This window comes from Dermacentor albipictus, unplaced genomic scaffold (genome assembly GCF_038994185.2).
Source record: "Dermacentor albipictus isolate Rhodes 1998 colony unplaced genomic scaffold, USDA_Dalb.pri_finalv2 scaffold_21, whole genome shotgun sequence".
Taxonomy (NCBI): domain Eukaryota; kingdom Metazoa; phylum Arthropoda; class Arachnida; order Ixodida; family Ixodidae; genus Dermacentor; species Dermacentor albipictus.
The window spans coordinates 2,309,933-2,382,021 of record NW_027225575.1 but is presented as its reverse complement, the minus strand read 5'-3'; the positions used below and the strand labels follow the sequence as shown (position 1 = coordinate 2,382,021).

The following is a 72,089-nucleotide window of genomic DNA, read 5'->3' as shown; positions in this document are numbered from 1 at the left end:
CCGCAAACCGTTACCAGCAATCAGCAACGCATAAACAAAGCGTCACTGAACCGTGATGATTTAGTAACTGTGTAGTAACTGCTGATGCTTTGCAAAACACTGAATGGCGGTAGCAAGCCAACTCTGTCTGCGTGAATATCAGCAGCAACGACAGGAACACATGAATGGCCGTTGCTCCCATCATGGAAAGACATTGATGGTCGCTCCAAATTGCTGAAATACGCGTAATGCACATGGCGCCGCACAGACTATTGCGCAAAAACAAGAGTGCTGCCGTTGTGGCATACGATATTGCACCAGTGCATGCCCCATGTCGCTTACGCTGTATGCCTCCTCCTCCTCCCTGGAGACCTGCCTAAGCACGGGCAACTTTCACGGCTTCCGAAATCTGCACGCGGCTGTTGCTCACTCATCTCGAAGGCTGTGCCATCGTGACGGTTTGTCCAGTGCGGGGCGCAAGCTGCCATGCACTCTCTTTTTATTGTGACTGGGCTCAAAGCGTTCGTTGTAACAATATGGCGATTTAAAGAATGTTCGTTATATCTCGAAGTAGTTTCAATAGGCGTGGTCAGATATTGTAAATAAATTGAAATATGGTCATTATAGCCGATAGATGGTTATATGTGGGTTCGACTGTACTGCAGTAGAACTTCAATAAACTGTATCCGCTTAGACAGTAGTTTCGTTTTAAAAGTAGTAAAATCAAATCTCCGACTCAGCAGCCACTGAACATAATGTGTTTTATATCTGCATAAACTGCACCAGCTTACTGTAAGCATGTTCGTTAACACCTAGTGTTTCCATGTTTCATCACACAATCACGTGGGTACGTCACACAATCAGGGGTGCAGTGGTACGTTGGCCTGGCAGCACAACAAGCCTCACAGATCAGAACGGCTTCCAAGCACAAACGCAAAGGGTGCTTGGAAAGGTGACGCCACATCAACATCATTTCGGCACCATGCCAGAGAGTTGTGTTGTTGCGTTATGGAAGCTAAGACTCGTGCCATGCCGAAACTTCAACACAAACCACGTGCTCAGCATAGAAGAAAAATTGGACATCATTCATGCTATCAAACAATGGCACGAAATAGTCGGCACTGGCACGCGATAAGGATCTACCGTCGACTACTGTGTGTAGCATTTGGAATGCGAAGGAGGAGTCGTTCAGCAGTGCTGCTGCGACCACGAAAAGATGTTGGATATGAGTTTCAACTTTTCGAGGTTCGATTTTCCGCCATCGTTGCCTTGGTTGCCAAAGGGTCAGCTAACGACAGTGATGAGGACAACACGACAAGCGACAGCACGGGCTATTCAGGCCCAACAGTGGCAGAAGTTACATCCTTACGTACGGCATTACGTCAACTTGATTCGCGTATTTTCAGAGAGGAGGCTGGCAGAAAAGCTGACTCGCAGCTTAAGGGGGACATGGTGAATAGAGTTATCCTTACCTATTTCTGAACCAAACTTGATAAAAGTTGGCATGCTTGTTTAGTTTCTTCTCCAGATTTTAAAATTTCATTACATAATTAAGAAAACAATGTCTTTTGTTCTTAACTACAACAGATAAATAACAGTCGCACAAAAATATAAAAATGACATGAATAAATAGCAGAAAGCACATGACATGATCGGGTCAATTCTTATTTTAAAGTACATGGAACTCCATTGTTTTGAACATGGCCATGCATTGGTCACACAAGACAAATTTTGAAAACTTAAAAGAAACTTGAAGTGCTTCCTACGTTGTGTGCTGCAAGCATCTAGCTTCATGATGCAAAAAGAATTATCCTATCTGCAATAGCTACTGAAGTATCCCGGTAAATGTTTCGTTGTGGGTGGAAAATTAGTATTTTGCAAAAATAAAAACAAATGACTCACCCTCCCTATAGTCATAAAGTTAATGTAATTAGGGCTTAAATTTAAATGTCAGCATACGAGATAAGAAACTTGGCAGATTAAGGTATATGCAGAATCTTGGTAGATGCAGAATCCGAATATGCTATTTTGCAAAGTTCCATTTTTTGGCAACTTTTTAGGCCTAAAAACCTATGTCCCCCATTTAAGCGAGTTTGAGGCCGCTGTGGTTGCTGCTAGGCCGCCACGGCATCGAATGAAAATAAGACTTTTGTTGCAGAAAGTGAATAAATACAGCATGTTTTTTGCCCATTCATCGCACTCTTGCCGAGTTCAGTTTTTGAAAGGCAAGTGGGTGCTCTCATGCCATTTCAGTTAAACAGCTCTATCGTTTAGTATGCACTTTTTCGAAGCTCTGGCCAACTACGGTTTAACCAGTCCTTTTCCAGACTCCTTAGGGAACTTGAATCTATCAGAAAAAAAGTTCATGTATACCTTTTACTATCCCCAAGGGCTCAAACCATTTCAGGCCTGTCTTAAATACAGTAGACTCGTTAAACGGAGCCTCAAGGGACCGGATAAATATGTTCCGATGAACAAGAGTTCCATTAACTGAGAAAGATGTGTAGGTGTGCAGCACAGTATGCAATAGACCGTTTTAACACTGTTATTGATGTTAGGCATCAAGGAGTATATGTACGTAGCAGCTAGTTCATTTGTGGTTTGGGCGCAGTCAGCAACTCCTGGATTCACCAGGCTTCGCTACTTTTGGTTTATAGGAGGCACTGGCGACTCATCAAAACAGATATATCACTCTTGCTACAAGGATCAGTGGCTGCGTTAGCATGAGGTATTGGTGATGGATCACAATTTCTCTGATGGCATGCTACAAGGCGCCAATTATTTCTGTCATCTATGGCGCGAGTGGCAGTGCCGTGAAGCTGCCAGGACTGCGCATGCTATAGATTACGTATTTATGTTAAATTTTTGCTTGCTTGAATCTTTGCCACCGTTCTTTAGTGATGGCATTCTGCTAAGGTGACAAGTGCCTAACAAATTATTTTTAAAAATTTTTCTGTAAATAAATACTTGAGAGCTTGCTTCTGTAGTTACTTTTGTAGTTCGTGTACTCCCAGTACACGAACGAAAGTTTTTTTCCATTATATTGTTACGTGAAGCTGAAGCCAAATACTATTCACAATTTATTTACAGGGAACTCACGGAGGCCAAAATGGCGACGCTATATCAAACGGGCACACACGTCGTCTTCGTCCTCCTCAGTGCAGCCACACTGTGACGGCTGTTCCGTAGCATCACCCCCGGCTGTAGAAGCACCATCTCGGTGCTTAACCTACACATCCGCGGTGAAAGGTGTGTGGTATGGTTTTAGTCTTGCCACGTGAACAATGTCCCTTGCAGCTGATGATGACGCTGAGAGATCGGCGGGGATTATTTCATACGTGACATCGGTCACTTGTCGTACCACACGGTAAGGGCCAGTGTAGCGCGACAGCAGCTTTTCGGAAAGGCCCGCACGTCGAACGGGTGACCAGAGAAGCAACAGAGAACCCGGAGAAAAGTGCACGTCACGATGGTGGCAATCATAGAGGCATTTCTGATGCTCTTGTGAGGCCTCGAGACGGGTATGGGCGAGCTGGCGCACATGGTCGGCATGTGCGATCGCGTCGCGGGCGTATTCAGAGGTGGAACGTGTGGCCGAGGGTAGCAAGGTGTCCAAGGGCCACACGGGTTCTTGGCCGTACAGGAGATAGAATGGAGAATAGCCGGCGGTGTCGTGACGCGATGAATTATACGCGAACGTCACATACGGTAAGTGAAGATCCCAGTCGTGGTGGTCGGTCGCAACGTACTTCGAAAGCATGTCGGTGATGGTCCGGTTGAGGCGCTCCGTGAGGCCATTGGTCTGTGGGTAGTAGGGCGTGCTGAACTTGTGCTTTGTCGAGCAGGAGCGGAGGATGTCCTAGACGACTGCCGACAGAAAGCTACGGCCACGGTCAGCGAGTAATTGGCGCGGAGCACCGGGCACTAAAAGGATGTCATAGAGCAAAATGTCAGCGACGTCAGTAGCACAACTTGTCGGGAGGGCTTTGGTGATTGCGTACCGCTAGCATAATCGGTAGCGACGGCGACCCATTTATTTCCAGAGCCCGAGAGAGGAAATGGTCCAAGAAGGTCTAGACCAACACGGAAAAAGGGTTCGGTTGGGATGTCGATCGGCTGTAGACATCCAGCTGGAGGTGTGGAGGGCTTCTTCCGGCGCTGACAGGGCTCACAAGCGGCAACGTAGCGCCGCACGGAGCGGGCGAGACCCGGCCAAAAGAATCGATGGCGTACACGGTCGTATGTGCGCGAGACACCCAAGTGTCCAGCCAAGGGAGCATTGTGAAGTTGCTGGAGGACAGTCGAACGCAGGTGAGATGGAATTACGAGCAGAAGGTCAAGGCCGTGTGGATCGAGATTGCGGCGGTATAATGCCCCCTCCTTAAGGAGAAACATCCGGAGATAGGCGTCGCCAGGAGTTGACTCCAGACGGTCGATCAGGGCTCGTAATGAAGGATCGCGCCGTTGCTCGTTGCCGATTTGAAGCAACTGGGACACGGAGAAAACGCAAGCGATGGCGTCCGCATCAGTCGGTTTGTCGACGGGGTAGTGGCACAAACAATCAGCATCCTGGTGCAAGTGTCTCGTCTTATATACCACGGAAAAGGTATATTCTTGCAGGCGTAACGCCCAGCGAGCGAGTCGTCCCGTGGGGTCCTTGAGCGAGGATAGCCGGCAGAGAGCGTGGTGATCAGTGATGACACAGAAGGGGCGTCCGTACAGGTATGGACGAAATTTCGCAACAGCCCACACAAGAGCGAGGCACTCGCACTCTGTGATTGAATAATTGCGCTCAGCGGGTGATAGAAGTCGACTGGCATAGGCTATAACGTGATCATGTCCACACTGGCGCTGTGCTAACACTGCTCCTATGCCATGACCACTGGCATCAGTTCGAACTTCCGTTGAGGCAGACGGGTCAAAGTGGGCCAAAATTGGAGGCGTGGTAAGGAGAGTAGTCAGTTGCGAAAAAGATGCAGCATGGTCAGGACCCCAAGAAAAAGGGGCGGCTTTCTTCAAGAGGTCAGTAAGGGGACGTGCGATGGTCGCAAAATCTTTCACAAAGCGTCGTAAGTAAGAGCACAGCCCTACGAAACCACGAGCGTCCTTGATAGACTTCGGAATAGTAAAATTCGTAACGGCGCGAATTTTGTCCGGATCGGGTTGCACGCCGCTGGCGTCTACGAGGTGTCCAAGGACGGCTTGGCGGCGAGCGAAATGACATTTTGACGAGTTCAACTGGAGACCGGCGTGGCGAAACACGTCAAGAATCGCTGAAAGACGGTCTAGATGCGTGTCGAATGTGGGCGAATAAACGATGACGTCGTCCAGATAGCAGAAACAGATGGACCACTTGAACCCATGAGGCAAACAGTCCATCATTCGTTCGAAGGTGGCGGGCGCGTTACAGAGACCGAAAGGCATCACCTTGAACTGATAAAGGCCGTCAGGGGTAACAAATGCAGTCTTCTCTCGGTCCATGTCATCGACGGATATCTGCCAGTAGCCGGACCATAAGTCGATAGAAGAAAAATAGGTGGCACCGTACAGGCAGTCTAGAGCATCATCAATACGTGGCAAAGGGTACACGGCCTTTTTTGTGATTTTGTTCAGGTGGCGATAATCTACACAAAAGTGCCACGTTCCATCCTTCTTTTTGACAAGTACGACGGGAGATGCCCAGGGACTACAGAAAGGCTCAATAATGTCCTTTGCAAGCATCTTTTTGACTTCCTGTTGGATAACAGCTCGTTCCGACACAGAAACACGATATGGACGTCGGTGAATAGGGTTTGCATCGCCAGTATTTATGCGATGGGTCACGATGGACGTTTGACCTAAGGGTCTATTGTCAAACTCAAAAATGTCGCGATAGCCTTCAAGAACGCGGCAAAGAGCTTCAACTTGAGCAGGTGTAAGGTCAGAGGAAATCATCTTCTTAATGTCGACGTCAGTACCATGCGATGACGTCACGGTATGGGCTGAGCTGTAACGATCTTCCACTGTGAATGGCTCGACCTCATCATCCTGCAAAGCGCTAATTATAGCCAAGGAGATCCCTTGAGGCAGAACTTGCGCGGTTAGCGCGAAATTGACAAGTGAAAGGCAGGTGCGGTTGCCAGTAATTTTCAGCACAGTGTGCGGCACGGTAACACCATGTGTAAGCATAACGGCCGGAATTGGTGCGGCCACGTAATTGCCGTCAGGTACAGCTGGTGAAGACAACAAGTCGACGTGTGTCACAGAGTGAGGCGGTAGGCGAATAAAATCCATGCAGCTCAGATGGCTTGGAGGCGGGTCCACAGGGTCGGCAAGAAGAGGCAAGTCAAGGCGAAGTGAGCCGGCCGAACAGTCAACGACGGCAGCACGATTGGCAAGAAAATTCAGACCGAGAATGAGTTCGTGAGGGCAATGCTCGATAACGGTGAAGAGAACGACGGTGTGTCTCTCAGCAATGGTGAGTCGGGCAGAACACTTGCCAACAATAGCGACAATGCCTCCGTCGGCGACTTGTACAACTCGGTTCGGGGCAGGCATCAGAACTTTCTTGAACCGACGGCGAAGAGCAGCACTCATAATGGACACATGCGCCCCGGTGTCAATCAACGCGCACACAGGAACATTGTCGACGAGAACGTCCAAAAGATTCTTGTTCGTGGGTAAGGTGAAGCGAGGATTTCGTGCCAATGTCGTCAATGCAGCTTCATCTCAAGAAGCTGCACTATTTAGTTTTCCGGTCGGGGGTGCGGCGAGTTGGTCGGAGAAGGAGCATGGTGTGACGGGGGCGAGCGAGATTGGCGGCGGGAGGGAGAAGGCGAGCGGGAGAAGCGGGGTCGTGTCAAAGGTGTGTGTCGCAGGGTCAGATGATGGAGCGGGCATAGAAGTGGGCGAAGGAAAAGGATGCACTAGAAGGGCGAGGGGGGTAATCAGGATAATAGCACGTCGGAGAAGTCCAGCGGCTGCGGCAGTGGCGAGCGACATGTCCAATGCGCCGGCAAGTAAAACAGATCGGCTTGTCGTCCAGGGTTCGCCATTCGGAAGGGTTGCGCTGTCCATAAGAAGAGTAAGAAGAACGTGGTGGGGACGTGCGTGGAGACAAAGGTTCCGAGCGCACGGAACGAATGGATTGCAGGTCGACGTTAGCAGGCCGAGCCTAAGGCCGAGCCTAAGGAGGCCGAGCCTAAGGAACTAATGGATTGCAGGCCGACATTGGATAACTCTTGACGGACGACGGCCTGGATCAAGGAGATTGTCACCGGAGAATGATCAGGTAACGGGAATGAAGGGGCCGCCGGTTGTGCCGCTTCGACCTCACGACGAATGATGCGGGTCAAGTTGTCACATCGCGACGGCTGGTGTAAGAGGTCGTCACAGGACGACGTAGCAGCTGTGTTGGGAAGTCGCGTGATGTGCTGGGATACCCGGCGGCTTTTAGTGTGCTCGAGACGGCGGCACTCCTTGAGGATGGTATCGATGCAGGTGACGTTCGTAAACACCAGTAAATTGAAGGAGTCGTCAGCAATGCCTTTGAGGACGTGATTAACTTATCGTCCTCATTCATGCTCGGGTCCGCCTTGGCACAAAGTGCCAAGACATCGAGAATGTACGACACACAGGACTCGGTCGACGTCTGTACACGTGTGGCAAGGGCTTTCTTGGCATTTACTTGTCGAACAAATCGATTGCCAAAAAGGTTGCGTAGCTTGTCTTTGAAGAGATCCCAGATCGAGATCTCCTCTTCGCAAGTCTGGAACCACGCCAATGGAGCTCCGTCGAGGTAGAAAAGTACGTTGGCAAGCATAATAGTCGGATCCCACCTGTAACTGGTGCTGACACGTTCGTATAAGCGGAGCCAGTTGTCAACATCAGGACTCCCGACTCCGTTGAAAACACCAGGATCCTGAGGTGGGGAAACAGCGACGTAGGTCGGGGCTGCAGGCGGAGACACTTGCGTAGATGAAGTGCCGCCAGCAGGAGCCGAAGTTGCACTGTCGCCGTTGCGACAGCTGCGAAGCTCCATGACGGGTATGTGGAACGTCCACCTCCACCAAATTATGTTACGTGAAGCTGAAGCCGAATACTATTTACAATTTATTTACAGGGAACTCAGGGAGGCCAAAATGGCGACGCTATATCAAATGGGCACGCACGTCGTCTTCGTCTTCCTCAGTGCAGCCACACTGTGGCGGCTGTTCCGTAGCAATATAAATACAAAACCAACCAATTTAGACACTGTTTTTCCGTTTAATGGGCAGTTCCATTTAACCGACTTCCATTGAGCGAAATTCTACTCCAGCTTTGAAGGCCTGCCAGTACATCTTTTGGGCATCCTGGTGCTCGTGCTGCGAGAGGAGGTGGCGGGTGTATGCGTGCGTAACTAAGGAATAGATACTGTCTCTCTTGACAATGACCCCTTGCCACTCTTGGTATGCTTCACCACGATACACCGTATATGCTTGACCGCGTAGCACCGCTGTATGCAGGCGAAGCTGACTTTTTGAGAATCGGCATTATGTAATGCTTGACCCTTGCAGTGCTTTCCACCCTTCAAAGCCATCGGCAAGGATGACAAGGTCGACGCCCTTGCTTGCAGTGGCAGATCATTTTAAAGGAGTCCTGAACCACCGGTCAGGCTTGGCAAGAAAACGCAGTGCGCTGTAGCACACACTGCTGTGAACATCTCAGCCAAATTTTACAATGTGCATGGCCCGTGGAGCTCCCAAGCTGAGCATGAACTTACATATATTTCTCAAAAAATTTACCAACAATGCCTTCTTACCCTCTTTAAAGCTGGTGGTGGTTTGTATATGTCGTCCTATGCAAAATTCCCATAGGCACCCTGCAATGCAGTTTGCCTGTACATGTCGCGCCACCTGGCAGCGGCGGTGAGCATCCGCGGGTAGGCCGTCACCGTCATTTCACCAGTGGTCGCGGTGCGCTCAGGCGCGCCTGCAAGCCTGCTTTTCCAATTTTCCAATAGATTCCCCGCGGCCTCTTGGCAGCTCCTTTGTGAGAAGTGTCAACAAAAAGAACAAGCGCAGATACTGCTGCGTTAAGAACTGTCACAACCGCGAAGGGGATGTCGGCATCAAATTGTACCGCTTCCCTTCGAAACCGGGGAAGCAACCCGGCAGCTGAAGTGGATCGTCGCGGTTAGTTTCGGTCTTGCGAATTTCTGCTAAACGAACTAAGACGTAAGTGCAAAAACAAGAAAAAGAAATGAAAAAGAGCCAGGAGCGGCATCTCTAAAAAGACACAATAAAGCGTCAACTGCATGAAAATGCGTGAACCGATTCCTGCTGTTGTAAATCAGTTTTGATAGTTGTTTAGCTCTTGCTCTAAAACAAACTCGCAGTGGTTGTTAGGTGTCAAATCTAGCTTCGTAAGCGCTCCGTGCTGGAGTTTTGCATGCGCTTGCTTCCTCCTGCGCCAAGATCAAGACGCGAATGCTGGTACCGAGCTCATTCGTGCCGATGTTTTCTTGCGCTTAAAACAACAGAACTAAAGTTGGAGTACACTGCAGAACACGACGAGTATTCGAAAATTAGCATTTCCCTCGCGCACACAAAAGCATATTTGTTCAATCTTCACGTTGTTTAGTCTCAGCTGATTGCTCTCTATGATTCTTCAGCGGTAATACCTTCTGACATTCGAGCCCGAACGACAATACCAGAGTATGCTCGAGGCACTTCGTCAACGGAGAAAAAAGCACTTACCTGCCAATTCGCCAAAACCTCTACAATGTGAGGTGCAAGGCATGCTCCAAGTAAGGAAGCGACAAATGGCAGTTCAAAGACGTCCACGGCCGTATTTGCTCACTTAAGTGGCATAAAATAATGATTTGTTAACGCACTTCGAAATCGACGTCGTAAGCATACTTACTTTGTTGTGAAAAATACTTCGCTACCTGCGGTGGTTGTTTAGTGGCTACGGTGTTGGGCTGCTGAGCGCGAGGTCGCGGGAATAAATCTCGGCTACCACGGCGGAATTTCGATGGGGTCGAAATACTAAAACACCCGTGTAATTAGATTTAAGTCCACGTTAAAGAACCCCAGGTGGTCCAAATTATTCCGGAGTCTCCCACCACGGTGTGCCTCCTAATCAGATCGTGGTTATGGCACCTAAAACACCACAATTTAATTTAAGCACCTCACTGGGATGTCCGTCCTGTTTACTTCTTTGACACGGTATACGTGGTTGTAGTAAAAGATTTCACGTCCTTTCTCCAGCGTCGGTGGTCCAAAATGGGCCTCGACGTTTTCGATTGCCTTAAAACCGCAATTTAGAACGTCCGAAAGCTTTCAAACGAGTGCCGCAAAAGCATGCCTCCGTAGCAGCGGCCGCCTCGGTGTTTCGCGCAACTGACACGGTGGCGCTGACGGCTGAGCCGATCGCCGCGCCGCCTGACCATTGCAGGGAGCCCATAGATGGCTGCTATTCGCTAAGAATGGAGATCAATCAAGATGGATGTTTAGATCTGTCCACTTCCTGTTAGTGCGTACATTTATTGATGTATTTTTATAAACAGGCTGAAGTAAGCGAAAATTTGCTTTTCAATTCAATAATAATTACGTAGTTCCAGAAGAAACCGGCTACGCCCACGCTCGGCTATGGTCGACTGCATAAGAACTGTGGCCGCCCTGCTTATTGGTGTCATAGCTGTCGAGCCTCCCTAATTTCGATCAGCTTTGAACACTCAACTATGTTCAAACCTTGCGAAACTTAACCCTTTACTGCACCTTGTTGCACTTACGCAACATTCCAATGAACGGCGCTAAAAACAGAAGCAAAGTCCATTTGGAGCTGCCTGTACACGTTGTTGCACTTCCGCAACATTCATCTGAAAAACGCGCTGCTTTGTGCTGCCATTTGTGCTCATCGTTCGCATCTTCTACCAAAACAAACATGGCGGAGGCTGTGCTTGCACGCGAGCAGTGATACAGGTAAGTTGTGCCAATTGCAAATATTTTTCCATAAGACAAAGCGAAAAAAAAAGATCTTACGCTGAGCTCCACATCCTCCTGACTATGTAGATTCAAAAAAACATTCTTATTTTGAAATAGTTTGTTCCTGGCGACGCAATGTTGCTACGTTGCGCAAATGCAACAATGTGCACATAGTTAATTTTTTTCGGAAAAGTGAAATGGTCCCAAACGTTTTATGGCCGAGCAATTTCTCCCTATGGTGAATGCAGCGACTTTTTCAGTAAAGGTTACAACCACGAGTGTAAGTCCATTTCGATTCGATATGCGTGCAAGATGTTTTCTGGTCGAATTCCCCCCTTTCCTTTTTCAAAACGACGTGGTGCATCCGCATGCAGCCATTTCGTGTCGTCACGGCCACAGCCTTACGTCTGTGCTTCTATGTTCTAAATTTTGACAATAACGCGAAAACACTGCATTGTTTCCCGGCTGCGTGGGAATCTGCATGACGTACTGCACAAAGTGTGGGAACCACCTGTGCTGCACCAGCAAGTACAGTTGCTTTTTTTTCCACGCTAAATCATACGTGCACCAATGATTGTCACAAGCAAATAAACATCTGAATATGAATTGCACCCCCAAGTCTACCTTTCACTTTCAACTTCTTTATTTGCACGTTGTTGCAAATACGCAACGCAAGCTTTTTCTGCAAATTCAAACCACAGAAATTCGCTAAAGTTAGTTTCCATGGGAGTACAGCTACTGTTATGCTTCCCTACAATTCCATGGATAATATTTTGAGGAAACAAAATCGTGCAGTAAAGGTTAAGGTCAGACCACACGCTCGCTCACTCCTGGATGCTCCTGGCTAGACACTTTAGCGGACATCTTTGTATTGAGCTATTGATAGCGCTTCAAAATGAACCATTTGGATGTGGCTTTTATCCATGATTCAAGCTGGTGCAGAACAAAGCCAGCCTACATCATGTAGCATGGCCAGAATGGAGCATATAAGCATGAGTACGCACTCAAGCTCTGTCTCACAATGCAAACAGCTGCATGTAGCTGCGATCTGCTACATGACCTAGGATACCATGGCTGCTGAGTGTGCTGCGATGACCTCACTCACTGAGTGCACTACGGCTCGCTGTGGCACTGACATCTCAAACAGTGGTGCCTACATGAACACCCAAAATCAAATTTTAACCAGGGTGACATTCAGTAGGGCGAGTGTTGTGGACCCACCCACTCCGCTGTAGCCTTTTCAGTGCAAAGCAGTGAAGGTGGAGCACCGCAAAGGGGGATCACAGGCATTCTCTGATAGCCAATCGCTCCGTTTCTGCTGACTGCAGTGAAGTATGCTTTGCTGCAAACTATTTTTCAAATAGTGGACCATCACATTTTTTCGTGTCTAACGACCCACCGCATATAACCTGCACCACCCAATTACAACCTGGAAAGAAAAAAAATCCGAGGCCACCTAAGCACTTATGAATTGTGAATGTGAAAGCATTAAATTACAATTGAACACCGCTGAGAGGCACACCTGAAGGTAATAATCTCATATAACCTGCACCCCAACTTAACTGTTTCTTTTTTAATTCTCGTTGCAGGTTATACATGCAAAGATATGATAGTTTTTAACTTTAAGTGAATTTCACAACTTCCATAAAAAAAGGGCGCTTTAGGGCTCGTTCAATGAACAGAGCACAAAAAAAGTGGGGGAGGGAACGAAAGCTTGGTCCCGAACGACAAAGAAGCTAGGCCTACCATTGCTGCGACGGCTATGGCTGGCAGTGGATCAGCATGCAAGAGCGCTGGTTCGAGGGTGCGAGATAATCTAAATGGCAGAGATGGCCGCTTTGATTAATGCCATTTCGGACCTGTGGCCATATAGGTTTTGTTCAGGAGTGAGAAAAAAAAAAGTTTCACTTGTCCACCATCCAAAGGGCATTTCACCCATGCATTTCCTGCACTTGTGCATCAACTATGAAACCAGATTCGTAAGCGCACACAAGCTCATGTTGTGAAGCACCGTTGCTGCGGTTTTCAATGCAGCTTGTCAGCAGGCAGGCATGTTAGTACAGTAATACACTCATGAGGAATTGAAATTAGCGGCTCAAATAGCTGAAAGACTTGCACATAAAGCACTACCTAGCTGGGCAATCACTTCTGAAAACACAGGTATACAAATTGAAGTAGATGGGATAGAAGTGACATACTGCTGCTGAAGTGTGCCTTCCACAGTACATTTACTTCGCACCCACAGTGAAACCTTGTTAAACCGTAGTTGGCCGAAGGTCGGAAAAAGTATGTACTAAACTGTAGTACTGCTTAACCAAAATAGCATGAGATCACCCACTTACATGTCAAAAACGGATCTCAGAGAGAGCGCAATGAAAGGGCAAAAACAATAAGTATTTATTCACTTCGCGCAACAAGTCTTATTTTCATTTTATGCCGCGGCTTCAAACTTAGTGAAGCTGCGAGTCAGCTTTTCAGCTAGCCCCCTCTTGTCGACAAACACTAGCATATCAGAATCTTCGTTGGCATTGCATATTCTCCGTGCACGGACACAGTAGCGCTGCAGAAGTCACGGAGCACCTTTTTCATCGCAGGGTGCTGCTCTCGTCACGACGATTGCATTCATGAGGCCGACGTAACGTGCAGCTTCTGCCACTGTCAGGCCTGAACCACCCGTGCTGTCACTTCCCGTGTCATCCTCATCACTGTCGTTAGGCGGCACTTTGGCAACAGAGAATGATGACAAGTTGAACCTCGTAGCCGACATTTTTTGGGTGGTCGTAGCAGCGTTGCTGAGTAACTTAAATATTAATTAAAATTATGGGGCTTTACGTGCCAAAACCATGTTCTGATTATGAGGCACGCCGTAGCGGAGGACTCCGGAAATTTCGACGACCTTGGATTCTTTAACGTGCACTTGAATCTGAGTACACGGGTGTTTTCGCATTTCGCTCCCATCGAAATGCGGCCGCCATTGCCGGGATTCGGTCCTGCGGCTTCGTGCTCAGCAGCTTAACACTATAGCCACTGAGCGACCACGGCAGGTGCCGAGTAATTTCTTCACATTCCAAGTGCCACACACCGTAGTCAATGGCAGATCCCTTTCGCATGCCAGCAGCGACTTCTTCCTGCCGCATTCAATAGCAGAAACGATGACCAATTTCTCTTCTGTGCTGAGCACTTGGCGTTCTTTATCCAAGCTTCGGCATGACGCGAGTCCCTGCTTGCATGACACCGAAATGATGTTGACGATGTGGCTTCACACGCAAACGCACTGGGCACTTGGAGGCCTCTGTTCCATCTGTTCCGATCTCTGAGGCTTGTTCTGATGGGTAAACCGATGGGGACTATGCACCACAGTGATTATGCGATGAAAAGTGGAAACACCATGTGTTAACCAATACAAAAGCAATAAGCTGGTATGGTTTATACGAATAGAAAACGCATTATGTTCAATGGCAGTTAAGGTGGGGATTTGACTTTACTACTTTTAAAATGAAACTACTGTTTAAGTGGGTACGGTTGAATGAGGTTTTATTGTAGTACATTTTGGCTTGAAGTGCAGCACACAATACATTTTAGTGGAGTCTTTGGGTGTAGCACAAGAGCACTATTGAGTTTTCGCACGAAAAAAGTTTATGGTGTTTTCCCTATAAATATTAGGTTGCGCAAACCAAACCTGTTGAAACCGGTTTGAAACGTTCTTTTTCTTTAGTTTGGAGATAAAATATAACAGCCATTTTTTTCTTGAATAGGAATGAAATTGAAAAAAAGAAGATATTTGGCAAAGTAATGGACATAACAAAGTAAATTCAGCTCGGATGTCTACTTACCGCTGGGTTTCGGTATGGAGACTTTGGTGGGCTTGAGCAGCCCTAGTGAAGGAGTGCATGCTCTGCACAGGGAGGTCCGCACAGGCACTCGTCCCAGCTGTCATTGCTCTCCGCATCCCATAGTCAGCACATCACCCTTCTCCGTCAGCATCACCACATGATCATTGCCGGAGGCAATCTGCGTCACGCAAGCAACGAATGCTTCAGATCGAGCCTACAAATAAATAACGTGCTGCCTCATTCCAGTTCTACCCGTGTCACGCAAGCCTTTTCAAAAGCCTTTGAAACAAGAATTTGGCGACTCAGCAGCTAAGTGCATGCCGATACCCTGGCAGCTAGAAAAGCTGACTATCCTCTACCAAAATTTCAAAGGCCTTCAAACAGTGGGCACCTTTGTCGTTACCTTATTTACGCAAGAAAATGGGATTGATTTCCCTTAAAGGGGCCCTGAAACCCTTTAACTAATCACAGAATGGCATCACTATAGCATTACATCACCTCAAGAATCTCCTGCTGCAAAAACTTGCGAATCCTTCAAAAACATGTGAGGTCAGACGTATTTGCTTAACCAATCATTGGCTTTCAGTCTCGATTAATTTCCACTAGCGACTAGCACACTGGAAGCTACACAGGGGAAACGGCAAGGGGGTGCAAGGGACCAATGCCCCACTGCCCCCCACCCAAAAAAAAGTTGAATGCGAGACTGCTTGTGGCGACACCCCATGACAATCGCAGTATCTATGCTGCGCTTCTTGTCTTGGAGACCATGCGCAGCAGATGCAGCAACACGCAACTGTCTTTAGACCGGCAGTACGAAGATGAAATGGTTATTCTGCCAGAGATAGCACGCACACACACACACACACACACATCCTACATATATATATGTTTCATTTATTTAACTCAAATGAGCAATAAGCATACAACTGAGCACATTCGCACAATCAAGAAATCAGCCAATAGCTATTGTGGGTCCAGCTGCTTGTGACAGTGCTGCATGATGAGATTGCAGAAGCGAGAGCAAGGCATATTTCATTGCTTTTGACACAGGACCTTAAAAAAACCCCGCTGCCTACAGTCCAATAATATTTCATTCGCACGTTTACAGTAGCCTCGTTAAAAGATCGGCAACATTTTCCTACTGTGTTCAAAAAGTGTTTCAGGACTACATTAATTCGAATGATGAGACCAACAAAATCGTTTGAATTATTCGGCATGTTAAATTAAACAAGCTGCAAAAAAACGCCTAAACAGCACCGATTTATTCAACGGTTCTTTAAAGCTTCTAAACAAAAATCTAACATGCTCCAGATTTTTTAGCAAGAAAAAATGGGCAACGGTCAAATATTTGTTGCACAATGGCAACCGGTTTTTAGAGGCAGCATCGCCGCACGATTACAAAATTTACCTTCGCCGCAATACAAAAGTTTCATGCGGTAAAGCATACCCCGCCCTCCCCCCTTGAAGGCAATTTTCGGTCTAATTCTTTTTTTTTTAAAGTGCGCAACAGAATCGGATAATACCCTAGTGAGACATTACCACCTACAGTTATCGCTTGCAGATCTTTCTAAGGCAACTCGAAAATAAGCATTTTCAACCGGAGATAGACGTGTTCAACATATGCACTGCTCCCTAAGCACTGCCAAGACCGACGTTGACACAGAAGGCAGCATCTGTCATTGGAGTCACCACGGCATAGCGGTCAGGCGCATGCGTGCTGGCTGGTCAAGTTCGAATTATCTGGCAAAGGCCAATTTCAAGATCGAAAAAACAATCTTGAAATGAAGCATGCTGAACATTGCTTTTGCCTTTGACTTATTGCAAATTGTGGAACAAAACATTTGAATTCAAGGCAGTTCTCAGTCAACGCTTGACCTTTGTTTTGTCAGATCAATTAGTGCCAAAACGAATTGGGAGATAGTACCTGGCATATCGGATCACAAGGCTGTACTACTCATCGTTACAGACACCATGTTAGATAAGAAATCTGAATGTTCATCTTACCGAAACTTCTCTCGAGCCGATGATGTATCAATTATTGATATACTTTTGCTTAATTTCAATGACTTTTCAAGTAGAACGGAAGACGTAGTGTCACCGTGGTGCAGGTTTTAAAAAATAGTTAAAGAGTGCATTGATCGCTTTGTCCTGTTGTCGATTAAAAAGAAAAATCGCAATAATCCCTGGATCTCCAACGAGACATTGCGGCTCCAAAGGAAACCGAAATGTGTAAAGAAAAAATTTAAAATTGAAAACGTGCAGTCGGTAAAAAAAAAGATCGACGACATTTCTTCTCAGCTTAAAAGTGAAGTGCATGCCGATAAACAACGCTACTATGGTGAATAGCTACCAAGTTTCATAACCATGGCTCCAGAGAAATTGTGGCTTTCTATTTCTCCGACCTCCAAGGAATGTGATTTATTTCATGTTGATGGTAAGGCAGTTCACGAAAGCAAAGAAATAGCAAATGCGTCTATCATTTGTATAGACGGATTTAAAGTGTTTGTTAATGATGTAACGCCACCTTTCGAAATGTCTGTGCCGCCTATACCCGACGTTCAAATAAGCGAACCAGGTATACTAAACACGCTTTCACAACTGAACACTAAATAATCTTCTGGCCCGGACAACATTCCAAACACATTTTTAAAACGGTATGCAGAATGGACATCAAAGTACTTGCACATTCTGTTCACAAGGTCATTGTGCGAGGAACAAGTACCGAGTGACTGGAGGACAGCCAGAGGAAGCCACTACATAAAACAGGAAAAAAGCACTGCATTCAAAACTACCGTCCAATTTCTTTAACATCGATGGTATGTAAACATTTGGAACACGTAATCCATAAGCATATCTCAGAATTCTCGGAAAACAACAATATATTAACAAAGCATCAACACGGATTCAAAAAAGGCTAATCTACAATTACCCAATTAGTTTTAACAGTGCACGACATAGCCAAAGCAATTAACAATGGGAAACAAATAGATGCTATTTTCATGGATTTCGACATGGATTTCGATTTTCAAAGGCTTTCGACAGGGTCTCTCACAAAAAACTACTTTACAAATTGAGCAAGATACTGAAAAACTCCAGACTAATTAATTGGCTCACAGCATACCTTGATGGCAGAGAACAATTTCTGGTAGACTCTGGTGTTCCCCAGGGCTCGCTCCTTGGACCTCCCTTGTTCCTTTTATTCATTAATGATATGCTGCACGATATTCCAGTTATGGTTAAGCTTTATGCTGATGCCTGTGTATTGTACTCAGAGATAGACAATATTACTGACCAGGAGTTGCTGAACGATGATTTTCGCACGCTGCCTTGCCGGGTCCGAACTGTCGTGAACCTCCACCTCTAGCGCATCCACATGTGGAAGCAAGCTGTTGAATGATGACCATGCACTTCGGCAGATTACACTACGCAAGGAGAAAAGTCGGCCAGGTACAGAAGGGGAGCAGAGGGAGAGAGCAAGGAAGTGAACTGAATGCCCAGTATCCACATTTGACAAGTTCTGCCAAGCAAATTGTGGAGTTGGCACTGCGGTCTATCTTATTCTGTGGTCAGCTCACGCTAGAGGCAAACACTGACTCAATCTATATTGTTCGTTATAATGTTTGAGGAACCCTGCTATATGTGCATTACGCCAAAAGACAATTTAGCTGCAGATGAAATTTTAACTAATGGTATGCATGAAGGAATGCTATCAAAGATGTTCGCATTCAAAAGGCTTCTCTTGCACAAGAGATTGTCCAGATTTTACAGCACTCTGGAGCCCTCTCCCTCTTGACAGGAAATGACACTAATGAGACGGACCATAACAGCACTGACCAATCACTGACAGATCTGGCGCAACAGCACTTCGGATAGTGCAGGCCCTGGTTTCATTAAGGTACATTATGAAATGTGCCACACTCCACACAATGTGCTAATTCGGGCTACTTGGCAGAGCGTTTTTGGATAGGGCTAGAGAAGACAATATGCATAAGTGCTAACTGCTAAATGTGACGTCTATTCGTAGTGAAAGACTACATATATGTGGTCAACACCAAGTGCACAAGAGCATGACACATTTACACATTACAGTCAAGACAGAGTTAAACCCCGATATAATGAAGCTCGTAAAAGCAACACTACCTCATTATGCCGTAATTTCATTATACAGTCGAAACCTAGGATAACGAAATCCCGAGGCAACAAAACATTTTTGAATCCCCAGCGTCAATGATGTCAATGCCTTTCATATCTCACGACGACTAAATTTTGTCTGACAGCAAAGCCGCATTAACCAAATCTTCTGAAGTGACAGTCCTCATTATCTACTCAACATAACACTAACAAAGTCGAAAAGCTTCACAAATGCATTGGTTGTGCCCTTAAATTGCATAAACTACTGGCACAGCGTGCTAGCGGGGCTGCCACCATATTTGTTTACACAAAAAAAAAAACAGTGCAGTGGCTACATCTCGCAACAGCGATGATGGTGGTTCATCCTATGCAATGGGTGCATGCTGTGCAGTGTCCCGACTAGAAATGTAATACGATTTTAAAAAATGCAAACAAAAAGTGGAGGTGACCTCGAAGCGGGACCATTTATATCATATGTGCCATCATGGCATAGGCTAATGCAGATTTATAACTGAACCAAATCTGCATCCACACGTGAAGACGCCTATGACCCTTTGTTGGGCTTTATGTACAACACACATGATCGTGTGTACAGTTGGTACTAGGGTGCATCAGTTGCGTGTGTGGAGATCGAACCATCTGCTTTGCCAGCCTGCCAAAATGCCGCCTCCATCTTGTAGCGTCAAAATTCTTTTCACTTTTTGGAACTACAAGATAAAGCTGCAATTATTGCCAAGGTTGAAAAAGGCAGGAAGAAGATGGGTATTACTGATTGGAATTGCGAAAAACAATGCCTTCATTCTCGGTGTGCTCGGACATGGTGGAAGTGCAAATAACAAAATGGTGGCGGCTGCAGCGTTCCCAGATGTTGACAAGGCGGCTTTTGCTTGGTTCTGTGAAGAGCGTGCCAACAAAGTGCCACCAGCCGACAGAGTGCTTCAACTGAAGGCGCTGGGCGTTGCGTGCACACTCTGGCATGATAATTTTAAGACAAGCGCTGGCTGTTTGAGGCGTTTCAAGCTCGCCACGACCTATCAGCCAAAGTCAGTTCCAGGGAGTCAGCAGCCGTCAACCTGGCGACATCGTGGCATCTGACCAACAGAAGTACTGGACCAGTACAAGCCCTCTGTCATCTACAATGTGGACGAGACTGGGTTATTCTACGAGGTTCTTTTATTGAGTTCATCTGTGCGGATGAAGACGCTGTGCACAAGGAGATTACTGACAAGGCCATCATACGTAACATGCGTGAAGCTGACGACGCAGAGGACGACCAAGAACCAAAGCATCAAGACGATCCTGCAAGATGTGCGAAACACCTTCGACACAATTTGTTCCCGTCTTTCAACAAGCACAATGACGACATGGCAATCGACTACTTTTTGCAGTGTGAAGGCGCAGCTGCCAAGTTGCTGCAAGGCGAGACTTGGCAAAGTAAGCTTACCGACTTTCGGCAATATATTTGTTTTCCAAGCCTTTTCCATGTCTTTTCTGTGTCATTCACACACCAAGGAAATTCCAGCGAAAGTGAAACTTTTTGCATTACCTGGCAATCTCACTATTGGGGGTTTCGACTGTATAGAAATTCAACCTTTTATGCACACAGGTAATGTCACAGACGGACTTTACACCGAAAGGGCAGTGAAATGTTTTCGAAATATTAGGCAAAAAAAATCAATGAGAACAAGATGTTTTGTTGAAATTGAGAGTTGCCAACTAAAGATGGTTTCATGCCTTGTCAACAGTATCTTCACATCAGTGGTACAAGGTGAAATCTGCGAAGCTTTTGAATCTACTTCATCGCCGCATCTGATAGTGTCACCTGCAGTGGGATGAAACTGTCATGAAAGAGCAAGGAGACAGGAGAAAATGTTTTGTCTGCTTCTCACTTTTACGTGTCTCCGAAATTAGAAATTATGCGACCTCTAGCATTAAACCTGCAGGAAGAAAGCACACATGAAGCCTTGGCCATCTTAACCTTGTGTATTACGTACACATTACGTAAAAGTATGGGTGTGCAGGTCGCATCTGCGCTCCTATGGGCTGACATCCATGTGCCACCACGGCCGCACTAGGAGAGGACGCGCGTGCTCGCAAGTGTTAATTATGCATCAATGGAGCATCTGTACCTTTGCTAAAGAAAAAAAATGTTTCTGTATATTGAATGATGTGCAAATGCGTCGTGCCCTCGTGCACATGGCGATGACATGTAGCCTCTTGCTATGAATAAACACTATGGTTGCTAGTCTGTACTCGTGTAAGTCGCACACTCCTGTCACCTCCAAAAGCACCATTTCCTCACCCAAAAAATGCCACACCTCCACTCCTGCAGCATCATCTGGACAAGTCTCACCTTGCCGTCAGCTGTGAGGCACAGGGTGTGCATGCCGCCGGCTACGACATTCACCACATCCTTCAAGTCGGCGACCAGAGCGGGCCGTGCCAACTCCATGACATCAGGCCCCAAACCGAGTTCGCCGACATCGCCTTGGCCAACGGTGTAGACGTTTCCAGGGCTACTACGGCGTTTCACGGACAAAAGATTTAAGCAATTGTCTCACGAGGTTCCTGCGGTCCAGCCACAGTTTACGCTCTTAATCTTCTTCCACATAAGCTCCACTAACCGACTGAAACATTTCTGCTAACATGTTCTGCACTTGGTGAAACTTGTGCAGATCAAGCTATCCTTCACTATGCTCTTTCTCCATTCCGTCAAGTTGAGCACAGTGCTGCCCTTTGGCTGATGAACACCCTAGGCTTCTCAAGAATGATCATGGATGATCATGAAAGCTCAGCAACCACTTCTGTCAAGGGGTGACGCTGCTGTCTACTTTCTAGAGCCAAGGTGTAGTGCCGAGTGAAGGAACATTCTAGAATATGGGGAGGGGGGCTAGCCTTATTTCTACACAGCAGCAAACACTGTTCTATGCAATGCCTTCAGATAATGACGATGATGGCAGCACTGTCGTCCCAAGGCCAATTTTAGCATAAAATGAAAATACCTTGTGTTGACTAGCCATTAAACTTTCCAAGTGTCTCACGCATAAGAAGCCCCCGGCAGTTTCTGTAATATTGAAAGTGTGAGTCAGTATTCCTTCAAAAGCAGGTAATATGTACTACGCTTTGATGGGACGTGAAATAAAGCAATGTAAGCCCATGTCGGGAAAAAGTCACTGGCAACTACGCTGTCATAGCAGGCAGATTCACTTTTATAGAAAAGGTGCCTGCATACACAAATGCATTGGCACACCGGGTGCAGACCATGCAGCGGAAATTGCGAAAACACGTGCTTATTGTCACACAAAGAATTGATGTTCAGTGCTGCAAAGAGCCACAGGTGCATCGCTGATACAAGTGTGTATTCTTTACATTATATGCATCCATTAACTTGCATGGCAAGGCATCTTTGCTTCTGCCATATATGTGGTTGTTAGGATGACTTGACGCATATGAAGGAACTATAACGCAGAGGAAAAGGTATATCTGTCTTACACTTGACTGAAAACTCGGGCTCCCATGCCGTCATTAACCCCTTCGGGCACCAATTCTTTCCATTTGACCCTTTCACTTGACCCTTGACTTGACTTGACCCTTTCAGGGTTACTGACGTAAATATATGGCGTTGCAAATCAGTACAAAATGGTCGATGACATATATTTACGGCGCCGTCTGCATGTTTAAAAAGCGTGCCAATTTTGTTACTTTTTCTTTTCTGTCATGTGCTGCCACTATGTGGGAATACAGGGAATTTTTTTTTGCACGCCTCGCTCTCGAGGTTTTCGTTGCGTGGTTTGTTTTAGAGCTAGTTTGCTCCGGCACGTCTATATACTACTGCGCGCGCGGGCAGCCAGCTGTTTAGGCTTTGTTCCGCGGGCGGTTTCGGCTTCTTGTGCTTGCATTACTGATGGCCGTCTCGTTACTAATCGCTCAAAGGACGACCACTTGTTTCTCACTCGGGCACTCAACCACACAGTTTTCTTGAGTGCGCGCACCTACACAGTTCTATTATGCTGTGGACATACATATTAGTGTTAGAGCAGGAACATTTGAGACTATCAAATTTTTAATTCATTTAAGTTTATTTACTTTTTTATTGTAATTCATGAATGAAGAGTACATATATACCAAAACAATATTTTTTTCTCACTTAACGGTCACCCTAAAAAAATTAAAGAAAATTTTTTTTCGAAATAGGTTTCTAGAAGAATTGGAATCTGCAATAAAAAAATCTACCCCGGGCGGTCACATATGGCAAAAAAGCCATACCCTTAAAGGGTTAATATCTTCACATTTCTTCACTTTCCTGGTCGTCTTTTTTCTTCTTGACGGGTGCTGCCTTCTGTGGAGCCCGAGACTCCTAATAAACAAAGCAAGCAAACAATACTCAAGTAAAACCAAGGAACAACTCATGCATAAAACTGAGTAGTCATTGCTTGAACACCTGTTGAAGCTTTAATTTGTTGCCAGCATTTGGTTAAGTGAATCTAGGAATGGTCAATAACTTCTGGGGATGTCAAGTTCAGCAGATGCCAACTGGCTACTACTACCCGTGCCACAACCAAGGTTTATGCAATTCAGGACCTGGGACATTAGGCTCTTTCATGCCATTATATTTAATGTCACAGCTACAAGTGCATTTTAACTGCATTTTAAATTATATTAGATGCCACAATTATAATTGCCGCAGTGAATACTCTTTGACAGGCTCTTTGTACTCTTTGTAGGCAACACTTTAAGAAATGTCACTAATAAAATTAAGGTTATGCTATTTCACATTACTTATTAGGGGGCCATATTAGGGGCCTTGACCAAATTTAGCGTGTGTTGATACCACCCTGTAGGTACCTAATCCGCCCAATTCTGGGAAGTCCGTAAGTTCGCAAGCTAGACAAGTCACATCTACAATACCGATGAAACAGCTTTTATGACTGCGGTCAAATAATGCGCTAGCCAAAACAAGGTTCAAAGACAACTGACCATTAACAAAAATGTTCCGTGCATGAGCAAGAAATATTTTCCAACCCAAACATGCTTAAGGTTGTTAATTTTGTCGTACACGGTAGACACATGCCTGTCGGAGCTAATGCAAAGAAGAGCCATCTCTGTGGCAGCGTTGGGTTTTGAACTGTTCCTTCTCTCTCTCTCTCTCCTTTTTCAAATTTATATTGTGCTGCACACGCTGCGTGGCTGAAAGCTAAGTTCCTCCTCCTTGATGGGTGCTGCATGCGGAGCGAGTTGTGGCCTGCGGCCCAAGCCCTAACAAGGGGCGCTAGAGGGCTCCACCCCATAGAGAGGAAGCCAGAGGAGCCGCCCAGTGAACGTGCTTAGATGCAACTACCCAGAGTGATGAAGGGATGGAGGTCAGATTCAGTATAGTGACCGTGGGCACAAGAGTGGTGACGCATGCATGTTTGAGTCGGTCAGCAGCCACGACATCTTCGCGACTGTTAATAGAAAGTTTTAGAATAGGGTCCCCAAAGAAATAGCGTCGAAGCCACTGCGCATGCGCAAGACGCAAACTGCGTTTGGGTTTTGCGTTGGGAACGCTATTTCACCGATTTAGCGGGAGCCAAAATAGCGGTCCCAAAAGCTTTGCGTCGGCAAACATGACGCCACCCATCGAAGCGACGGCTCTAACCAAGCACAAAACTGGGTTCGATTCGCGGTAACGCGTGAAGTTCGCAAGCGAGAAGTGACTGCGGTTATCGCTTTCTCTCAACTAGCGTGTTATGAAGATTTTTTTTTTACTCGTTAGACGCCGCTGATCTTGAATTCGATTGCGGATTTTATGGCTTGTAGGCCAAACACGGTTAAGCTTGGCTGGTGAAGGTTAGTAAAGTTAGTTTGCTCAAAACTAAGCGCAACTAATTGTTTGCTGCTAACAGAATAACCTCTAAATTGTAATTAAACGCGAATACACGCAGGTCAAAATTATTATTCCTATCATAAAATGGTATATTTTATTTAATTATTTCTAATCGCTTTTCTTTGACGTCGTAGTGGCGCTGTCCGCGCAAGACGCTATCCGCAAACGTAAAACCCTATTCTAAAGCTCTTCACTCCTACGTGCCCCAACACTAACACTCGCAAAGCTCCTTGGGGCCCCAAACTACTGGGACCCCTATTCTAAAACTCTCTAATAACACCGCGCTGTCGAAGCATGGCAAAGGCGTGCGATATCACCGCGTTCCGGGAAAGACTTGCCAATTCCATTTTCGAACAACGCGCACAAATTTTTCGACGACTCCAAAAGCAAGAACGTACGACAGCACTAACTTGACGGCCCGTGAAATACATTTCCACAACCAATAAGCCGCTTGTTTTTGTCTCTGTACTCACAGCATCGAAAACGCTTGTGCGACGATCCGCCGGCATCGATGCCGGCGTGACCACGAGAAAGCACACCACGCGTCTTTTCTTTTAGACCACATGGTAACAAAAAATCCCTTACCTTGGGCTTTCGTCGAGGCATTTCAAAGCTTGGAAATTGAAGACGTTACCCCTTATGCTCCACGCCGGTTTACTTCTCAATATGTGTCACCACGCAAGCACAGAACTGACACAACTTCAAGCATAGACTTCCGGCAGCTTAATAATGGAACAGGCGGCGGATTTCTCCGCGTGCGTCTATTTGTCGTGCAAAAATCCCTCACGTGACCTAATCCTAGGTGCCTAGGGACAGCATCGTTTAGGGATCTTTGAGAACATGCGTCTCCCGCAGGCCGGCTGAGGCAAAGCCACCTAGAAAAAAATGCTCAACCAGACGTACGCGTTCCAATGCGCCCGCACGCGCTGCACCACGCCTGGGCGCGTACGGCGTCAGGCGCGGAGGCTGTTTCGCGTGTCGGCGCGCGGCGGCGTGGAGACCTACAACCGCTAGGATTTTTGCGCCCGCGCCGGAAGCTGCCGCTCGCGTCAGTAGAATGACGCACCTCACATGACCACAGCAAGCCAACGTCACTTCCGGAACGACTCTTCGCGCGACGTTCAGGCAAGCCCGGGTGTGACATGCGTTTCCCCGCAGGCCGGCTGAGGCCGGTGAACAATAGAAGGCAGCATCCACGTGACCCTGCGTTCCCGGATGTTGGTTCCCTAAGTTGGTTTTCAACTGTCCCTATAAGGCCACTAAATACCTAGTGTGTCACGTGATTGGGAAGGTTTCTTCCCTGTATTACTGCCGGAATATACAACAATCCTAGCGCGTGCAATGACGCAGAAACCACGTGCTTCTAAAAGCCGTCTCTCCGCTTCGGAATGGCGCACACGCACGTCTGTGATCGAGCTGGCATCGGCGATGACGATCGTCGCTGCGAATTTTGCAGCAAACTATTCATACAGAGGAAGAACATGCTGCAACACATCAGGAACGTTCACAGAATGGCCGTGGATGTCAATAAATCGATGAAATGCGACGTATGTGGCACTTCCCTGCCTACAATGGAGAAGTATTCGGTGCACCAGATCGCTGCGCACAACATCGAGGCTGACTACGTGCACCTGTGTTCCGGAACAATAAGGGTGAGGAACAGTTTTATTAAGTTTATTCTCAATCATCGTAACCAAATGACGTTTAAACGCAATATTATATGTCGGACTTTTTTAAATTTCTTGTTGCGCAGTGTGCCTCCAAAAGCAGTTGTTTATACCTTGCGCGCCTTTGTTTTTTCTTTCTCCATCTGTTTCGCGAAGAGTATCTCTTGCGCACGTGCCTAATTTATTTCCTTGGGGTATGTTGAAGTTTGTATCCTCGTTAAATATAATTTGTTTGTTTATCCATCTATATATAGTATAGTCATGTGTGCGCGCTGCCAGCGATGCGCTACATGACATACGTTGGCATGGTCTGCTTTCCTGCCCAGCAAGTGGAGTGAAATTTGACGTTTGCACATCTTTTTTTCTTTTTTTTTAAGCGACAGGAGTAAGCTGTTCTGCGTTCTGACGTTGATCTGTGCCACATGCGTGCGTGGCCTAGTCTTCGCCTCAATGCACGTTGCAATGCGGCAGAGACGCAGAACCGGGACCATATTTGAATTTGCGGATGTCGCCGGGATGGTTTCCCAGCGTATTGTTGGCAAACTCTTTAGTAGTACATTTCATAGAATAGAGCGAAATGTGACGCTCACGCACCCTCCCCCCCCCCCTTCTTTTTTTTTTCTTAAACGAGAGGACGGATTTCCTGTGCGTTCTCACGTTGCTTTGCGCTACTTGCGTGCGTGGTACAGTCTTCGCCTCAGTGCCGACCGCAATACACTTGCAATTGTGGCTGTCAGCGGCTTGGTCTCCCGGCGTACTTTGGGAAAATTCTTTAGTAGTACCACAGTCCTTCAATTGAAGGACTCTGGTTGTAGATTTCATAAAAAAGAGCCAAATTTGACACACGCGCAATCCTTTTTTCTTTAAGAAGAGTGTGTTAGGGGGCTACTTGGTAAGACACCTTTTTGTGAACTTAAACTACGCTTGGGAAAAGACACCAACGTAGAAGAAGACAGGACGAACGCAGACTAGCAACTGGTTTATTGAAATCACACATAATGCTGCCTCTTCGAACCAGGCGCATGCCCAAGCCAGATCATAACCGCGTGACCATGGAACACTCCCTCGCCAAGCCCCTATCTACAGTAAAAATTCAAGCTCTTCTTGAAAAGAAGGAGCTTTTCAAGAAGAAACTGAGGGAAGGGATTCACACTGTTCTGGGGCGTAGCTTGCACCACGTGCTCTCAGTTCGTCTTTGTCTTATCGTAACAGCATTGCTGTGAATGTACAGTCTGATTCAATATTGAGGAAGGAGTGAGCATAGATCATGCTTAAGTTTCATACTTGTTTCTTATTAAAACAAAACTAATATGATAAATTTCTTGAAGTTATGGCGCATTGCATATTTGAAATTCAATTTTAACAGAAATTTGAGCAATATCAAGGGTGACCTCATGACACAGTCGAGTTGAAGGTGAGGGAGTAAAATAAATGCTACATTAGCCCGTGTCCAAAGCCTTCAAAGTGATTATTTTTGTTTGCATCTCTCTCCCCAAAGTACTTGTCACCATGTGCTTTGTGCTTGTATTACAGAATTTCATGAATGGAAAGCAGAAAAAGAGGGTAGCCAAAACTGCTGGTTCATTTTGCCCAGGGACGCCAAAAAGCTGGCCAGTGGAGAGACAAGGATCCACTATTACTGTAATAGATCAGGCGAGGCAAGGAAAAAGGAAGGTCATAGTGACCGTCGGGAGAAAAGTCGGGGGAGCTGTAGGTCTGGTAAGATATGTCTTTCATTCATTACCATCACAATGGACAACACTCAGAGTCCGACACCTGAAAGCACCACCATAAAAGTCAGGTATCAAAAAAACCATTATGGTCATAAACCAGAAATTCAGCACTTGGGAATGAGTGACAAGGAAAAGGCCAGCGTAGCAGAGAACCTAGAAAGGGGTGTGCCCATGAAAACCATTCTAAAGCGAATAAGAACATCTGTGGCATCCAAGCTGAGGCCAGTGCACTTGGTAGAGTGCTCAACCCTGCATAACATCAAACGGCAGTTTAACATTGCTGCTCCTGAACGTTGTCACACTAATGACGCTGTCAGTGTAGACATGTGGGTGCTTGTGATGAAAGAAAAAGGTGAAACACTTGTCCGCCTGTACAAGGCACAAGGTGCAGTGGACCCAAGTGGTACATTTTCTTCAGCAGACTTTGCTCTTGTTCTGATGACAGAGCCTCAGAAGGAGCTACTAGAAAAATTGGGCCCTGCAGGGACTGTATGTCTTGACTCTACACATGGAACTATAGAGTACCTGTTTGAACTGACCACTCTTCTGGTGCTAGATAAAGTAGCATCAGTTGTAGCTATAGCTTATTTCATCTGCAACCAGATGAACAAGCACACTTTGACAGCATTCTTCAAATATCTGGAGTCGGCCATGGCCAAAAAAGTGGCCGCTAAGACGTTGATATCTGATGATGCCTCGCAATTCTACAAAGCATGGTCCAGGGTCATGGGTGCCGCAAAACAGAAACTTCTCTGTGCCTGGCATGTGGATAACAATCGGCGTAAGAAGACACTCGAGTGTGTAGACAAACAGCTAAGGCCACATGTTTACCATAGTGTGTGGCTACTCTTATATTTCCTCACGGAAAAGGCATTTGAAGATTATTTTAAGCAATTCCTTTCTAGTGAGGAAGAAAAACTGAGGGACTTCCTGAAGTACTTCAAAGACCACTATGCAGTTAGGCTGCAAGAGTGGGCCTATCGCTTTAGGACTAGAGTAGCTGTCAACACTAACATGCACCTTGAGAGCAGGCACAGGACGTTAAAGCATACTATGCTGGAGAGAAAACAGAATAAGCATGGTGACAAACTAATTTCTGCCCTCATGGACTTGACAAATCATTTTTAATGAAAAGGGCTAGCCAGATGATGAAAGGGGCAAAGGGTAAGAAGCTGAGAACAATTCAGAAGAACCACAGGTCTGGCAGTGAAATGGCAGCTTGTGCCAATAAATGAAGATGGCATATGGACTGTGCCATCTCAGTCTATTAAAGGGCTCTCATATAAAGTGTCAAAAGTGAAAGATGGTGCTTGCTGTCCTTTGAGATGCAAGGAATGCGCAGTGTGTGTGCAAGCACAGTCACTCTGTGGTCATCGCTAATCCAACTAGCAGCAACAAGGCCCATGAGAGCTCACCCAAAGAAGCATGTGAGGCAAGTCGGGCATTGCACATTGTACAGAGTATAACAAAGCTGGAAGCAGCCAAAGCAGTGTCAAGCTCAACACTCTTAAGAGCAAAAATGGACTCAGTCAGACAGGCAATATCAGATGGTGAAGTCTCTGAGGGTGTGGCTGAGAAGGCAAACAATTTGTTTTAGCCAGTTTTCATGCTTGTGGAAAGTGAAAGTGACCCAAAAAGAAAGATGCCAGACCATTCAAATGAACCAGCCAACAAAAAAGTTGTGCACCTGTTAAGATTTCACTCCACAAAAACCCCTAGATTGTCGCAGCCATCATCTAGCCTTTCAAGGTCCACTGAAGCTCAAAAGGAAGTCCTTAAATAGCAGCTTATGGACAGCAACATAGAAACTGAAGAGATAACCACGTCAGCAGGGCACGATTACTGGTAACAAGCCTCCAGTGCAGTTAGGAAGAGAGAAGTGGTGCAGTAGTGCTGTGCTGTCATGCCTTATAGAAGCAGGTTGAGGGCTCGCATATAAACAAATCATGACATGTGGTCTCTGATGCTTAGCCCGTCTGTTTTTGTCTGTGGTGTGCAGCCATATGTCACAGCTGGATGGTATGTGTGTTACGAGAGATGCCTCCATGCTTGTTGTATGAGCTGCTGGTAAGTGTTCTGTGAAAATAGGTACAGACCCAGTGGTTATCTCTGGTATGTGGCAGCTGTTGGATAGTAGTGTGTTAGAGCACGCCTCCATGCTTGTCATATGAGCCTCTGGTAAGTATGTCTGTACATAGATGTAAGGAAGCGCATTGGATGGTGTGTAGTGTTTCAGTGTGCAAAAGCCTCCAATGTGTTTTGCTACTTATAAATTTGTGTAAACACTCAGTAGCGCAGTAGTCATAATGTTGCACTGCTGAGCTCAAGCCTCGGGTTCAATCACAGCAAAGGTGGCTGCATTTCAGTGGTGGTGAAATGAAAAAAAAAGTGTGTAGTTGAATTCAAGTGCACATCACAGAACCCAAGGTGGTCAAATAATACTGAGTCCCGCACTGTGGCATGCCTCATAATGCGATCTAGATGTTGTGTTCCATGTGATGTTCTTTATTGCCCATTTGAATAAACTTTTATTTTTCAGATTACCAAAATAGAGGGTATATGCAGTGGTGTTGTGTGCAGTCTGGATAAGTTGCTCTGGTCATGAGCACTCAATGAAAACTTCTGCATATTTGGCTGCAGCAGACAGTGTCATAATTATAGTAAAGACTATGCAGAAAGCTTTAGGCCACTCTACATATCAGATCAGTTTTATATTGCATCCCTTATGGTGCTTATGGTGGCAGAATAATAATTGGCAATGCTTCCTTACACATTTAATATTTTTCTTTTTTTCTTTTGGAAGAGCAACCTTGGAAGAATAATCTACAACAATGCTCCTACCTTCTCTTTCACTGTCTCCCCATTTCTTTTCTACACTTCAACTTCATTCTACGCACTATCTTATTCTCCTCTGCATCCTACATTGACGGTGTGGGAAAGTGAGCTAAGAGTGCATAAAGATTGCTGTGCAGAACTTAATTGCAGCACTGACGAAGACAAATTTTTGTCAAAAGGTTCATTACAGCTACATTCCCCCTCCAAACACTGTTTATCACTTCAAGCCTTCATATTCCTGTGAGCTTTTGTCTCGTTTAACAGTTGTAACAGTCATACTATTTATTACTATCAATAGCCAGCATACATTTAGCACTGCAAAGTGCTGTTTAGAAGACGTGTGAGTTTCTACTTCCCTTATGATAAATACTCCAGACATTCAGTCTCTAATTTATGAAAATCTTTCAAACATTGCCAGTGATGACCACCATGTGGGTTAATGTCGGCATGGGACTGAGGCTTTCCCGCAAAAAGAACAGTTATGTTTTGCTCATATCATGTGACTGGCAGTTTCTGCTGTAATTTTTGCACATGTCAACTGCACTGTGAAGAGTTCGTTTCTGTGAATATGTGCTGGCCTGATTCTTCTTAATCACGCATTTCAGATCTTGTGCTGTGAGATGAGGAGGTGTAAAATAAAAACACCGTGTAGATTTCACAATGCCTTTAAGAAACCACGCAAAGCTTGGAGATGAAGCATTACATGCAACTTGAACCAAGTGTCTGGACACAGCAAGTGAAAGTTGTTTTGTCATGAGTGAGGGTGTCGGCGTTACTTGTAACTGCCTTTAAATAAAAGTTTGTTTCAAAACAGTGGCTCAACTCTGTGTTCCCCCGGTAAAAAACAAAACCATTGGGATTTGCAATTCTCTTTTTAAACATAATTGACCAATATGAATAAAAAAAAACTTTATGAATCAAGATATAAGCTTGCCATACCATGGAAGCACTTGAAACTCCTTTTGAGAAGCTTACTCATACGCGAACACACTATAGCAATTATTTTCAATCGTATACCCACAATTTGCCTCGTCACCATGTCAAGTTTCAAGGCAGATTTTTTTTTAGACTCCAGGAAGCCGTATGCTTAATTCTATCCATTCTTTACTGCATTGCATTTGATTTTCTATAACAAATAAAATTGAATTCTCCATTGATTGCACCGACGCTCACGTTATAATTATATGCTATTATTATTGACTAGTCTTTTATATATATTCTTGGAGGGTGGGGGCTGCACTGGTGGCGTTCTACGAATTTGCGCCGCGTGTTTGTGCGGGTAAACTTAAGCGCAGAATTTTTTTTTGCGCGTTATGAAAACAATGCACTGCAGGTATTTTAATTAATGCAACGAGCTGTATGAAATATCAGTCAAGGGGTTGGAAACGTCGCTATAGAGAATCCCGACTATTTTCTTTTGCGTGTGTGTATTTTGAGTTGATGCACAGTTCTCTTTATTTACTTATTTTGGCTACATTGCGCAAATTGCGCTTCCATAGAATAAAGAAACGCGCTTCCGCGCGCTTGCCAACTCGATCGCAAGGGCACAGCCTGATCAACATCAATATCAGCAGCAATGGCGGATTTGCGCTTGCCGTGGCGCTTGCGAAGTTTTCAATAGTTTTCGCCTTTTAAGTGATTCTTTTGCTATTTTAACGTGTGGAGGTTCATTGTACGTCTGTTTTTTCAAGTTTGGCATGTATTTTAACACATGTGAAGGTGTAGTCTTTTCTTCTTCAGCGGATATATGTACAAGACCCCGTTCACCGTCTATCAGGTAAGATGTGTACGTATGCTACACGCAAGCGTAGTGCTTCATTAAGCCACAGTGCACTACAAAGTTAAGCATGAACGGTACACAAAATTCACAAGTTCTAAGTATTGCCAAGAACAACCATTGATTGGCGAAGTTCTCACAGGCGTTGCAGAAGTTGTTGGGCGCGGCAGTGCTGAACGTAGCGTTAGCGGCTTAAATCGTGTTTTTTTACTAGTAACAACGTGTCACTATTTCATATTATTGGCGGCGTCTCCAGGACCCCAAATCGGTAACGGGGACACCAGAGCTAGAACCTGGACTGGTCCATAAGTTGGGGCTCGCCGAGGCCTGCGCGTGCTAGTAGTATATCTATGATGCCCGTAGGCTGTGTGTAAGTCGTACTTCCCGAATTTTCTGACGCATTTTAAGATCAGCTGTCCGCTTTCGCGGACAAAAAAAGGAGGAGTCAGGGTGGTCCGTGGGTTGGGGCAACATAACCTGCTTCCAGTTTGGGACCGCCCTGCTTCCAGTTTTGATCCCTCCGCTACCCCTTGGGTACCCTGCCGCCTCCTTGATTATAATCTAATGCTCTCCTGAGGCCTCTGTTTGCCGGTTACATGTGCCCTCCTGGAGCAGTACTTGTAAATGAATCCGATCTATCGTCGCAACGAAAAAAGCGCCCCGCGACTTCTACAACACCAGTCAGAACCTTGTCCATTGGTTTACCTATGTGTGGCCGCAAATACCTGAAACTCAATGCCAGTTCAACATATTTGTTGGCAAGGGTGTCAGGTCGTTGCTTTGTGTGGAATCGGCCTTTTCTCAATTCTTAAGAATTTAACTGGAATGCACCTGACCAGTGCTGCTCTGTGGTGCTTGCCACCAATCCCTTGGACAGGGAAGACATGAGTATCCCTGTGCATACACTTTATACGCAGTGGTGTGACCGCTTCCTTTGGGAAACTACCACGTTAGCGATATTGTGAGCGCAATGTGGCTTTCCTTCATCTTCCTCATCCGTACGTAGTGTGTCGCTTCTTCCTCGCCATAGCTCTAGCTCGGCAAGAATAAAGCGGTTCCTTAGAAGTGCTGAAGGTGCTAGGGTTCTGCATACCAAGAGCGTATAAGGTAACAGTGCTTGTGCCTTTAATATGTCGCATTCGATCATTTTGAGACGTGGTGGTGTTCATGCGTTAGCACGATTCCAGGACATCCACAATGTAAGAGGTACATGATTCTCTAATTGTATACTCTCTCCAGGCCTTTCTCACAACCTCAGCACAAGTAGTGGGAGCATAAAAAAACTGACAAAGCTGGTGCATGAATGTTGCCCAGTCAGAGAGATCTGGCTCTTGGATCAAAGCCAATTTTTTTTTTACATTGTAGAGGCAGACAGGCATGCTGTGAAGTTTCTAAGAACTGTCCCACCATTGCTGACTCTGTTGTACATTTATCAAACCACTTGATTCTCACCAAGCTCAAGCTATGGTGACAAAGATGCGCCACATGCTTTACAGTCACATATTGCACTCGCAATACATCTGTTATGCCAGTTTGCCGAAATGAGCATGCACAGTAGTGACGAATTCACTATGCGTGCACAGGGATTTGCCTTTCCTGTCCTATGGGCTGTTGGCAAGCATCACAATGCTACACTCGTCAGGTACACCTCAGCTTTCAGTATGTTTACATTCGGTTGCATGAACATGGAGGGAGTGCGTTCGCTGTAATCAGTACCACACATTTTGCTAATGTAGGCTTGAGTGGCTTTCCCATGCCTCCACTGAATAGTCGGAATACTTCCATGTATGATAGAATGATGAGCATTTAACCTCCAGACATGCAGCAGTCTTTAGACCACTGCAAGGCAGAAGCAGCCTTCTCACCATGTTCACGCTCAAATAAATCGATTATTAAGGCATTTTATGGGCCTCCCAAACCGCCTGCACCACCTGAATGATGTCACTTGTTGTTGCACCTGGCTGTTCATTTCATTTGGCATCCCCTGTTCGCACATATTCGTTTCCAATAATTCAAGAAAATTGCAGGGCTGGTTCGCAATCTTTTCTGTTTTCCTTATTTTTTTATGCGAAGCATATTACTAGAGCTCAACCCCGCTCCTCAGGCGCGGCGGTGTCGCCTTCAATACCACGTGGCACCGTGACGTCACGACAGAGGAGAAACGGGGCTCCAACTCGCGCCGTCACTCGTGGTGTCGCCTTCAAGGCTGACCACGTGACACCGTGACGTCACGACAGAGGAGAAACGGGGCTCCAACTCGCGCCGTCGCTCGCGGCGTCACGGCGGTATATAAGCAGCTGCGCTTGCCTCTGCTAGACACTCACGAGGTGAGATGCCTCCTGGAGACAGAGCTGCTCATTGGAATGAGAAGCGAAGGTTGCGGCGTGCTACAGAGACTGTTTCTAGGTGGCTTTGCTACGGCGCAGCGACTACGCGCCCCGCATTGGACGCGGTGAGCGTCGAGCAACGCAGCGTTTGGCGCGACAAGGAAATGTGCGCCTGAGCAAGCGCCGCATGCCTGAGCCGACGCCGACGACACCGGCTTTTCTGCGACACAAGCTCCTTAACCCTGTCGCGTTAAAATAAAGGCTAGTATGCTTCGCATCCTGGGCTTAACCTTAGCTAAGCCACAGCCAGTTTTTTTATGGCCTTGTAAAACTGAGAAACGATAATGAAAAAAAGAAACAAAGGCTGCCTTCCTGTTCACCAGTGAAAGCATTGTTGCTTAGAAAGAGGCGCAGAAAAAGATGTATATGCATGTCGGACAGCCTGCACAAGGTTTTATCTTTGTCTCTTCAAACATCGCGTACCTGCGTCAGTGGACTCGCTGTTCTGTAGCATTATCCCTGGCAGCGGAATCACTGTCCCAGAGCTCTAAAGAGTCATCGGAAGCACAGTGCTAAACCTTCATCCTTGAAATGTGAAGAACGTCACTGGACAGGACGAGAGATGACAAGGTGAGACTGATTGGGGCAATGTTGTGGTGATGGGTGCCACCTGGTTGAGCGCACAGTATGGTCCCCTGTCCTGAGAAAAGCTTTTCTGGGAGCTCTACACAGTGGAAAGGGGACCAGAGAAGTACAAGCGCACCAGGGGAGAAATGAAAGTCGCATTGTGAAGCATGGTACTGTCATTTCTGCTTGCTTCATGACGCAGTAATGATAGTCGCAGCACAATATTTACAATTTATTCTGGCAACTCACGATATGCAAGTGAATGCTGCTTACTCTGATCATGTGGCTGCGTTTCAGTGCTTGGATATTTAAGGCCACGTTGCAAAATGCACAAGTGATTTATAATCGACTTCGTATACACAGAAAATACAAGAACACTTCTAATAACACTGAAAAGACAGAGCATTCATGGCGTCGTTCAAGCTCAGTGTCCTTGAGCGTGCACAAGAACTAGTCTAACTGATGTTATGACTGGCCTGTGTGGTCAACGATTTGTGTCGCGCCACCAAAGCAACAGCGAAAGGCTGGACCCTTTAGATACGCCGAGCCGCCTGCACCGTTGGAAAACGCCTAGGAGGCCCCAATAGCAATAAGACCTTATCATTTGTGCAGGCATTTTCGCCTTCTTACCCACGGCTTGCACAACACCCTGATGTCTGCTTAGTCTCCACAGTGTTGTCTCCCTTCAGCAAGTGGGACGATTAAGCTTCGTGTGTGCATTCGTTCTTTCTCTTCGTCCTCGGCAGGGAAGATGCCAGCGTTGTGTGCGTGTGTGTGTGTGTATGCGCATGTCAGTGCCTTTCCTTCTACTGAGCCAGTGGGGGTTAGAAAATTCGTTGAACACTTCCATGTATCGAGCGGCAGCCGCCAGCGTGGAGAGTGTTTTCTCTCTCCTTTTCTTGAGCGAGGGCATTCCAAACACTATAAAGGACGTCTTCGCTAATGGACTTCAGCCTTCAGTTTTTGAGCAAACTAGCATGTCTGTCGCTCACCATCGGGAAACTTGCAGAGTTGACCACTCCGTAACAATGTGAAGTAAACATCCATTGCTACTCGTTGCATTGTTGCCGTATCTCCTGCCTGGCCCCCTCGGGACTCATGAGCCGCTGCAAAATGTAGTCAGCGGCACGATCCGACAACCAATGGTAAGCTCCAGACCACCAAGCCCACGCTACTTCCACAGTCTTGGGTTCCCATCTTTAATACGGAGCAGCAGCAAAAAAAGAATTGACATTTGTGAATAAGGTATGTGGATGTGGGCTGCTTCCCTTGAACATAGGAGGCAAATGCCTTCAGGAAGTTCAGTTGCACTTTGTTATATGAAAAGGTGTCTCACCAAGATTGGAAGTTGCAAACCGACAAGTGCAATGCATAGATCACACACTAACAATCCTGTCTCCAAATTATCAAAATGATGCACAGTGGGAAAACAACTGAAATTTTAAACAAAACCCATCATGGTCTCAACGAAGCCCTGCTTCAGCCAGTCAAGGTTACATGCACAAATGTCTCTATGTAAAACGGGCTGCCTGCAATATCACCAACCATGGCACGTGACTTTCGCAAGCCAACCAATGTTAAATGCCATCCCTGGATGTGTGCCCCACAGCAAAAAAGGAAGAGAAGAAAAAAAGGAAAGAAAAGACGGCTCGTCATGCGAGTGTGACGTGAACCCTTGGCTCCGTCATGGGGGAAGATGAAGAAGGAAGATCACTTGGAGGCAAAGGGGTTGAGTGCCGTCGCTTTTAGCACTCGCCTCCTGGCAGCGTGAAAATGCAACATTTCAATTTCTTCCATTTCCTTTAATAATGAACTAATTAGAAATATTTGTTTGAGGAAATGCTCCCTTGATAGCATCTTACAACTTCCAATGTACCTATAACTAAAATTTGCCATGGTGCTTAATGAGAGGGGCTTTTTCAGCCCAAATTAGATCCTGCAGACTATAGTACTGTATGGAAAATATGGTACATGGAACTGTAAAATTTAATTTTCCACAGCAATTTCTACCTGTGCAGTTGGAGTTGGCTTTGTCGTAGCATAGATATGAGGACCGTGAAACAACCTTTATTCCCTGAAGATCCTGTCCTGTAGTATATTTGAGCATTTACATAAAGGCATGGAGACTCTCAGTGTGTTGCAGTCTAAGTGGCAGCATATAGGTGGTGTGTGCTGCCTGTAGAGATGCCACTGTAAGCCATCTATGTATTGGCGGATTTCTGAATTGTGGATGGGAGAAGGCTCATGGTTGTTCTGCCTTTGCACCAAGCACTGCAGAGCACAGTGCTACAATTTTCTGTTTGTGCAGTTTGAAGAAAATTATTCCTGCAGTGGCAGTGACTACACAGAAAATGCGCCCTACGAGAGTGGACAGAGTTCCAATGTGACTGTGGTTTGAAATGGTCCAGCCCCTGTGTATACAAGCACCGATTTTCCCAGACAAATGTGACAGTGCCTGGCTTTGAATGCAGTGTGCTGCTTCATAAATATTGCAGTTGCCCAGCGCTAAGCTGCCTGGATTATGTGGTTGCCATAATGACATCTCTGTACCCGTGGGACAAATATTTGCACTCGAAATAGCGACAGCAGCCATGCATTTCCTGCTGACATAGAATTATGTTCCACAATGTCATCTGATGTATGCACATGCTGTGATGTGGTTGGTGTGGCCATGCTCTTTTTTCCTCCCTTCATGTATGCTGGTGAACTGCCACTAGTTACAGATGTCTGCAAGGAGTGCACACTGTGCGAGTGCTGCACATGAATTGAAATTACGATCACCACAGTGATGATAAAGGACACATTGAAAGGTAATCTGACAACACTTATCAAGACTGTGTACAACTTTTCTGTGAAAGATTTCCTCAGGGTTGACAAAAACCATCTTAGGGACCATTTAATGGGGTGTTACCGCCCACATTATGAGATGGAAGAAAAGGAAGCCATTAGGATTTCTCTGGTGGTGCAAGGTGCTCAAATAGATGGCTTTGAATTGCAGTAGACATATATATTATCATTCTTTCTGTCTGGGCACATAACTTCTTTGCCAACCTCTCTGTCATCTCTGTAGCACATTAATTTAGGATAGTAACTCCACTCTGACGCAGGAGATGAAAGTGCATGCCAGACATGCTGACCACACTGACTTGGAGAGTGCCACTTTCTTAAATGTGGCAAAAGTCTGTGTTTTGGGCGAAATAAGAGCTCATAGGCAATTTTCATCTGTGATAAACGGAAACATGTGCTGCCAGTGGTCAGACGTCATTGAAGTCGAGCTTCTCAAGCAAGTTGATGCCATCGAGAAGACCAAAGAAGCCAGTGATGAGCCATTGCGCGCAGCAGCTTCAGATGGCAAAGTCCAGCTGGGGTTTCTCTGCACAAGGTCACCAAGTGGCATTCCTAAGTAACGGATATTTTTTACCCTAAACTGCTACCCTAGAGTGGCTGGAACATGCACCGTTCGTTCCAAGCATGCAGCTGTTATCAAAGCTTAGTTTAGTCAATTATTGAGGCTTAAGATGGTTTTAATGAATGTACATTAGGAAACAATTGTAAAAGAATGTAAAAAAAATTTGAACTGTGTTGACTCTTTGGTGGCATACTGTTGCTATTCCTGGAGTTACGTCCTCAAATGACTTATGCTCCAGGCATTTGAGTAAAAACTATGGGTGTGGAAATATCAATTTTTTTAATTTCAAAGCTAATTCGAATGAAACCTAAGTGCGAAGCGAATATTTTTCGAATATGAATACTGTCGGTATTGCAAAAATCCATTTCTTTTCATCAACCAGAGGTGCAAAATAGTTATACTACATAGACTGCATAGCGAATAATGTACAGGGATATTATGCTTCGTGGTTAACAAAATTCTCTAATACAACACTTTTGTTTGACAATGTCATAATTGTAGTTACTTAATGTTTCATGAAGCAAGGACAACAGCTCAACATGTTCGAAGAGCAGTGACACCTAGTGCATGTCACCATCGATTCAGACATCAAAAAGAGCTGCTTAAGTGTCTGGTATCAGCAGGTCGCTCTTCGCAAGCCGAGCCAACAGTGGGCACCACGCTTACACCATCGCTTAAACGGATCTTCTTTTTGGACCAAAATGTCATCATGCAAACATCTTTGAACCTGCGATTGTGGTAGTGAAAATTTCTGCCACGAGTGAAAATTTCTGCTGGTTGATAAGCTCATCAGAGTCTTTCCACAGTGCTGATGTGGAAGTGGTCCGTTCAGAAGCTTTTGTTGAATGCATACTTCGGTTCCTTGGTGATGAAATCACCCTTCCTTTCTCTAAATCCAAGGGCGAGATTTCGCATTCTGAATGTTTGCTTGCGCTCTCATTATTCGCCTTCACTGTGCTTTCGTCAGCGGTCGTCTGCTTGGTGAAGCGGGAGCGCCAATTGAACACTGCCTACTCACTGATGTAGGAGGTGAAGCAAACATTCAGAAAGTTAGAAGCTGGCGAAATTTCATCCCAGGTTGTTAATCCAGTTTGGCATTGAAGCATCCTGGTAGTATTAAAGTACTTTAGAATGAGGTTCCAGAAGCATTGCCAAGTTTGCCACTTGGTGAAATTTGTAGTTTGGAACAATTTAGGCTCTTGCCGAGATTAGCAGTGAACACAGAGGTTTTCACATGGCGATTGGTGTTGTCCAAATGCATGAAGAGGTCACAGTATAGGTACTTAAGCTAGTGTCGGGTAACCATAAGCACCCGCAGGGGCCCCGTGACAGTGTCTCCTTTAACTTCAGATATGCTTCACTGCATGATGATAAATATGCTTCGCCGCATAACACGACTTTGCTGCAGCAAAGGTGACTTAAACCGACAACAGCCGAGAAGGTGCAAATAGCACTGCGCTGCCTGGTTCTTGCTGTTGGCCTTATTTTTCTTCTTTTCACAGTGTCCTTACTGTAAGTGCACTCCAGAGTTACAATGCAGGAATATGCATGTGTGCACAAGCTTTCTTTCAAGAGTAACTCACGATCATAAGTTACGTCATCATCGTTTCGTACTATGTTACGGCATCATAAGCGAGACATAATAAAGGGGGCCTCAAAGGCTGCGGGAGAGACTAATCTTTTGTGCGAGATTCTGGTATCTTTGCTGCACGCAGTGCAATATTATATGACTCTCATGTCTATGGTGGCATTGTCGATTATGAATGTTTCCTTACTGCGTTAAAAAATGTGTAGTGCATCTTTCAGATAATAATGGCATTATAGCTTCAGAGTTGTTCCAAGTTTTGGGGACTTGTTCACTAAAAGTACATTATTAGAAAATCTTTAGAATGTCTAGGTCATAATTGCATTTAAAGAACTGTAAGTCTTCCTACACATAGCAATTAGTAGCTTACTGTGCGATGTTGAAGGTGGTTTTTATTCATAGGCCCTACGCAGAGAGCAGCAACACAATGCCTGGCATGTGACCAGGGTTCGTAACAGTGTTTGCATTTCCAGTGCTCGTAACTGATTCCAGTATTAATGCATAAATTTGCTTTATGAATTCTTTGTAGACAGAAGGTGGTTGAATATTGGTTGCATGAAATGCTCCAATACACACTGTATACGTATAGGGTGTCTCTTATTACCATACAGATTTTCTTGTTTTCAAGTTATGAGCGCGGAAAATGTGGCATTCTTGCAGAGGAATTCCTCTAACGCACTCTCATTTCTTACAAATCTTGAAAGTTGCACCTAATTCAAGATATTCATCATTGAATTTCACTGGTAAATCGAGGCAATATTGGAACTGAGTATGCTGGGAGTGCAGAAAAGAAGGTCCCGCTATCTCATCAGATGGAAACATCTTGGCCAGTCATTGTAGCTGCTGATACGACACACTTTGCCTGGCAAGCATGTGCGTCAGTGTGCCATGTCAGGCTATCATTTAAGCTTTGTCCCACACTTCTTGACAGGGCACTGCCGCCTGATGTGGAGGAGGATGCACCAAGTTTTGATTGTACTCAATTGAGCACGATAATTAATATCTCAAAATAAGTGCAATTTTTGAGATTTAGAAAAAGAAAGGGTGTGCGTTCACATGCGACTGCCTCCAAATATGCCATTTAGAAGGCTGCCGCCAAGTTACTAATAAAAAAGTGACTGAATTTTTCAAAATCAAATTTCTGAAACCCGCATTATTAGCAGCATAGTGTGTCCACCTCACCTAGAAGCTCCTTTGCAAAAACGCCGGGCTCTCCGTGCTCAAAACTTTTTGCTAAATATCTGCATGGTTAAAAAAAGTAGATATGCACAATTGTTTATGCATGAAAGTCGTACACTATCACTTTTCAAGATTTTTGCCCTTCTATGCAACACCAGAAAAATTGGAAATAGAAGCTTCAGGTGACCTAGCTGATGTGCAAGTTGCATGGCCATATTATTAATTTTTCGCTATTACCTTTTACTGTGATGTCGCCACTGCAGCAGCTCGATGGCTGTGGCTTTTCATTCCAGGCCACAAAGCTGCACCCAGGTAGAGGCAGAATCCAAAAATGCTTGTGTACTTAAGTATAGCTGCACATTACAGAATCCGAGGCCCTCAACAATCATCCGTAGCCCTCTTGTAGCCTACGAGTTCCTTACATTTTATTGGGATTGAAGAGCAACGTTTGTGCTATATCCCCCTATTTCAGACGAAATAATGTGCGTGCAAAATTATATCTTCATTACTTTACACCATAGTACCAATATATGTCGTGCGTTGATTTTTGATGTCTTTGCATTTGCTATAGCAAGGATTTTTAAACATCAGCCACAAAAGAAAAAATAAATGGTCAAAGAACCAAGAAATGGTGTGTAGCAGCTCCCTTCTTTTTTTAATTGGCGGCAAGTTTTGCACTCGTTGTGTACTTCAAAAGAAGTGTTACCTTCCTGCTTTGGAACTTTGTGGTTTTGTTCTGCCAGCTGCTTGACGAAAAGAAGCAAAATGTACTTCGGATATTCCACAATTCTGTATGCATTTGGTACAATAAAATTTGTTTCAAGAATGGACAAATGCAGTGATGGTTGTATTGAAAACTGCAACATGCCGATTTTAGTTTCATGCTTCATTAACTTTCTCAGAGCCCCAAAGAAAGCATGCGAGGTTTGAAAATATATCATGCGACGAAGTGCTGGCCTGCCATGACATTAGTGCACTCGGTCTAGAGAACTGATTGATGCTGCACATACATTGAACATGGTGGCCATGACCATCCCTCATGAATCGGCATTCCCTGCCTAAACCACCTCACCAACATAGCCTGTTAACAGCAAGAAAGCTGACGAGGCTTCCAAGAATTTCTATGCACTATTAGTATCGCCCTACTGAAATTACTCCATTTGTTTGCTGACAATTGTCTTGACAAAAGTGGAAGCCGAATCGGTTGTGTTCGATCAGTTTTATTTACATACAACCTATTATAATGTGGACCTTTCTTCTCCTCTTCAACTGTTCCACAGCTGCTGCTGCCATCTTGCATGCCACATCGAGGAGGGGGGGGGGGGGGGAGGGGCAATGTACATGGCAGGTGCATGGGAGGATTTTCCAAGGAACTCTGGAAAGCTGTAATCAAATTGTGGACAAAGTTTAAAAAGTCTTAAATACAAAAAGGGTGAAGAGTATTGTAACCTTGTACATGTTGATCACACCACATGTTTCAGCTGCAGCTGTGCCTTGTCTCAACCAAGCTACAGTTCTTGCACTGTTCCGCTTTGGGATACTCAGTATGAATTGATAAGACTAGCTGCTATTCTAGTGGTTGTGCAGGCCACAAGGGAACAGTGCCTGGCCTTTGTGCTCGTATGTGTAAATTTCTCTCTTTCGGTCTCGCCCAAGCCACACCAAAATGTTATCCACAAGTGTCGTGCCAAGAAGGCCTGGCAACATCTCGCATTAAGCCGTTTGACCCATTTTATTACACTGATGCACACGGTGCAACCAAATGTAGGAAATGACATCGCCTAGGTGATTAGTAAATTACCCTTCTAAAATACCACAAGAGCAACTTTGCTGTGGCAAGAGCCTTAGCAAAAACATAAGAGACACAAAAATGAAGGAAAAGCGACACCTTCAAGTTCCCGCACCAACTCACCGTGACAAGTACAGATTTTGACAGTGTCTGCTTGAGCTTAGTTATTTGGAGATACATGCAGTTGAATGCTTTTACGAGCATTGAGATGCCCCACTATGCTAGCTTGCCTTTTATGGCTATAGAAAGTTGTATACTGCCACAAGTCTGCCTATTCCGATTGGAATCTATATTGAAGCTGCTTTGAGCAACAGGTGGTATTCTATTTCAGCGCTAATGATACATTGAGAGTAGTGTGCCTGGAAGGAATAGACAAAAGCATTGCAGAAGCTGCAGTACTTTGTGCTCGCTGAATGATCACACGAGAAGGTAAAGATGCCATCAGAAAGCATCTTTTGTATGGAGTCTCTTTAAAAGAAAAACACTACAACTAGACATGGTGACAGTTGTGGGCAAACTAAAAATATAATGATAGTTCAAGGTGTGGTATGGCATGTTTATGCTATTTCTGAAAAAATAAACACGGCAAGTGTGTCCATGCCAACAATTGACACAGGATATGTGCAGATGCAAAACTGCAATATAGCACCACGCCGTCAAAACGACAGTATGCAAGTGGTGGTCCAGCATCAAAACTTCAATGTCCCTACACTGCAACACTGGGAGGCCATGCTGCGTGACAGAAGCCTGGGTGGCCAGCAGGCACTGCTCTGTCGGGCACAGGACGTGGCAGCAACTATTTCTCCTAAGGATTCAATAAACGGATTTCTCTACCTCACCCGCCATGCGATGCGCCATGTGAGGGAATGACAGTGCCACTACTCTCACAAGATATGGATGGTGCACAACACCACCTTGAGCATCGGAGCGCACGTCTGCCTGTGAGCTCTGTGTACTACAAACACAAGTGGTGCATGCAAGGTAACATTTAACACATCACTGCCAAATGCCATCAACGAACAGAAGCAGCAAAGAAAGCTGCTTACATAATTTTCACAGTGTGTCGGAAATGCATATTTTTTACATCCTGTCTGCATGCCGCATTCTTCATCACTGCTAAAAAGTGCATAGTTGCATGGTACTCTTTTTCTATTTTGTGCACTTTCTTTTGTCTTGAAAAAATAAAGCAGATGTCTCTCAATGAGCCGTAAGTACTAAAGTTGCTCAAAAGGGTAGTTTACTGAATTGATTGCATTTGAGTACTGCAGGCCTAGTTTCTTTCGGTCTTTCTCTTTTAAAGCCTCGGCACAAGTTAGCTGAAACACCCTGTATACTGGACAGCTTGCCTGGCTGCCCGCACCGCCAAGGCGGAGTATCTTACGTTTTTGTGGTGCACTTATCGCCGTCTCGTGGCACCGGTCGTCCATCCTTATCGCGCACATGGCAGCGTCGTCTGGTGTTTCGATTGACTGCAGCAAAGCGGACAGCTCTGGCGGGCGGGAAAAAAAGTGGTCCGCGAGCGATCGGGCTTGCCGCCTCGTTTAACGCCTGCTTTTATCCGCCTGGCTAAGAGCTTTGCCCGGTTTAGCCGCTCCATCTTCGGTGTGAACGTGCCTTTAGAGTAAAAAATCAACAGCTTACGCTTCCACATTTTTCCTTGGTAGCTACATACAATTTTCTTGCTCCTCGTCTTTTAGATGTCTAGGCTCCTCACATTTTAACGTGGCTGAATAGTGCACAAATCAGAAACGCGAGTTTCTGTGGCCTAGCCTTCTCACACTTGCAAGGATACCATCCAAAATTGACCTATTTTTCTTATGGGGTGCCCACTGATTATGAGGATGCTGACATCGAAGGATCTCGAGTGGTTCTCTAGCATTTTGGTGACAAACGGAATACAGTAAATGCCGAGCTACAACTGACTTGATATCTGTCAGCACCAATGAACGCAGTAGTTAGTATTCTCACTAAATTGAGAATCCAGCCCAACAGCAGATGGACACCAGTGGTTTTAATCCCCCGTGTTGGCAAATTTAACTGGCTGAAATCAAGCATTTAAAAGACACGCACTTAGTTCCATCCCTCCAATCTGTGAGCATAATGAAGATCAAAGGTCATGTTATGTGGCTGCAGCACCTTCTGTTCATGCAGCATACCTTGTGTGCAAGCCACATCTATTTACAACAGAAACGGCGCTTTCCACCCGTAAGCAAATGTTTGGAGTTAAAATATGGTAGAACTTTTTATCCAGCCAACGCGTGCACGCTGAAATCCAAGTGGTACAGCCAATATGTGCCTGTTAATTCACTGCAATGCATTGAGACACTTCCGACAACGCACGGCTGTACCAGAAAAGGTTTTAATTTTTTTCACTAATGCCATGTACTTATGAACTTTTATGAATGTACCTGCAGCTTTCGCAGGCTTTCGAGTAGCTCGAGCGTAAAGTGGCCTGCGTGTTATTGCTATTAAGCCGGAGTGCAATAGGAGCCAGTCAAATGAGTAAAACATGAAGTCAGTGTGCACACAAACACTACATGTACCCTTACATGACTTCGTGCCACAGGTAGCTAACAGCTTCCAATTCACAGTTCTTGTAATATGCTTGTGGCAGCCATCTACAGTGATCTATTTGATTTAACGGGGATGTGTATGTTGGCTGAAAAAGAGAAAATATGCTAGGAAATATATTAACACCGATGGATGCAATATATCCTTTCCGGTAGAGTTTTGCACAGAAACGTAAGCAGATTCCATGCATATGTGAAAATCGGTTATAAGTGAAGCCTTTGTAATGTTCAGTAAAATGCAACCACTCGTTCACTTCTATAACTCTGCACACAATGCATGTCCTGGTCTCGTTTAGTTCATTTTTGTCCATACTCGGTTGCTTTCGATGCTGACTTTCCGACTTCTCTGTGGCTGACTCCTTCTTAAATTTCCTTTTGTATACTTAATTTCTTGCCTCTTGTTCTACGTGTCTACCCAGTGGTACATGTTGAGCTGCACTTAACAGGTAATCCAAGTTGCCATTTGGACACATGCCAAGCAGCACATATCCAGTGCCATACACAGTGACCAATATTGGCAGGACTGCAGCAGCCACCACCCACTGAGCAAGGAAGAGGCAAAGAGGGTTTCGTTTCAAGAACCGCTCATTAAAGTGATTCAATCAATCAATCAAAAATATGTAGCAGCTTGCATATGTAGGAATGCGATTTATTCGCGATGCTAACAATTTGATCACCTGTTTTGGTAGCTGTGGGCACGAGACATTTAGACACCTAACCGCACCAAAATTCAACTATTATGAAAACGCGGAATTTCGATCAAGAGAGTCAATTTGCCGCTGTGGTAGTTTGAAGGACGGCGACAGAATAAACCAAACATTGTAGAAAGGGAAGTAAACAATCTGCGCAACCGCTCTATCGATGTGTTTGACAAAGAAATTGACGAAAAAATGTGCTTAACGTGATTCAGAAACATGTCTACACAGGAACGTTCAATGGTAGAAATTACACTTCACCGCTACAGAGTAGCGAAGTTGCCCTGAATAGTGGGACCAATATTTTCCGACCGCCCAACAAAGGGTGAAGTGCGCACAGTATGTACGGCAACACTTGCTTTGTTCGCCGCAGTAATGCCACCCTGTAATGGAGACAACTACGACAAACGGTCTGCATTTCTTCAGCAGCGAGCAGCGAGAAAAAGTGAAACATTTTTTTACCGAGTCAGAAATAAGCCAAGCGTGTTCCTGACGGTATGTAACGGCATGCCGCGGGAAAAAAGGGGTCCATACCTCGGGGTTCAAATCCCGCAGACACGGCATGCGCTTCAGCGTAGCCGTCAATTTGCGGTTGAGCAAGCGACGTTTTTGCATTTTCTGTTCCGCATCAGCATCTTCTAGCCAGCGAGAGAGCACCTTGAAAACCAGCACGACGGGCGCCGTCTCGCTGAACAATCGAGGCCTAAAATTTAAAAGAAAACACAACTATTAGCGCTTATTGTTTCAAGTTTTGTGATTTCAGTAGACTTACCTTGATGTTGTTGCATATTTCTTGTAGATGCATGTTGCTTTCACGGTCATTTCCGCCAACATAAAGAACGGCGAAATCGACACGCTCGAAGCGCATCGTGGAGACAGCCCACGCCAGCCACACTGAATTGTAGCCAGCAAAACTGAATGTGCAGTCTTTAATAGACTCAACTAGGCGCAGGCGCGACCTATTAAAGAATTTAACCTGACTCGCCGACAATGACGCCGCGCAAGGACGGCATGACTGAACACGATCCAGCGAGGCGTAACAAGACCACGCGAACGAACCTACGTGAGCCGCAGAAACCACAGGGATTTAGCAGCAGCACCTAGCAGCGTCTTTCACTAGGCGTACAAGTACCTATATGGGGGCAGGGAGTACGGCACTGGCTCACGTCACATCCGGTTTGCCTCTAAACCGGGTACAGCCGGCCTGCGGGGATACGCTTCTCGGGTAAGGTGGCTAGAATGGGAGGTGTCAGCATCGGCTGGGCTGCGCCGCGTATGGCGGTGCGGCATTTTTTCATGACAGCGACAGGTGGCGCGCTCGTCGTCTCCGAGATAGGGTGCCTCGATGCACGCCCTAGGGTGCCTCGATGCACGCCCGCGCGGGCGCACATCGAGGCACCCTACCGAGATAAAACCCCTCAATCTCCCAAAGTAGCGCCATTCACTTCCCTCCTCCTCCGCTTGGCGCGGCCTCGACGGTGGCGCCGCCGGTGGTGGGCCTGCCGTAGCAGACGACGGCTAACACGCTATGGGAGGAAATCCGCAGAAAAGTTCATTCGAGCCCTGCGGAGCAGTTTTTTCAATCGAGATCTTTCTTAGTCAGTCGGTAACTGGCCTTTAGAATTTGGTGTTAGAACTAGAATACTATACGCGCGCCGAAGCTCGCTCCTCGGCTGCGGCGCATTGTTGCTGGACTATTCCGTCTTCATCCGTCAAAGTCCGGCCTAAAACAGCCTGCTGTAAACTAAGCTTGAAACAATAGGTTAGTGATCTGTATGTGCTTTTAGATATAAAAAACACGTTTGAATAATGAATATACACCTACCGCAACAGCTTTTTTTATTTTTGAAGTAGCAATAGTGCACAAAATATCGACATCAGCGCTCGCGCGTCGTCTGTCTGCGAGATCGCTTTGCAAACACCTGCACGACGATGCCATATATCAAAAACTGTTGCACCATTTAATTTTTCGGTAACTTATTGCACAGCCAACTATGTAAGAATTAGGCGTGCAATGTATAACTGAAAATATCCGTGTTGGAATAGCGACGGTAAATAAATAGTGCCGGCTCAATCGCAACGATAGCGGCGAGCAATGTCGGCAATCGTAGAAAATCTCATCTGCGGGTCAAGCGCGTCGGTTTGCATACGTCAGTCGTCGAAAGTTACAGCCTATTCGCTGGTGCCCGCGCGCCTTCCAGAAACTACAACACAATTCGTGTCGCGTATGCAATCAGCTTAGCAAGGTTCGTCGACAACAGACAGAACCATCGATAACATTCGCGAAACTTCCGATACGTTCAGGCGCATCCTGCACCGAGCGATAACGTTTAACATTTTTTAGCCGGTGAAATACGGTAACCGGATACAGAGAAAGCATCCGTGTCAATATAATTATGCTTGTTGGTGCATGAGAAAAACGTGAAAAAGTGGGTTCTGAGAAAATCAGCAAAACAGAATTGAAACACCTGTAGCACTCACAAAAAAAAACTAGAATAGCTAAAATGTATGTAATTCGCATCTTGTCTCCCCCCAATTCTTGATTCTGCCAAATCTAGCCCATGGAGCACCTCTATTATTTTAGGTTGTTTTTATGCATCAACACCGCATCTGGAGGCCTTCACATTGAGTGTATTGCTACAAAACATTTTCACAGTGTAAGGGCCATGTTCTATTGTAACTGGTTTCCACATATCAAGTTTGCCTTTCTTTACATTAATAAAATGACATACCCTCATAATACAAGCTTGAGAATTAGAGGGTTTTAATAGGAGTCTTTCATTGCCCTTTGCCAAGTCGTACTATTGAAGCACTTATTCGAACGTATGGGAGCAGCTCATTTGCATAGTATAAGAAATATATAAAACAGGTTATTTTCACAATTTATACACTTCGTCACCACAAAAAGAAAAATTGCAGTTTATTGTTATCAGCCTGCTATGATGTTTTGACTCAGAAAGATATATTCAATTTGTTCTGCGAGGCACGCAATAATTGCTGTGGCATAGTATTTTATTGCACAACACTGCATACGGTAGCCAGCCATTATTAAAACTCAGAAGAAATTAATAGCACAAAGCATATGATCAGGCACATAGCATATTATTGCACTTTCTTAATTCATGCCAGAACGACGACCACAGGCCTCCTTCTCCAACAAGGTCAGCATCCATCGTGCCTCCTTACTACCATCGGGCTTCACACCCTCAGCACGTTCAACCTCAGCTTTGTGGTGTTTAAAACAACCTCAAGTGCGTCTTACGGTTCCAGGGATAAGAAAGAAGACCGTCCTGCCTACCTCGGCCTTGAAGCAAGCAGCTCTGGATTGTTTGCACACTTTCTACTTTGATCGAGTCCACATATATACGGATGGTTCTTCCACTCAGACCAGCTCCACCAGCGCAGTGGTTATACCATCACGATCACTAAGCATCCAATACAAGATTTTTTTCACTTGACAACATCGACCGGTTCGGCGCTTGTTGCCCTCCGAGGTGCCGTTGATTATAATAATAACCAACCGGCTAATCGGTGGGCAATATTCTGCAATTCAAAGGCGGCCTTACAATGTCTTCTGTCATCTCTTCGTCGCGGGTCATGTGAACAACTCGTGTCGGAGATACGAGAAATGCACCATCACATGATCATGAAAGGACACGACGTCGTGTTTCAGTGGCTGCCTGATCATTGCGGTATCTCCGACAACGACCTCGCTGACGAAGCTGCTAGGAAAGCCCACGAAGGAGCAACCCTTGTTTCTGTACCTTTATCGCGGACCGACGCAGCCCAACACTTAGGCAAGCTAGCGCACTCTTTTGACATTGGAAAAGCGGCACACACCTGAATTCACTCAACATCGATTGCATTCCCTCGATCCCTCTATGCAACTGCGGCTGTTACCAGGTCTTCTGCGAAATGAGGAAACAGTGCTGTGCCACTTTCGTTTGGACGTCGCATTCACCAGTGCATATGCATTTTTTATTGGAATGGCTGATAGCGCCGAGTGCAATGCCTGCGGTGTCGAGGAAACCATAGAATACCTAATGTGCTACTGCCCATCTTTTGAAGATGAAAGGCAAGACCTCTGCAGAGCTCTCAATCAGCTAGATGGAAAGCCGTTCACCTTGAACAAGATCTTGGGACCATGGTCTCGCATATCGCAGCTACAAAAGGCCACAAAAGCACTTCTGCGATATTTGAAAGATACCGGATTGAGTCAGCGTCTGTGATCCAGACTGAGTGACCGACTGATATCCCCAGTGGACTTTCTTATTTTAATCTTTCCGTCCCCCTTTCCCTTTCCCCAGTGTAGGGTAGCCAACTGGGCTCAGTTCAGGTTAGCCTCCCTACCTTTCATTTATCATTTTCTCTCTCTCTTCTTAATTCATGGCCTTTTTTTAATTGCACGAAAGCTACTGCACTAAAATAGTATACTAGTACATACTTAAAAAGCACAATTTTATACTACGATAATAATCATTCAAATTTTTATTGTAGTGCCCAGGAACAGCTAGAGAGCCTTTGTACTGGTGCACTTAACGAGCACTATGTGAGACAAAATGTAGAGAAAACATGAATGTAGTAGACAAAAAAATGGAAGATAGAGAAACAAATAGGGAAAAAAGGAAACGCGGAAAAGTAAAAGGGAGTTAATCCTACGTGATTATCTACAGATACACAAAACAGGAAATGAACTCTGAAGTATGTTTTGGAGTCGAGTCTTATTAGCACAATCTTGCAACAAGCCCAGGCAACGAATGTGGAATGCTACCTGGTATACTGTTGCAGCACAAACAAATGCATATGATCAAGAAGCTTTAAGGAATGTATAATGTCATGGACCACCTTATACCAGAACAAAAGGTGCGATTAATTAAGACTTGAATCTAGAGGTGCGAGTTGAAGTATATTTGAGAAGGCTCAACTGTGGTCGCCAGAATGGCAAAAGTGGTGCTTGAAGATAGACATCAATTTATTCTGGATGCGTTCAATGAGGTCAGAATTAGATTTGCTCATTGCACCCCCCTCCTACAGAAGCATACTCTAGTAGTTGGAGGCACACAGCAGAATTTCAGAAACACAACAGGTGAGTGGAAATCATGCAATATACGGCATGCAATTCCAAGAGCGTGAAGGGCATCTTGTGTAATTATCTATGTGAAGAGAAGCTAAGCATTTTGTCGAAGTACACACCAAGATCTTTCATTTCATCGACCTTAAGGAGTGGAGCATCACGTAGGGTGTATCAAAATTTCACATGGTGCGTTTTGTGCATATAACTTAATGCCATAGTGTTAGAAGCATTTAAGAGTACTTATTGCTTCTGCACCAGTTTGACAGTGAAAAAATTTCTTTTTGGAAGTCGATGCAGTGGTGAATACTGTTGACAGTCTGAAATAGTCTGAAATTCCGGCACGCAAAGTCATGCTGTTCATTTATTAAAATGCTCTTAGCACTAACAGAAAGCGAGGAATCCCATATCGATTCAAACACCTGACGCACTGAAGAGGATAGATATAGGTCGGCAGTTAGTAACGGCACATCTAGCACCTGATTTGTGCATAGGCAATGTTCATGCTACCTTCCGAGTGCTCGAAAAGGTACTAGACTTTAGGGAACTATTGAAGATGCTTGTGAGAACGAGGAACAAGTATGCTTCCATACGTCTTAACCCTTTCAGACACCACTTTATCCCGTTGATTGAAAAGTTGCTTTCACCACATCTCTTGCATCCTCAGAATCGTAGAAAATGTACAGCTGCAGCAAATATTAAGAATTTTCAATTGTTTAGCGAGTTTCGTCAAGTTTAGAAAATTTCGACTCCGTGCGAAAACTCACTACATGAACACAAAATATGAAAACATGTACTATTTCGTGTTCTGAAAAGCTTGAAAAGCACTTATCCAGCCACTTGACAATTATGCCTAGTGCACGACATTGTAAAAAACAATGAAAGAAGTGAACCCGCTACATACAACATACTGACACAGAGTAACAACACCCAGCCGTCTACCTTCCCACTCATTTTGTTAACACATTCTGCACGTTATTCAAAATTGCAGCACAGTTCCAATAACAAGTGTTTCAAGATGTATGAAACACATTTTAAATACCATTACTTTCATCAGTGCTTTTGCTTTTGATGCACGCTCCTGCTGTGCCCAATAGTTGTAGCGTTCCTACTTAAAGGACACAGTAAACGTAAAGCATTGCTGTGGAACTGGCGTCCATCTTGTCTCCATTTTATTCTCACTTCCTTCTTCTCTTCTCCTGAACCCAGACTCCTGCGCTTCTTCATCTTCTATTCCAAGGCTCATACCGCTTCACCCTTCCAGGTTTCTTTTGCTAACCCCTCCTGGGGTAATACTTGAAAACGTTTCCAATCGAAGCACATTCAACTGAGCCACGTTCGCCAATGTACCACACAGTCTTCAATATTCCTTTCTGAGTGGCCGTCTTTGTCACAGAGTAAGGACCATAAAATTTGCCATTGGATTCTCTTACTCCTTTCCTAACTAGAATGAGGTCGGTGACTTGAATGTCTGGAATATCTGAGCAATGTCTCTTGTCAAAATTTTTTTTCATTCGTTTACGGTACCTCTCCTCCTGCGATTTCTGTTTCCTTTCCTCGACGATCTGGAGATTTTCTAACAGCCCAAGTTCACGGTCCGCCTGAAGAATAGGGGTTTCTCCTGAAGAAGCGAATTGCGGGCTGCATCCCAAGCCGCTGGTGTAGGAGCGATTGTGATGTCTTACAGCTGCTTCTAAAGAGCATTTCCAACCACCAGGGAAACTATCGTACATCCTGATGTATTGTTTAACATCTCGTATAGCACGCTCTGCAAGCCCATTCGCTGCGGGATGGTATGGCGCACAGAACTGGATTGATATATTATGGTCTCGAGCCCATCTTGCTAGCTTTTCGCTCTTGAACGCTGGACCGTTGTCACATACAATTGTCTTGGTTGTCCTAAACATATCCCGTTCGAGAAGGGCGATGACACTATTCGCATCTTCTTTTCCTGCCCGTGCCGCGACCATCCTGGTGCATTCATCTATGGCCAGAAGAAAAGCTTGCGTTTTTCGGACTCCTTCTCGTTTCTTATTTAGCTCGGCGAAATCCAGGTGTATAACTTCAAAAGGCACGTTTGAGTGGCAAGGTATTATCATGGCGTCCGTAGGCTGCTTATATTTCACTTTGTTGATTTGACAAATGTGGCATGAACGAACGTATCGATTGACGTCGTCTTTCATGTGAGGCCACGTAAATCTCTTGACTAGCTTGTTGTAGGTGCGCCAAAATCCCTCGTGTCCTCCAGATTCTGGGCTATCGTGGTACAAATAAAGCACCCTGGAAACCAGCGTTGGCGGGACTTGATAGCGACCTTCCCTAAAAATCAATTGTTCAGTGCCTTCCCACAATTTAATTTCATTGATTTCTGCCGATTGTTCGTTGTTGGCCTGTATCATCAGTCTAGACAATGCATCTGCATCAGTCAAAAGGGGTCCAGGTCTGTGGGAGATGGTGAAATCGAACTGCTGCAAATAGTTCACCCATCTGGCGATACGTCCCTTAGGTTGGGTCATATTCAAGAGATGAGTGAGGGCTTGGTGATCGGTGAACAAAGTAAACTTCGCACCTTCTAGGTACGTACGGAAGTACTGAATTGCTTTGAGGACTGCAAGAGCTTCCTTTTCAGTAGTGGTGTAGTTGACTTCAGGTGGCTTGAGGGTGTAGCTGTAGTAACCTACTACGTGTCGCTTTTCTCGGCCGGATGCTTCTGGACATTTCTGGTACAAGACTGCACCTGTCCCATAGTGTGAGGCGTCGGTATTCAGTTCAAAGGGTAAAGTGAAATCTGGTATGCGTAGAATAGGGTCAGCAGATATTCTGTGCACCAGATCACGGTAGACTCTCTCACATTCCTCATTCCACTCAAATGGAACTTCTTTCTGTGTTAGGCGCGTGAGGCATCTTGTTTTGATGGCAAAGTCTTTTATGAAGGGCCTGAAATGTCCTGCTAATCCCAAAAATACACGCAATGAGTGTACGTCATATGGTTTTATCAGTTGGGATATCCTCTCGACGGACTCTTGTTTCGTGCTTTTGGTAGTCCCATCAAAGACTCTTCCAAGAAACACCACTTTTCTTTGAAAGAACGCACTTTTCTTAAAATTAACCTTGAGGTGTGCCAAGCTCAAGGCATTTAATACCTGGGACAGGTGTGCCTGATGCTCCGTCTCTGTTTTGGAGAAGACGATAATATCGTCTATGTACACGTTACAAAAGACACCTAGGAAAGGCTTCAGGACTTCGTTCATAATCTTCTGGAACCATGCTGGTGAGTTTTTCCAGCCGAAAGGAAGCCGGTTATACTCGTACAGGTCGAAGGGCGTGATAAAAGCAGTGTACATTTTTGTTTCTTCGGTTAGCGGGATCTGCCAGAAACCTTTGCACAAGTCAATACGTGAAAAACATCGGCAACCACCTGTCTCATCTATAATCGTGTCTATCTTCGGCATGGGAAATGGTATGAGTTCTGTCTGTCGGTTGAGAACCCTGTAATCTGTGCACAGTCTGAAAGTTCCATCTTCTTTCGGCGCAATAGTTATGGGAGAGGCGAAGGGTGACACCGAAGGCCGGATTATATTGGCGTCTAGCATCTCCTGCAATTCCTTCTTCAACCATATCTTGCGCTCTCTTGACATGTTGTAAGGTGATTTTCGGATGACGGTCTTGTCGGTGAGTTCGAAAGGCACCTTGTGTGACGTCATCGCCGGTGGATAGCTTCCTATGCATACTAGTTCAGGATAGGTCGTTGCAATATCCTCCGCGCAATTGACAACTCGCAGGTTATCCTTTCTATCCGGCTGTGTCTCTTGCCTTGATAGTCCTTCCACTAAAACCGCATCGTCCCAGTATACGTTGATTTTTAGTTTCTTTATATCTGGTCTGGATAGCAGAAAGTCATACGTCACCCGCTCAATCACCAGTACTTCACTCGCTATTTCATGACCTTGGAACTCGATGTTTACTGAGGCCCACTGATTATGCATTGTCACTTTTCCATCGTAGCCTTGCACCCGTAGTACTCTTCCACTATGCAGGTGACTTGCATCTACCAGCTTGGCATTTATTATAGACACAGAAGCACCGCTGTCAACCAAAGCCATCATGTGTCTGTTTCCCACTTTCACAGGGATGTGAAGTAGGCTAGAGCAAGTTAAATAAACAGTCTCAGTTGTGGTCATCGGGTCGGACTGATCACCCTTGTTTATCAGTTTTTTGTCCTCGGAGCCTCTTCAGCGTCCGAAAGTAGGGGAACAGGGTCGCTGTCGATGTTATGCACCCGACCTCTGGGAGCGCGCCAACCCAAGCTCTCTGTGCCGCCTGCAAGGCGGCGCGGTTCTCGCTGATTACGGCTTGACCAATCCGTGCCGGACCGTGTGAAGTGACCGCTTGAGCTAGCGTTTATATTTTCTTCTGAAGTAAATGATATGTCGTGAAGGCACTCCAGGAGCCCGTCCATAGTTTTAGGTGACCGTAGTTGCACTTGCTTCAGGACTTGCGCGTGCAGTCCGTGCATTATTAGTAAATGATATGTCGTGAAGGCACTCCAGGAGCCCGTCCATAGTTTTAGGTGACCGTAGTTGCACTTGCTTCAGGACTTGCGCGTGCAGTCCGTGCATTATTAGTGCTACTACGGCAGACGGAGGAAGCATAGGCTCGGCCAGCTTTAAAAGGCGGCATTTGTCAAAGAAATACTCTACGAGGGAGCCTTGCTTGAATTTGAAATTAAGCGCGGCGTCCCACCTTTGCACTGGGTTGCTTCGGAATGTCGTCAAGAATTTTTCTTTCCACTGATTCCAAGAGTTGCCAGCCTCTTCAATAATGTGCAAATCATACCACTTCCGTGCAACACCGCTTAAGTAACTACGCATGTTAGTAATCTTGTCCTCATTAGAGTGCCAGTTGTTCTTTCCAGCGGCATATTCATAGAATTCAAGCCAACCTTCTGGACTTGATGACATGCCGTCGAATGCATCAGGTTCTACAAATTTAGTCACTGGCTTCTCAGCGTTTAAAGAGCTTATAAGCGATGTCACCAGCTGGTTTTGTTGCGAAATCTGTTCTTGTTGTAGCCGAAGTGCTTTCAAAACGAGGCTCACCTCTTCCGTCGACGACTGTGATCCAGAGTCCTTCCGACGCATCGGTTGAAGAACTAATTCGTCAAAGATCACCAGAGGCAAGTTCACGTTCACAGCACCCTTCCGACGTAGTTCATGAGGGTCCATGGAAGCCTTCTCTAAAACCAGGTTCATGAGTTCTGCCGAGTTGAGTTCGCGAGGTAGTTCCACCGCTGGTTCATCTTCAGCTTGGTATCTCGAAAAGATGATCTTGTCCGCGGAGGTCTCCTCAAGGAAAAATCTCACCCACATGTTGGAGTTCGCTGTCGGCTGCACCAAAATAATGTAGCGTTCCTACTTAAAGGACACAGTAAACGTAAAGCATTGCTGTGGAACTGGCGTCCATCTTGTCTCCATTTTATTCTCACTTCCTTCTTCTCTTCTCCTGAACCCAGACTCCTGCGCTTCTTCATCTTCTATTCCAAGGCTCATACCGCTTCAATAGTGTAGACAGCTTCTCAGAGGGTTAAGCTCTGTGGAGGAAATACCATCAGCACCACAAGAAAGGGAAAGTTTAAGGCAAAGCTTAAGGCACTTCATATACTTGGAAACGAGGTTTTCATTGACTGTTAGCATACACTGCGCCAGACTGAGAAGGAAGGTTACTTGAAGCATATTTCACACCATATAGCAAACAGAAATGTTCTGCAAAGGCATCAGCAGTGTTCGAGACAACACCACTATTTTCATGAAGAAGACGTACATCTTTGGCACTCCTTTTAGAAGAGAGAGCCCACAAAGCTCCAGAAATATTTCGAATTATGTGTCACGCTGGCTTCAACACAATCAATGTGGTCAAAGTGATGATTCTAATAATAATAATAATAATCTTAGTGGTAACTTGGCACACTAGGCTAAAAAGAAGGCTGATATCTGTATGTTAGAGCATCTGATAACCAGCCATCTAAAGCAGGAATTTGCAGGATGCAGAAGACACTTCCTTCCCCTCCACGTGCACACACACTTGCTCAATAACACGGCACAGCACACACGCACACATTCGACAGGTGCACAACACACAGGAGTGCCAATGAAGTCTGGTTCCAAGGAAGGAGAATCCAAATCGCCAGGGGGGTGGAGAGAAAGCTCTGCATGCCAGATATAATCATGGAGTTGTGGTGTCGGGCCATAGAGGCGTGATGAGGGCTCAGGCTGTGCTGACCACTTGTTCAGACGAAATGAAGAAAGATTAGTGCTGTCCAGAGAGACGTCAAACACCCTGCAGTATAGACTAGTGCAATGTTGGGTTGGTATTGCAGGGTGTGCTACTTGAGGGGTTTGAAGCAATCCTCGAAGGCTGGCATGAGCTTGTGACAACCGAAAAGATGGGAGTAAAGGGTATGTATTGTCCGGCGCTGAACAAGCTTAAGTTTGTTAGCGTCGTGAGTTTGGCACGGGAACTATACTGATGAGTAGTACTCAAGTCGTGACAGAATGATAGAAGTGTAGAGTGCTCGGAAAACCTTAGGTCATCAGGGAAGGGAGACAAGGGACACAAACCCAAGAAAGGGCCGGTGCTTACATACAGTGCTGGTGACATATGCGGAAAAGTTGAGAGAACAGCTAAATGCTACACCCAGAATGGGAAGGGCCCGAACAGTCTTTATAAAAGTGCCTCCAAGGAAGAAGGTTGGACGTGCAGCAGTTTCGTTGTGGCTGATACGCATGGCAGCACTTTTTACGGTGCTACTACAAAGTTTGATATTGTAGGCTTAGTCGTTCACCTTTACGGAATGTATTTATTGTAAGCACATATGCTGTGCATCGGCATATTGTTGTTGTGAAGCGTTAACTTGTTATTCAAACACAATCTGCGCAGATGCATTAGTAACTTGGTTTTGAGTACATCTTTGTCCTGACTACAATTTTCAGTATCGCAGCAAGAAACATTTTAGTAGAGGCTGAAGGGATTCCAGCAGTTTAAGCATACTGACTGCACAAAACACTGATGACACCTTTTCACCTTCCCCACAATGCACTCACACCATCTACACTTTCCATAAGCAAAAAGTGAGATAAAAATCAATTACAGTTTCATTGACTCAGTACTTGCTGCTTCTGAGGCGGGCATCGAAGCAATCGTGGTATACGCTGCTACATGCATAGGTCTTGCATGATGCAGGTCCTGCTATGCACTGCACACAGGGCACACGTTGCAAACAGATAATTTCTTTTTGCAGTGCTCAACTATAACGACACACTGACTCAAACATGACTGCGTTGTCACGTATGCTTCAGTGCGTCAGTGTTCTTGATTGCTACACGAGCGATTTATGCCAAACTAGCCCAAAAGACGGACGCACTAGAAAGAAGTGAGTGAATGAGTACAGTGAACTTGTACTGAACTGGATTCACATGCCGAATAGAAGAGCGCAGTGTCAGCTGAAACAGGCGGTACGGCTGATTATGTAAATACTTCCAATAGTTCGGCTACTAGTGTATTTCGCTTTCGGAAGTTATCTTTACCACTGGAAACAGCGCAGAGCTTGCCCGTTAAACTTGAGTCAACCGACACCACACGAAACACGCCGCGGTTGACCAACCCAACTTCCACACGGTTCATTCACCACATCACAGGTCACACGAAGTCAAGAGTGCCATATTTTAAATCACTGCAGCACCAAACGGACCTGAAAATTCATTTCCTTCGACAGAGTTTCTCAGGTGAGTTCGTTCACTCGCCAGTTACGAACTCGATGGACGCGCTAGGCCTACACGTAACGTAAACAACATCGGCTATAGGCGAGTGTTGATTATCCAGACTTCGGAGCTCGTAAACGTGTTTCCATTCCTTTTGAGCACAACAAAATGCACATACAACAAGCACAGACGTTGCGGCAATCGTGATTCGGTTGGCTGTTTTAGCAGACGATCGTACCGAGCCCGGCGGAACCCAGTGGGCAGGTTGGATTAGTCGGCGTCGTACGAAGTCGCTTCGGATCCACGTCGCACTGCCACAACCCACGGTCGTCGGTCGGTCGGTCGTGTCGTTGTCGGCCTACAATTACAACACTGTCTTTCAGGAACACTGTCGCGTGCGTCGTGCGTCCAAAAAAAAATGGCTGTGGCTTAGCTAAGGTCAAGCCCAGGATGCGAATCATACTAGCCTTTATTTTAGTTGTTGAACCACTGTTTAGCCTGGTGAACTGCTGTTGCTTGGCTATATGACGCCTGCGACTCGTCGCAGCCTCTCATTGGTGCACGCCGGCGCAGCTTCGCCGCCCGTCGGCAAACTTCAAGCATCGGCAGTAGACATAATCGCTGCGCGACGTTCCGCTTCAGCGCGTTTCCGACCGACGCTTTGACGCATTTGACCCTTCGGCGCGCGCCGAAGCTTTCCAGCGCGTGCCAGTGGTTGGGGCATAAGAATGGCGCTACTTTTGAAAAATTGAGGGGCTTTACTCCGAGATGCTTATCGTGATGTGTTCGAGCAATCTCTCCGGCTCCAAGCGCGCGTCGTGAAGTCTGTGGTGAAGTTAGCTTCGCCTTCCCCGCTTTTGTTTGCTCGTCATAAGGGGTTCTGAGTAGCCTTCTTGACCCACGCCACTGGAAAAATTTGGTTGGTATGCAGAGTAAGCTGGATGATCTCCTAGATGTGGGCCACCTAAATGAAGTTCACGAGATGGTAAAGCATTGTGATGCGATGCCAGATCATCGTGAAATGGTGGCATCAAATAGCGACTCTCGCATACCCTACTACGTTAGCGGGTATGTTAGCAGGGAAATGCTAATGAGAACAAAGTGCGAAGAGTGTTCTCTAGCTGTTGCTTCAAGCGAAAGACTTGCGCCTGCTTCCGGAAGAGCCGTGCCTTACCAACCACATGGATACAGGTGGCCTACTTTACCCATCTCAAGCACTAAATGACTTAATTGCTGCGATGGAAGATGCCTTCACGCATTGTTTCAGCTTTAACAAGTTGAAAGCTGACAGCATCACGGGCCTTATTTTCTGCCTGTCAATAAATAAGCTGGATGTGGTTGGCTGTGCGCAGCATAGCGTAGAAATCACCAAGTTATACGGCTTTTTGGCATCACGAGGTTGCACGTCCTTGTCGCAGGAGAGAACGCGTCGAAGCAAGGGAAGCGAGAAAAAATGAAGTACCTCAAGTTGAGGCGCACAACATAACTGCATAATTGCAAAGTTTATATCAGCAAGACCAACATAAAGCGTTTATAATGTAAAACAGGAATTGTTCCCATCACATTGTATGCACAGAAATATCTGCATATCTGAACAGAATTTCCCACCGACAAATTGTTGTTTGCACTGCACCTCGTTCACCGTTTCTGTGGGTATATACCTCCATTATTGGATTTGCGCTCCATTTCGTGTCATATTGTTTGTTTGAGAGCTAACAACCATGTATATAGAGTCGTGTGTATTATCTTATTAACAATAAATATTATTTTGTTTTTGTAAGGCATTTTTGGCGTTATCTGAGGGGTACTAAATACGCGAACTTAGTTCTTTGCAGGTTTCTAATATTGGAAACCGAATTTCCCTTAGCGCTCTCATCATGCTGAGTTTTGACCATTGGTGCTTACAGTTCTACCTTTCACTGCAAAATTTTAAAAAAAAACTTGAAATAATCATGTTTCACTCGAGCGGTCCGTTTCAACTGATGAGGAGCGCACCAACTAGTAGACGATTAGGCCAAGCGCCTGTAGCTCAAGACACTAATAAAGTCACGCCAAACAAAACTTCATACGGCACCCCATAATAGTCCCTTAAAATGTAAAAGCGGCACTGGCAAACTGCAAACAACCGCCTACTGCGGAAGCTTTCTCTGTTTGGTGCAATTATGAGTTTCACAATTGTTGCAATGAGCGCGAAGCTAAAGCGCGGCGATAAAATGACCAAAATTTAGTACATAGTACGTTAGGCCAGCTGCAGTGATAAAGCCGCCTAGCCTTTAAAATGATTTTCCGATGCGCGTTTTGCGCCCCAACAAGCCGCGGAGCCAGAAAGCACTTCACAGCGGAACCAAATAACCGCAGCGAACCTAATTAGCCAGCGTACGGGAGGCATCTCGGAGCCGACAGCAGCGCCGCCGCATCGTCCTGAAAGAATGCTGCCTCTCCGGCGCTCCGATGCCGACACCTCCCCCTCGAGCCACCATAGCCCGGGCAAGCTGCTTCACTCATAGAGTTACTCTAGAGGACAAGCTACCCATAGGGCCCATGTACAGTGTTCCATGCATTAAAATCGGGAACCGCAAGAGCGCCGCCATGTTGCTACGCGCCGAGGTTGCATGCTCCTGAGACGCTTGCTAGACTTGGTGACAGTAGTTAGTTTTAATCCGGCAACAGTAGCAGCGTAGCAGCATGGCGTCTCGCTTGTAGTGTTGTGATGTGTGCGTGCAGCCGTGTGTTTGGGCTTTATTAGTTGGTTCTTTATTCTATGTTGCGGGACGGTGTGAGTGTGGTCCATGTTGGCCGTACAGCTGGCAGTTATGCAACCGAGGGATGATCCTGTTCAAGTTTCCGGCGGTATGCGGTTTCCAGAGGTCACGCCTGTTGCAGGAGTGTCACTCGACGAGGTTACGAGCTCGAAGCTGTGGTCAGATTCCTCGTTGACGTTCCGTAATTCTCTTCGCACGGGCGCGGTATGTTGTAAAAGCTGCTTTCGCGATCAATCGTCGCGACGATAGATCGGGTTTTTTTTTATTATAAGTAATGATCCAGCTGTAGGGCACATGTAACCGACAAACGGAAGTCTCAGGAGAGCACCTGAGATGATAATAGAGCAGGCGGCGCAGGAACTCCAGGGCACCCAAGGGACAGTGGGGGGATCAAAGCTCGAAGCGAACGGTACGTAGGTTGGGGCCGCCGAGGCAGGTGTGTGCCAGGGAGTGTTCGCACGGACAGCTCCCCTGGCACGCGCAGCCATGCCTCGCAAGGTCGAGATACTTTAAAGGCACCTGCGCCCATGATCTTTCTTTTGCCTCGGCGCAGTGAGCACGATTAACGAGAATGTGGAGGGCATCCGGTGCAGTCGCGAATGCGTCATGACAAATGTAGCTCGCGTCGCCTGGCGTCTGTAGTAATATCAGAGTTGGTTGTATGAACTTTATGCATAATACGCTTTGTTACGGTACCTTAACGGAATGGGTCTAGAGGACGCTGTTGGTACATTTTTTCGTACCGCCCTAATCCTATACCCCCCACTACAAACACGCACATACCCCTTTTTTTATGTATACATACAATTCCTTGCCATGACGGATCATAGCCTCCTTTATTTTTGAAAAATAGAGGAGGCTATGGACCGATTGACCAGTTCAAGTTGTCAACTTGTCAGTAACTGTCATAGGAATTACTGTAATAAACACAATTCCACAATCGGATTGTTTACTTTCATTTTTTGTTGTAACACTGAGGACTACATGGAACTTTATTTTGTATATGTGAGAGAAGTATGTGGATATCACGAGCTTAAGCCAATGTGCGATACACAGACAAAGCAGCTGCTACAACATGAACTGCATTGAGGGCCACACAACACATACGTAATTAAAGGTGCAGAATATAGGGGGAAGCTTCAAAATACGCTCTGTAGCACTGCAAAGTATAACATATATTGTATGTGTGCAATAAATGTTGAAAAATACAATGCATCAATGTCCCATTTGCCTTCAAGTTTATTATGAAGTTCAAGTTTACTGCAGTTTATTATGAGCATATGTACAACAGGAATCTATTGACACACCCGCAGTCAAGGTGGCTGTTCGAGGTGTGCTGGCTGCCTCAGTGTAAGAGAAAGAAATTGGGTAAATGTCGACACCAGTGCCACTGCTTCTTGCCTCTGACCTGCACGTGCCTCTGCGGCATCTTTGTGCACAAGTGTGCTGGCGTGGCGAGGCGTAGGAGTCATCCGAGAGAAAGAGTATTGTTTACATGGAGAAGTGGCTGTTCACATTACCTGTCACTTTCCCTCAAATATTTCCTTGGCGACTATGGGCTCCCTGCAATGGTCAGGCGGCGCGGCGTTCGGCTCAGCCGTCAGCGCCACCGTGTCAGTTGCGCGAAACAGTGAGGTGGCCGCTGCTGCGGAGGCATGCTTTTGCGGCGCTCGTTTGAAGCATTTCGAACGTTTTAAATTCCGGTTTTAAGGCAATCGAAAACGTCGAGGCCCATTTTTTACCACCGACGCTTGAGAAAGGACGTCAAATTTACGACTGCAACCACGTATACCGTGTCAAAGAAGTAAACAGCACGGACATTACAGTGAGGTGCTTAAATCAAATTGTATTTTAGGTGCCAAATCCACGATCTGATTAGGAGGCACGCCGTGGCGGGAGACTCCGGAATAATTTGGACCACCTGGGGTTCTTTAACGTGGACCTAAATCTAATTACACGGGTGTTTTGGTATTTCGACCCCATCGACATTCGGCCGCCGTGGCCGGGATTTACTCCCGCGACCTCGCGCTCAGCAGCCCAACACCGTAGCCACTAAGCAACCGCCGCAGGTCGCGAAGTATTTATCAGAACAAAGTAAGTATGCTTACGACGTCGATCTCAAAGTGCGTTAACAAATCATTATTTTATGCTACTTAATTGAGCAGATACGGCCGTGGACGTCATTGAACTGTAATTTGTTGCTTCCTTACTTGGAGCGTGCCTTGCACTCCACATTGTAGAGGTTCTGGCGAATTGGCCGGTAAGTGCTTTTTTCTCCGTTGACAAAGTGCCTCGAGCATATTCTGGTGTTGTCGTTCGGGCTCGAATGTGAGAGACAGGCATTACCGCTGAAGCGTCATAGATAACAATCAGCTGAGATTAAACAACGTGAAGACTTAACAAATATGCGCTTGTGTGTGCGAGGGAAATGCTAATTTTCGAATATTCGACGTGTTCTGCAGTGTGCTCCAACCTTAGTTCAGTTGTTCTAAGCGCGAGTAAACATCGGCACGAATGAGCTCGGTTCCAGCATTTGCGTCTTGATCTTGGCGCAGGAAGAAGCACAGCGCATACAAAGCTCCAGCACGGAGCGCTTACGAAGCTGGATTTGACACCTAACAACCACTGCGCGTTTGTTTTGGAGCAAGACGAGCTAAACAACTATCAAAACTGATTTACAACAGCCGGAATCAATTCACGCGTTTTTATGCAGCTGACGCTTTATTGCGTGTTTTATAGATGCCGCTGCTGGCTCTTTTTCATTTCTTTTTCTTGTTGTTGCACTTACGTCTTCGTTCTTTTAACAGAAAGTCGCAAGACCAACACGAACTGCGACGATCCACTTCAGCCGCCGGGTTGCTTCCCCCGGTTTCGAAGGGAAGCGGTACAATTTGATGCCGACATCCCCTTCGCGGTTGTGACAGTCCTTAACGCAGCAGTATCTGCGCTTGTTCTTTTCGTTCATGCTTCTCCCGAAGGAGCTGCGAAGAGGCCGCGGGGAACCCATTGGAAAATTGGAAAAGCAGGCTTGCAGGCGGGCCTGAGCGCACCACGGGCAATGGTGAAATGACGGTGAGGGCCTACCCGCGGGTGCTCACCGCCGCTGCCAGGTGGCGCGACATGTACAGGCAAACTAGTGTTCCTGTATATGCTCCCGCAGGGAGCAGAGTTGCGCATAGGTCCGCCGTCGTGATCCAGCTCTGCAGCGAAGCCACTCCTCGCGCGCGCAGGAGCCAAATTCCGCGCGGTGTTCCGCCTTTTTCTCTAGTGGTCGCGAGCTACAAGCGCCAGTTGTTCACAGGCGCTTAGCAAAGGGCACTTCTTAATACAGGCTATGCTCGAACGAGTCATTCGTGCAGTCGGAGGGGGTGGGCTTCCAACCAACCGAAACTTTGTATGTACCTATGTAAACAGGCATATACAAACACACACATGAACGTACAAATAGGGGGTAGGACCGCCTTCGATTCTCCAAAATAACATACTCCCGTGGCTCGAACAGCTCCAAAGTTCGCTCGCAAACGCGCAGTACTTTGCCACAAAAGGCGGTGCAATGATTTTCAGCATGCATATGAAGTTGTCTTATCATTCTCAGAAAGCAAGAAATGTTTTAAAGAGTGTTTAAAGCTTCACACACGTAAGGTGGACACTTAGCGCATTTTGGCTGCCAAAACCAGCCGACTAATGACCGTCGCCAAGAGAGCTATCGTGCCTGCAGTTATGTCAGTGAACGTTAACAGAGCGTCATTTATCACTAGCCATCGTTCACAACAGCTGCACGTTTTCGATACATGCGGTGCAGACACAGATTTAAGCGCATTTCAAATGTTCACATGCGCACATTTTAAGCAAAGCTTACTTTTAAGATTCATTCATACCGCAGAATAATCAGCTATATAGTAGCAGCAAATCTGCAAGTAGAAAAGGATTCAAGATGCAAGAGCTTATAGATCAAACTTATTTCATACAAGGGAATGCATGAACGGCTGCTGGCAGCAGGCCAAGTGTGCTGGTTCTTGGAACCTTGGGGGCAGAATTCAAAGAAACTGGAAAGGCAACAAGCTATTAAGAGTAACAACAGGTTATTTTTATTGCACTAAACACATCAAGATGACAAACTTGCAGAGTATTTATTCACACAGTGCAGACTGTAATCTGACAACACATTTTTTTCTTGATCTCTTGCCACACAGAGAAAAGCCAGTAGTTGAATACACTGTGTCAAATAAATGAAATCACTGAAGCAGGCTTTGGCCAAAAAGCCAGGTTACAAAGCTTTGTGACCTATCGCATCAGAGGCAAGGAAATTTTACGTCATTGAACAGTGCATTCACTCCACTCCCGCCAACAGGAAACAGCATTCACCAAAGCACAACGTAGATTTCTAGCGTGTTTAATTGAACGACAAGTTTTTGTTCCACTGGCTGACAAATGATGCTCACAAGCTAGCACACATACAATTGCGGCTTAGCTTCTATGGCAGCAATTAGTTAACAAAATAAATAAGCCTATGAACTTCAAGACAATAAATTGAATAGAATCAATTTTACTGTTCTCAAAACTTCCAACGGAGAAGCAATATATTACAATTATCACAGCTAGAGAGCTAAATATGCATATGCCAACTGAGCACCCGTTTTGTCCTTGTTCCCTTGTGTGCTTTCTGCAAAGATGTCCTAGCTCTTCAGAAATTGCGGTTGACGGGAGAGGTACATATTATTAATTTCAATTTTAAACTCTGAAGGGTGCATTCAAAGTCAAGAAGCCCAGACTTGTTAGCAACAACACTCTCACTATAGTGTTAGTGAGCCTCCAGCTAGTTTGCTTGGCTGAAGCATTTACTCTTATGGCTGAATTGCGTGCGGTTTGTGCAGTGTACATGTGGTGCGCTGCACCCCGTCATACTGGAATACAAGTGCCAGTACGATGTGTTTCGTATCACTTCACCAAGGTCCTTGACTTCACATCGTCGAATACCGTACCTAAAACCCGCAGCTGCTCCTCTCAACGCACGATCGACGGTCCGCTGATTGCAATGGCGATGGCACTGACGGAAACGACGAGTTCGCATGAGTCGGCGATGCGCCCGTAAAGTTGGCTTCGCCGCGGCGCGGATCATTTGACGTCATTTTTCGCGCTCGGCCAATAGCGGTGCGAGCGGCGCCGGAAAAGGTATGCGCAACTCTGCTCCCTGCGGGAGCATATACAGGAACACTAAGGCAAACTGCATTGCAGGGTGCCTATGGTGACACTGTCACAAAGTGCGTGTACTCCTCGGCGTCACCCCACCGCCGCCAACAGTCCCCGCCGCGGCGTGCCCGGCGAGGGGAGCGCTCTCCCTAGATCCCGCCGGCACCCAGACCGGTTCCTCACGTCACAGTCGGCGCGCGGCGAGAGTATGGTGGCTAGAGGGCCATAGCGAGAGAGAGGGAGAGGAGGAGAGAGAACGAGCGTGGGGCGACCTGCGACAAGCGGACAGAGTTGTTGGACCGGCGAGGCAAGCGGCACGTGAATTGGACGTCAGGCAGGCGTGAGGAAGGCGGCCTGAGTTCCCGTAGCCGGAGCCTCCGTAGACGCGACCCCGAGTCCGTTTCGATCTTCGGCAGCGACGTGCGGTGACGGCGGACCCAGCAGCCCGGCGCCTCCCCAGCTCGGACGTCCTACTCGACACTCCGCAGATAAGCCTACGCCACGTGTTCAGCAGCTCTCAGAACTTTCCGCCGGACTGTATTTTTGTAATCGTGTTTAATCTTTCATTTATTTACTCATCGCGTGTTTATTCTTATATGTCCTGTTAGTTTAGTCTGTGCCGCATTTATTGTCACTTGTATTTTTCATTTGTGTCGCGTATGTTTGTTTATTCGCGAGCCTTAGGAGCTCCCACGTGGTGGGCTTAGTGTCGCGCGAGTGGCGTCAGGGCGTGCGTTGTGTGACCCGCACGCCTTCCGCGATCTAGGACCCACTACTTGTAGTTGTAAGTTCTTTTTCTTTCATTATGTCTCGCGCATGATTTTAATTTATTAAACTGAATGTGTGTGTTGTACGTCGCCCTCCGTCTCATGCCTCTGGTTCACGGTCGATCAGGCGTGGACCTTATCGCCGGTCAGCAGTCGAACCCTCACTAAACGCACGCGGGGTGGGTTTGTTGTCGCCCCATCCCCTCTGGACCGGAGAGTGCGAATTCCCTCACCACCAATCTTTGACAGACACACCCGCAGTCAAGGTGGCTGTTCGAGGTGTGCTGGCTGCCTAAACGAAATAAAAAGAAATTAGATGAATGTCGATACCAGTGCTATTCCTTATTGCCTCTTACCTGCATTTGCCTCCACGGCCTCTTGGCTTGCAGAGTCTGTATGACGGAGCTGCTGTGGCTAGGCGTAGGCATTGTCTAAGCAAAAAGAAAACGCCATTCAAATGGGGAATTATGGAAATAAATTCAGTTGTTATGTCTGCTTCTTGCACTCTTCTTGCCTAAAAGTTTCAAACACAGTGTCCAGAACACACCAGCACTTTGACTGCTTCTGCTTTTTACCTGCAGGTGTTGCTGCGAGATCCTTAGTATGGCTGCGTGCAGCATTGTAACACTTGGTAGAGGCATTTGAAGTGGTGGTAGCCAAAAATATAAAGAATCATCCTTGTCTGCACGAATGCTTTCAATTTCTAAATGCAGTGGTAACTATCGCTTTCGGTGCAAGGCACCCCCCACATCGATGCGGCAAGTGCCATAGCTCGAAACTGAATTGTTCATTTAGTGTTTCACAAGGCATCTGATATGTCCACATTAGATGTGATGTGTTGGTTTTTATTTACCCAGTGAGGAGAGAGCATCATTAAATGTTTTTATTTTATTTTTGCATGTCTTGTTTTTTGGTTTATTTCTGAATTTATCATGATGCTAAAGTGACTTATTTATTTTATTTTTATTTATTTACAGATACTGCAGGCCCTTCTCGGGCCCATGCAGGAGTGGATACTGAGAATACAAACAAGAGAAGTAAATTTAAACTAATTACTTGACATAATTGCAAAGATGTAATACATACAGAAGTGAAAAACAAAAAAACATGGCTATACACTGGACATAGATGACAAATGAATACGCGGACAAGGCAATATTATCAACTCAGTGTGTACACCACTTGGACTCGAATTTCAACAAAAGTTGACATTACTAATAGATTCAACAAATGATTCCAGCGAAGCGGAGTTCACTGCTTCCTCAGATAACGTATTCCAATAATAAATTGCGCGAGGAAATAAAGAGAACTTGTGAACATTGATGTGGCTGACTGGCTGTCTAATAGTTTTACTGTGGTGCGTTCGCTCTGATCGTTTGAAAGGATCCTGAAGATATCGTTCCCGTGATAGCTTAAAGTTCTCATGATAAAGTTGGTAAATAAATGTTAATCTAGATATTATCCTGCGCTGCTCAAGTTTTTCTAGGTTGGCTCTATTACGTAAGTTGCTGACACTAGAGTGACGGGAGTAAACAGAATAAATAAACCGCAAAGCTAAATTTTGTACTCTTTCGATTTTATGAATCAAGTATTGTTGGCAAGGGCTCCAAATAACCGATGCGTACTCCAGTTTTGGTCGTATTAGCGCTTTGTATGCGTTTAGTTTTACTGCAGGAGGGGTATTTCGCAGTTTCCTTTTCAAAAACGACAATTTCTGTAGTGCACCCCGACAGACATTTTCAACATGCGGCTCCCAATTGAAGTTACTGGTAAGTGTGATGCCTAAATATTTAACTTTGTCAGTTCTTGTGATGGTAACGTTACCTAAAGAGTAAGTAAAGTCAAGGGGCTTCTTTTTGTTGCTAAACGTAATGTAAGCTGTTTTGGAAGTGTTTATTCTCAATCCCCACCTTGCGCACCATGCATCAATGGAGTGTAAAGAATTGTTCAATTTAATTTGGTCATCTCTGTTATTTATGGCTGTGTATAAAACACAGTCGTCTGCAAATAGTTTAATCTGGATTGGTGGTTCGACGCAATGATGAATATCGTTAATGTATACCAAGAAAAGGAGAGGCCCGAGGACCGAGCCCTGCGGAACACCAGAGTACACATCCAAATCTTCGGAGACACTACCATTTATGGCAACACACTGCTTTCTATCTCTTAGGTAGGATTCAATCCATGCCACTACTTTCTGTTCAATGCCAATTCCCTTAAGTTTTGTTAATAAATCTTTATGAGGAACAACATCAAACGCCTTTGAAAAATCCAAGAAATCCAAGAAATACTTATGTAATGGCAATCAGCTTTTGTTTTGCAGAAAAACAATGCATTTCCTGACCCATTGTTTGACATCCCCTCACTCGCATAATTGCGGAGTATTATACATGGGTTGCACGTGACGTCAGTTCCGGCTTGTAAATCGCGCGTGCGCCATCTTTGAGAACGACCGCGTCTGGACGCACGCTATTGCCGCCTACCGCCGCGCCTGAGCTTGATGTTCGGTTTATCTTTGCGACATGACGAAAGAAAATTTGCACGCGCTTTGTCCATCATACTCTGAAGAGCTCGTAGGACCGACTCGGGCACGTTACAGAGTGAACATCGAAATGTGTGACGGCATCGACCCTTATGAACTGTGCATCGGCAAGGTGTCCACATGATGTACTTATTTTACCTGCGAGTATGGTCAACAAAAATGTGTCCCAGCTGCTTAGTGGTATTCGGGATTATCTGAGTATTGCATATGTGCCTGTTGCCGAAAATTATTGAATTTTGAAAATGCTCGCAGGGATCTGATGTGCATATCTGCAGTTTATGGATACATGTGAAAGACTCAGCATCAAGTGCAAGTGAACGGTCCCACAGGCCCGGAGTCGATTATGCAAATAGATTCGCTGCACAAATTTGTGACCAGAAAAGATATTCCACATGAAATGGCATGCAAGGAAGTGTTGATAATATTGCACAGTTAATAAAACGCCTACGCTATTAATATGTGGGTTGCGGGCACGTACCCAGGGGGGGGGCCGGGCCCCCCCCCAAAATCAAGTGGCATACCCCCCCCCCCCCCCCCTCCCCACCTACGCCACCACTCCTCACACATTCCTAAAGCGCCGCCAGATCAATGTTGAGACTTCGCAGCTGTTCATCGGCCAGCATTATGCTGCCTTTTTCACTCCTCTTAGATGGCGGTAGTTATCGGCATCTCTTGTAATGTGAATGACAGTATTCTCGTAGATTCCGCACCCGCGCGATTAACTCGACATGCGTTCAGTTGTCACCATCTGTTCAACCGTCACGCGCATAGCTGTTGCTTTTGTTAGTTCAACCTTCTTTGTTTAGGCTGATTCTGGGACCAGGAGAGGGATGCGGCTGTTACTCAGCTGGTCTGTACTCTCATGGAACGAGTTGCGGCCGGAGAAAACGCCAATTGCGTTCAACTTATCCCTTTGCTTCTTTGTTTCCTTGAGTTACGGCTCGCCGCGACGCTGGCAGATGCCCGGAACCATATACACGTGATATGGGTTAGCTAAGGTGGGAAATAAAATAATGTGAAAGAGCGTCCATCATGGAACCCTGCAATAAACC

General features: G+C 45.8%; 1 long non-coding RNA gene across 1 annotated transcript; it reads right to left on the bottom strand.

Annotated features, from left to right (window-relative positions):
- Nucleotides 1-43,223: 43,223 nt before the first annotated feature.
- On the bottom strand, nt 43,224-48,010 carry LOC139052294 (uncharacterized). The gene is made up of 3 exons (XR_011509828.1): nt 47,721-48,010; nt 47,483-47,651; nt 43,224-43,277 (listed from the first exon to the last, which is right to left on the bottom strand). It is a non-coding gene; the product is annotated as an uncharacterized lncRNA (long non-coding RNA).
- Between the last annotated feature and the right edge of the window lie 24,079 nt (nt 48,011-72,089).